This window comes from Oncorhynchus clarkii, chromosome 18 (assembly GCF_045791955.1).
Source record: "Oncorhynchus clarkii lewisi isolate Uvic-CL-2024 chromosome 18, UVic_Ocla_1.0, whole genome shotgun sequence".
Lineage (NCBI taxonomy): Eukaryota > Metazoa > Chordata > Actinopteri > Salmoniformes > Salmonidae > Oncorhynchus > Oncorhynchus clarkii.
The window spans coordinates 63088800-63158342 of record NC_092164.1 but is presented as its reverse complement, the minus strand read 5'-3'; the positions used below and the strand labels follow the sequence as shown (position 1 = coordinate 63158342).

At 42.8% G+C, this 69543-nt stretch overlaps 4 protein-coding genes across 5 annotated transcripts in view; 1 reads left to right on the top strand and 3 right to left on the bottom strand.

Moving 5' to 3' along the window:
* The window catches only part of LOC139372758 (c-Myc-binding protein-like), a 3180-nt gene extending 55 nt beyond the window's left edge, over positions 1 to 3125 (top strand). The window contains exons 1-5 of the mRNA XM_071112559.1: positions 1 to 274; positions 636 to 708; positions 1775 to 1823; positions 2514 to 2643; positions 2849 to 3125. The exon at positions 1 to 274 is cut by the window's left edge and continues 55 nt beyond it. Coding sequence (XP_070968660.1) covers positions 260 to 274; positions 636 to 708; positions 1775 to 1823; positions 2514 to 2643; positions 2849 to 2893 — 312 coding nt within the window. The 5' untranslated portion in view covers positions 1 to 259 and the 3' untranslated portion in view covers positions 2894 to 3125. The remainder of the gene's footprint in view (positions 275 to 635; positions 709 to 1774; positions 1824 to 2513; positions 2644 to 2848) is intronic.
* Positions 3126 to 4703: 1578 nt separating this feature from the next.
* On the bottom strand, positions 4704 to 6269 carry LOC139372757 (gap junction alpha-9 protein-like). The gene has a single exon (XM_071112558.1). The coding sequence runs from the start codon at positions 6252 to 6254 to the stop codon at positions 4704 to 4706; it is 1551 nt and encodes a 516-aa protein (XP_070968659.1). The 5' UTR covers positions 6255 to 6269.
* A 5374-nt stretch (positions 6270 to 11643) lies between these two features.
* On the bottom strand, positions 11644 to 20374 carry LOC139373828 (akirin-1A-like). Of its 2 annotated transcripts, none has more exons than XM_071114878.1 (5): positions 19939 to 20374; positions 14159 to 14305; positions 13639 to 13779; positions 13301 to 13372; positions 11644 to 13211 (listed from the first exon to the last, which is right to left on the bottom strand). In XM_071114878.1, the coding sequence occupies exons 1-5, from the start codon at positions 20141 to 20143 to the stop codon at positions 13201 to 13203; spliced, it is 576 nt and encodes a 191-aa protein (XP_070970979.1). In that variant the 5' UTR covers positions 20144 to 20374; the 3' UTR covers positions 11644 to 13200. The 2 variants fall into 2 exon arrangements, with proteins under 2 accessions (XP_070970979.1, XP_070970980.1); XM_071114879.1 differs by having other exon boundaries at positions 13639 to 13770; positions 19939 to 20360.
* Positions 20375 to 25030: 4656 nt separating this feature from the next.
* Positions 25031 to 32471, bottom strand: LOC139373827 (serine/arginine-rich splicing factor 10-like). Its single transcript, XM_071114877.1, has 6 exons — positions 32315 to 32471; positions 28268 to 28371; positions 27220 to 27324; positions 26825 to 27002; positions 26627 to 26683; positions 25031 to 26345 (listed from the first exon to the last, which is right to left on the bottom strand). Exons 1-6 carry the CDS (start codon positions 32377 to 32379, stop codon positions 26051 to 26053), a joined length of 804 nt encoding a protein of 267 aa, XP_070970978.1. The 5' UTR covers positions 32380 to 32471; the 3' UTR covers positions 25031 to 26050.
* Between the last annotated feature and the right edge of the window lie 37072 nt (positions 32472 to 69543).

Sequence of the window (69543 nt, the reverse complement as noted above, 5' to 3'; positions counted from 1 at the left end):
CAAATAGTGAAGTAACCGACAGAGTATAGAAAAGTTAATCTTCATATTAGAACATCATCAATCATTGACATTTTATCCCATAATTCACAGTTCAGTTCAGATTGTTTTGTTGTCGTTTCTGTCGTTGTAGCAACCGCACCACTGTGGGAGAAATTGCTTTGTTTGCAGTCGGGCTCTGGGTCTTGTCGGCTGTTGCGTTGATTAGCTAGCTAGTTTACTAACCTTTAATCATCCTAACGCTACATATCTGTTCGCAATAATGGCCCATTACAGAGTAAGTATACGAAACTGTTCTTCAATGAACAGTGGTTTGAAAATATTTCTTTCATGTCCTATGTTTTCACGTGTTACTTTGTAAACTAAGTTAGCTAACTAACTGCATTCATTGGTTACTTTATCTAGGGTAGCGCTCCTTTATTGGAATCAGCTGTGTGGTTGTGCGAGTTAAACTATTTGTTTTCAAAGTTTAGGCATATATATATTTTTTATATATATATATATATTTTTGTATTCTACCTGCCTGGAAACGTTAAAAAGAAACTGAAGTAGAGTTATCTAGCTACAGCTTTAAATAGCCTATGCAAAAAAATGTTTTGTTAGTCTTTTGATTCTTCTCATCATTGTTGATTTCACAGGCTTCCGAGTCCAAGAGAGAACAATTTCGAAGGTATCTAGAAAAAGCTGGAGTTCTTGACAGTCTCACCAATGGTAGGCCTCTTTCAGAAATTGAAGAACATTACTGGCAAAGTTTATTTTTAATATGCATAAAGTCTAAAGTTTCTCATGCGGTATACTTTGATTTTGTGAATAAATGTTAATCATTTTGATTCCAAATCCTAACCACTTGCATAGTCTATAGCAGGGGTGTCAAACATCGTCAAGGGTGTCCAATATGATGTGATATGCACGTGATTTGAGTTACAAAAAAACTCAATACACTAACATTTTAGATTTACATTTTAGTCATTTAGCATAACAACTTACAGGAGCAATTAGGGTTAAGTGCCTTGCTCCAGGGCACATCGCCAGATTTGTCACCTAGTCGGCTCAGGGATTCGAACCAGTGGCCATTTGGTTACTGGCCGAAATGCTCTTAAAGGGAAACTTCAAAAATGTTCAACGTCATAGGTACTCCAGCACCACCCCAACATCAACATATGTGAAAATGGTAGATAAGTGTTTACAATGACATCATCGGTGTGTATCGGGTGCTTTTCGGACCAATCATTAGTAGGCAATACTAATTGTCTACAAATTAGTTGATGTAATTGAAAAAAAAACATGTATTTCTCATTCATAATCTCCAGCACCACCTCAACATTAACATAAGTGAAAATGGTGTAATTCTATGTTTTGTAGTAAAACAAAAAAAAAAAGACAATGAAGTAGACATTAAACATGTTTTCCCTTTAACCGCAAGGCTACCTATCGCCCATGACAAAAATACACAAAAAAAAAACAAATTGAAACGGTGTATACATTTTAATACACCTAAATTCATACCGTTTCTTGACTTCGTTCAGCTATAATCACCGAAATGAAAACTAGACAGTCGGGGAGCATCGAATACAAACACCGATGATTACTCGTTTTTTTGCTATTTTTTTTTCACAGTGAGGATGTATAACACGTATTCAGTGAGGCCCTATGGGACCTTGTTGAAGAACGAATGCAGCCCCCAGGGCCAAACCTGTTTGACACCCCTGATCTATAACAACACCTTTGACTCGCATATCACAACCAATATCCATAACAACTGTATTGCTGTTTGCAGTGTTGGTCGCCCTGTACGAGGAGCCAGATAAACCTAATAATGCTTTGGAGTATCCTTTTGTCTTGGTTTGATTAATATTCCAATATGATGACAACCATGACCACCGTCTCAACTGATCCCGTTGGTGCAGATGTTGCTTGCTGATTCAGCTAGTCACTCATAGCGTTGGGCAGAGAGAGTATACCTTGCCTGAAATCTGATGAATAGCGCCCCCCCCCCCCCCCCCCCCCCCGGTGCAAAACGATCAAGCGTAGACTTTGTGTACGTTACAGTAGTATCGTCTAAAATTGTCGTTGTTCATGTGACGTCTTTTTTAAAGGCTCTTTTTCTTATTGGTCTATTAACTCATTTACCGCCGGGTGATGTCACCAGGCAGGCCAAAACTCCACCCTACCAAAACAGGCTGAAATCTCAGGTGGCCTTTTCAAACAGCTCTTTGACTAAAAGGGCATTATCATTATTCTCATTTCACAGCATTATGCCAACCTCAGTGTGGAAATATATAAAACACAGGAAAATCACATTTTTGACTGCACTGGGCCTTTTTTAAAGAGTTTATGGTGTACAGTGGCTGGCCGGAGTGGTGGCGCTCTGGTGATATGGGTTCAAACCCTGATTTACACCACTTTCCATTCTATGCACCAGCAGCTCTCCTCTATCTCCCCATCTCAATCACTTCTTGTTCACGGTAGCTATCATCAACAACAACAAGTTTAGACTAGCCTTCACCTAACCCCAGCTTTCTAAAGCATCACCTTGGTGTGGCTGGTGCTGAGCCAGGAGACACGGAGGCCCTTCGTCTGGAGCTAACTGAGCTACAGCAGAAGTGGGTTCTGCTCATGGAGGAAAACAAAGACCTCAGAAACAGGGTCAGAGAGAATTTAAATTTTTTCCTAAATTCAAGGCTTTGTTTCCTGGACTCAGATTAAGTTTAGATTCTCCATTGATCTTGTTTTTTTTTTTAGCCCAGAACTAGGCTTAATCTGTATCTGGGGAAACCACTCCTAAATACCCCAAAAATATCTAATCCCGGTACATTGCAAATACCAGACTTTTCTCTACCTTGTTTTACAGCTTCTGCAGTATGAACCAGCACCCGAGGATGGAGCAGCAGAGTAGCGGAGTTGGTTGAATTGTTCTTTTTGTCCACTGTTTTGAGAGAAAAAAGGCACTTTTTTTTGTTATTTCTTAGTAGTATAATGACACTATACCCAAGGATGGAAAAACTGTTAATTGCAAAAGCAATGTATTTTTGTTAAGTAGTATTTTCTGTGTACAGGCACTTGTTCAATCTAAAGCGTCAACTGTTTCTCTCCAATTTCAAGTCAATAAATACTATTTTCAGCAAATATTCTTCATGCAAAGTTATTGTGTTGATGTATCTCTAGATGGAATTCCCAACTGATCCTTGCCTATTCATCTATTCATTTAACTGCCACACACACAGGGTCACCGTGACAACAGGCCTACTACTTCTGGTCAAGTATGGGCTTAGCGTTCAAAGCCAATTTTCTTGCCTCTTGCTGTTTTGGATTTATATTTTTATATCTCTGTAATAGAATTATGTTAAAATATCATCTCATTAGTAATTCAAGAATATTAGTACTTTATTTTATCAAGTAAAATTATTATACAATTGTGAATATACAAATCAATGTATGATGTAGTGTTTAATAAAAAACAAAGTACAGCTTCATATAAGCAATAGACCTATTCAAAATCAGTCCCATTTCCTCCCAATCAAAATGTATAATTTATATTGTCAAATGATTAGTGGGCTTTGTGCCACAATATCAACGCTTTTTCAGGATGGAGGACATCTGCAGTATCCCGACCTGAAAGAAAACAGAACAAGTTGAAAATATTATGTAACTGGTTTAGCCAAAGACTACATTGTTGTAGTAGTTCAATTATAGTTGAACTGAAATAAGCTGTTGCTTTGTTGTTCATTGGATAGTTTAAATAAAGTTGGCCAGTAGCCTATATCATGAGCAAAGAAACTGTCAATTGGGCTGATACTCAAATAGATTGTCACTGGGAAAAAGTCCTCTGATTAGATTGGTAACTAGTGAACTCCAGCCACCAATTTAAATTGTAAAGTCAAATTCACTTAGTTATTGTGCTTTTTAAAAGTACAATACCTTAAATACAATATTGAGGAAATCATGCTTTGAAACTTTTTCCTTGTTAACACATTCTTTCCAATGAATATCATTGATTGAGTTTTGTGTTACGTAATTGCGAATTACAGCCTAAAGGATATAGATTTTCTGATTCTGCTTTCCATTGCTCTTGGTTCATTGCTGTAAGCCTTGCATTTAAATGCACACAATGCAATGAAAGTCCTTCAAACTAAAACAGACCTGTCAACAATGTCTGTCTTTTTATCTAGATTTACTAAGTGTTTTCCATTGCAAAATTCTGCTTTGTTTTTTGTCTTCTGAAAATAACAGGTGAAAACTTGGTGCATAAAACCAGACTCTGACAAAATGCATTGTGGCCTGGGCCCAGAGCAGTTTATCTTAACGGTAATACTGTGTACTCAACTTCACTGACAGAAAAACAGCACTGTCTCAAGAACTGCAATTCTATGGAATAATATCATTTCTTATAGGCTACACTTCAGGGCACACTTAACTAACACAGTAACAGTGTACCCTGAAGCATAGCCTATTTTTTTTTATTTAACCTTTAATTAATTAGGCAAGTTAAGAAAAAAATCCTATTTACAGTGACGGCCTACCCCAGCCAAACCTTCCCCTAACCCGGACAACGCTGGGCCAATTGTGCGCCACCCTATGGGACTCCCAATCACGGCTTATTGTGATACAGCGTGGAATTGAACCAGGGTCTGTAATGACCGCTGCGCCATTCGGAGCCCCAACATCGTAACAGTTTCTTGTGACATGATGAGACAAGGTAATAAACCTTAGATCTGCAGGTCGCCTGGAGCTCGCCTGCTGCTGCCGTTACTTGCCAGTGACATTCGGCGGTTGGGAGAGCAGACGAGAGGGCTGTTGGCATCGCGGCTGTGCTGAGACACTGATCTCAGTTCTATTGAGTCTTGGCTCTGGGGCCTGCTGAGTCTCTTGATGTCCGGCTTAGAGAAGGCCCTGGCTCGGCTGGCAGCAAAGCTACAGCGTGGCTTCATGCTTATAGTCCCAGGGAAGGAGTCCCCACTGTCTGAGCCATTCCCCTCCACCACAGTGGAACAGTTCCAGGGGGCGCTGACCCTCCGTGGTTTTCTTGCAATGACCGAAAGGGTCGGGCATGAGGAGGCATCCATCAAGGGTAGCACGGGTAGGGTGGGGTACTCAGAGCCCCGTGACCCTGTGAAGTCCATGTGGTGGGTGAGAGGATCTACATGGTGGGGAAGAGGATGCACGACAAGATCCTCTGGCTCATCCTTCTTGTCCACAAGGGCAGAGCGTGTCGTCTCACGGTTGATGTTCTTTGAGTTGCTGTTGTGCTCAGGACTTGGCACTGCCCTCTTACTGGCTGTATCGTGACTGTCTGTACATGGCTTGACACCAGGGTCCACCTGAATAGGAACAAAGGCAGAGGAGGCATTGAGGAGGGAATGCGTCGGTCCGTTGCCCTGTTTCTCTATCAGGAGTGTGTACCCACTGGGTCCGCTGGGGATAACAGGCTTGCAGCCCCCAGAGGATCCCCCCATGTTAACTTGTTTGACGTCAGAGTTTCTTTTGGATTTGCTACGGTAGTAGTCATCCTTCAGGTGTGGGTGGTAGGCCAGGATGCCCTTCTTAAGCTTCCTGTAGCTCAGGTGCGTGATCTCCAACAGGCTGAGGAAGAGGGAGACGGCAGCGATGCCCTGCATGAACATCATGAAGACAGTCTTTTCCGTGGGCCTGGAGACAAAGCAGTCCACCACATTTGGGCACGGCTCCCTCTCGCACTTAAACAAAGTGTCCAGGTGATGGCCGTAGAGGAGGTACTGGCCCATCATGAAGCCCACCTCCACCACAGAGCGGGTGACGATGTGGGCCACATAGGTCTGTAGCAGGGACCCTCTCAGCGGGGCCTTGTTGAGCTTCCCCAGATCCAGCTGTCTCATCTCCCTCTCGATGCGTCTCCGCACCTCGATCAGCTCCACGGCCACTGCCTCCAGCTCCCGACGCAATGCTGCCCTGTTAGTGTGGCGCGTCTTCTCCAGAGCTCGCAGCTGATAGATAGCGTGGCCCATGTAAACCAGAGAGGGTGAGGAGACGAAGATGACCTGCAGCACCCAGTAGCGGATGAGTGAGATGGGGAAGGCTCGGTCGTAACACACGTTGCGGCACCCTGGCTGTTCGGTGTTGCAGATGAAGTCGGTCTGCTCGTCGTTCCACACGTCCTCTGCAGCGACGCCAAGCACCAGCATCCGGAAGATGAACAGGATGGTCAGCCAGATCTTTCCCACCATGGTGGAGTGGATATGCACTTCCTCCAAGATCCCACCCAGGAAGTTCCAATCTCCCATCTTCACGCGGGTTTTGCTAATTAATAGGGAAAATTATATGTTAAAAAGCAGGAAATGGATTGTCGAGATGAAGTGTATGGTGAGGTCAATAATACATGGACAAACATTATGGACAATCAATGTTTATTATAAAGCAGAATTGACGATGATATAAAAGGGGAAACCTGACATTCCTACATCCATTTTGGGATTTCTAAATTAAGGATATGTACCCATTGATTCTTGAAGAATATAACTTTTATAAATGCCTCATGAGCTTAGTTCAACTGTCGTACCCTGTCAGAACCCAAAATAATAAGCTTGTTTTGCTCCTAATGTTTTTTTTAACAAATTAAACGTAAACAAACACTATACAGCCTCAAAAAATGGTTAAAATTATAATGTTGATATCATGGATTGTCAGTCCTTGCATCCATAGCTCTGTATGAATTTGAGAGTGGTTAAAAAAATGTCCAGCCCCATCCCTCAGCGTTTTAATGAAACAGGTGGGAAAAACACTTGTTTCAACTGCTGATTTGTCTCTTAAATAATCATTATATCACTTGCTAATCAAGGACTAATGATAACCATTAGTCCTAATTGAATGATCATTAGGTAATACAATATCAAATGAAATAATAATTGACTAGTTACAGAAGAAAATGATCACCCCCCCCTCCCAAATATGTAAATTATATGAATCAGAATGCAGTGGTCTTTGTGAGTTTAAATCAGGAGACCTCTGGTGGGAAAAATAAGTTAAAACTCAATCTAAAATCACACAAGTAAACTTACCTTTCATTGGGGAAATAATATGCACATAAACAGACATTGTAGAACAAAATATTCGGACGTTTGATACAATCCTGTGCTCATTGTCAATCTCTTTATCTTCTTAGTAAACCATAGGATACCCAGCCCAGAACTCCCATCGCTGATTTAAATGAAAACGAAGCAAAAAGCAGCCCGTTGGCCTGGGTTGGTGAGAACTTTATAGCCTGCCAAGAAAAATCAATTATACTATTAGTTGTCATTTACCTTGCAGCAGTATGAACGGACTGCCGGTGGTGGGGAGCCCTGCAGGACATCGGGTAATAGGGGACCGCCAAAATATTCAATCGTTTGTCTATTTGTGGCTGCTCTCAGAGGACCTCAAACCCCTGTGACCCTCGGTGGCGCTCTACCCTGTGATGCCTGTAGTGGAATATGATGTGGTCTGTCCGACACACAGACACTGAGCCAGAGCACTGGCTTACCCCCCCTCAGAGTGGCTCTGAGTGCATCTCTATGGGGAGCCAGCAGTTAAAGTAAAAATCCATTAGGTCAAATATATCTGAAGTGGATTGATATGCCTGCCAGTGGTTACTAAGTGGTGTCTACTTTGGGAATAAGTACAAAACAATTAGGATACTATTCATTCCTATTATTCATCAAGTCACTGTATTCTCATGTGTCAGAATTGTGTTGCAGAATTACTCAATTTGGAGAATGACAGTTGGATCAAACTCAAATCTCAATAAACTACTGTTGGTAACCAATTGCAGAATGTGTGAATTTCTTGATGTTTCATAGTGAGACGGACTGAATAGGAAAGCTCATTTTCTTTTATTTATCCATGGGCCATGATAAGTTATTGATCATTGATAACCACACACCGTCAATCAATAAACTTTGGCCTTTTGGAATGAACCTTTGAAACCTACAACAGATTAAATAATACTCAGTTATTAGTAACATATATTATGCAATACATGTTTTCTTAATACATAACTGTAGATTGTTCCTTAGCACTGGTCCCAAACACAGTTTTAACGCCACAATACTGGCACAATAGCTGCATTTACATAGACCAATTCAGATTTCCACCCCCCAAATGTATTGGTCTTTTGACCAATCAAATCGCATCTTTTCCCAATAGTTTGGCAAAAACATCAGAATTTGTCTGTTTGTGTAAACGAAGCCATAGCCATGGTGATTTCAAATCTGCAGGTTACAATCCTGTTCAAAAGACACGCTGGAATGGATTGTCTTGTCATCTAATTATCTTGGCTGTAAATAAACTCAACAAAATTGTCCATATTAGTCCAAATATAATTTATCTTACCTTGTTCTGATATGCAATGTCAGATTATTGCTAAATCTGTTCACAAGCAGCTGGCTGTGTGGCACTTCCAATGAAAGGGATATTCCGAGTCATTAAGCAGCTATGTCGCTGAACTCAATAAACCCTGTCCAATAATTGCCTTTAGTTTTTCCTGTAGTTTTGTTAATAATACTGACCCTTCTGTCATCACTATTGGTCTCTATGCCCTCTGCCATGACCTTGAGCCCAATCAACCTACTATACTACACCTGTACTACTCCACACCAACATTGGGATTTTATATATAATGTTGTTTCCTCTCATTGTAAGAACTGATTGTATGCTAAAATGTGAGTGTAAAAACAAAGCACATGTTTATAAATGAGGCCTCTGGTTTGAAGTACTTCTTGTTGCAATCTCACTGTCATTCCGTGTTCACTTCCTGATTCAAGGGATTCGTGGGGCCTAGATTCAGTTGCTCTTCACATATACAAGTCAAAGTGAACGCATGCCATATTAAATTATATGAGAGTCTGGAGTGCTTCCACCATGGTACACTATACTTTTCGATCAGTGCTTTTTCTCCGTACTGGAGATCAATCGGTCATGTCCGATTTTATACATGGATGACTCCCTGTGAATCTAATTAAGTTGACGCCCCCCAGCTATTGCATGTTTTTTTATTCAATTTACACAAAATCAATAGCTATGGCTTGTTGGAAGGTTAGGGTTGCATCCCAAATGGCACCACATCCCTATATAGTGCGGTACTTTTGACCGATGGGCCCTAGTCATAAAAGGAATAGGAGGCCATTTTGGACGAATCATTGGTTTTGTTTACTGTGGCCTGTGCCCTAGGAGTACTAGTTGAACCAGCCAATCCAGGCCCTTTTTGAGTTTCAAAGTTGTGAAATATGTAGCGTCTAATTCATAATTCCTTAAGGCTTGCTCTATTTGTTACTAAAGTCAAATGACTATTTGTAGTGGCTGTCCATGAAGTCTGTCAGGATGTCACTGGCTGTTTTAGCTTTCTCTACTATTGTCATTCTCATATAGCGTCATTGGAGTTGGCTAAAACAGAAACTGGTCAAACATCATTGTGATTTGATTGCGGGTGATGTGGAGGCAAACCCAGGCCCTGCATGTTCCCAGGCACCCTCATTTGTGGACTTCTGTGATCGAAAAAGCCTTGGTTTCATGCATGTCAACATCAGAAGCCTCCTCCCTAAGTTTGTTTTACTCACTGCTTTAGCACACTCTGCCAACCCTGATGTCCTTGCCGTGTCTGAATCCTGGCTTAGGAAGGCCACCAAAAATTCGGAGATTTCCATACCCAACTATAACATTTTCCGTCAAGATAGAACTGCCAAAGGGGGAGGAGTTGCAGTATACTGCAGAGATAGCCTGCAAAGTAATGTCATACTTTCCAGGTCCATACCCAAACAGTTCGAACTACTAATTTTAAAATTACTCTCTCCAGAAATAAGTCTCTCACTGTTGCCACCTGCTACCGACCCCCCTCAGCTCCCAGCTGTGCCCTGGACACCATTTGTGAATTGATCGCCCCCCATCTAGCTTCAGAGTTTGTTCTGTTAGGTGACCTAAACTGGGATATGCTTAACACCCCGGCAGTCCTTCAATCTAAGCTAGATGCCCTCAATCTCACAAAAATCATCAAGGAACCCACCAAGTACAACCCTAAATCTCTAAACAAGGGCACCCTCATAGACGTTATCCTAACCAACTGGCCCTCCAAATACACCTCCACTGTCTTCAACCAGGATCTCAGCGATCACTGCCTCATTGCCTGTATCCACTACGGGTCCGCAGTCAAACGACCACCCCTCATCACTGTCAAACGCTCCCTAAAACACTTCTGCGAGCAGGCCTTTCTAAATCGACCTGGCCTGGGTATCCTGGAAGGATATTGACCTCATCCCGTCAGTTGAGGATGCCTGGTCATTCTTTAAAAGTAACTTCCTCACCATCTTAGATAAGCATGCTCTGTTCAAAAAATGCAAAACTAAGTACAGATATAGCCCTTGTTTCACTCCAGACCTGACTGCCCTCGACCAGCACAAAAACATCCTGTGGCGGACTGCAATAGCATCGAATAGTCCCCGCGATATGCAACTGTTCAGGGAAGTCAGGAACCAATACACGCAGTCAGTCAGGAAAGCAAAGGCCAGCTTCTTCAAGCAGAAATTTGCATCCTGTAGCTCTAACTCCAAAAAGTTCTGGGACACTGTAAAGTCCATGGAGAACAAGAGCACCTCCTCCCAGCTGCACTGAGGCTAGGTAACACGGTCACCACCGATAAATCCATGATAATCAAAAACTTCAACAAGCATTTCTCAACGGCTGGCCATGCCTTCCTCCTGGCTACTCCAATCTCGGCCAACAGCTCCGACCCTCTATTTCTGAAACTATCCGCCGCCATTGTCGCAACCCCTATAACCAGCCTGTTCAACCTCTCTTTCATATCGTCTGAGATCCCCAAGGATTGGAAAGCTGCCGCAGTCATCCCCCTCTTCAAAGGGGGAGACACCCTGGACCCAAACTGTTACAGACCTATATCCATCCTGCCCTGCCTATCTAAGGTCTTCGAAAGCCAAGTCAACAAACAGATCACTGACCATCTCGAATCCCACCGTACCTTCTCCGCTGTGCAATCTGGTTTCCGAGCCGGTCACGGGTGCACCTCAGCCACGCTCAAGGTACTAAACGATATCATAACCGCCATCGATAAAAGACAGTACTGTGCAGCAGTCTTCATCGACCTGGCCAAGGCTTTCGACTCTGTCAATCATTCTTATCGGCAGACTCAGTAGCCTCGGTTTTTATAATGACTGCCTTGCCTGGTTCACCAACTACTTTGCTGACAGAGTTCAGTGTGTCAAATCGGAGGCCATGTTGTCCGGTCCGGATTTAGATAAAGCAAAATGCTATGAGAACAGGTTGTTCTACCAGGTTTGTTGTTGGTTTAATTGTGAAGCCATAGAAAATGGAAGTCTCCCTCCCATACCAATTGTTCTTGAGTAGCTTCAGTAGTTTCTAGCAATCACAACTGTGTACTTCGACAGTACATTGAATATATTGGACCCTTTCGATACTAGAAATCTTTCAAGTATTTGTGATACTGTGTTTCATGGACTGATATTCTCCATAGTTATGAAAAATGTTTACAAAATGCTGTTCAAAATGCTACATTAATGCTGTCCCCCAGTGCACCATTTTCATTTGCTACAAATATAACACTTGTGCCAGCTCATATTCAGCTTACTTAATGTCTTCTAATTTAACTCAGAAGAACTACATTCAAAATGATTCCCTTCAAATCAAGGCTTTATTTCAACAATGTTATAAAAATGATTCCCTTCAAATCAAGGCTTTATATTCAACAATGTTATAATTGTGTACAGCAAAACTGAGCTCAAAAAGGACACATTACATGTAGGACAATTTAAAAAATTGATTGGGTATTTTTTGATTAAAAGTTCATAGTAAGATCTTCTTGTAGAACTCAATCCAAAACCACACAATTAGAGAATCAAGTCTTCGTCTGTGTAAAGAAATGGTCATAACTCATGATGCATTTAAAATGGCACTTCCTAATGGTAGGATTGCACCCTATGTAATACAGCTTGTAAAGAAGCACATTAGCTCATGTTTGAATGATGAAAATCAGATTTGTTTCAACCCAAAGCCATCCGTTAAAAGACATACATTCACTGTATTCAGTAGTACTATGTAAAAGGACTAAATAACCCCTTCAGTCCTAATCACAGGCTTTACAGAACACACCAGTATTATAGGATCCCCTGGCTAATAACCCAAAACTAGTCATTTAATAGGGATATCAAGTAGTACATTAAGAGTTTATAAATCATATGCAGAACATTCAATAAAAAAAAATTAAAACATTTTTAAAAAAGGGGACCAGCTACAGATTCAAAACTTTGAGAAGGTCACTACAATGAGTGTGGTTCCCTTACAAACCTCTCAAGGGCCCAAGTATTATAGATAACAGAATCAAGTCTATACAGACTGCAGTTTCAACCGTGGGTATTTTGGACACAGTAATTTCAGAATAACTGCAGTTATACTTTTACTCTGACCGCAATCTTTTTATTGAATGGTGTTTTATTCCAAACCAAGAGAGGATAGGTGCAGTTTCCCCACATTTCATTCTCACATGAAACAAAGCCTCAACCATAGTCTATCCCTGTAAAAAAGGATCTTAACCAGTCAACAAATGAGCCCTTCCATTCGTGGTATTCTTGGGAGTAATAGGCTGCATATTTCATAAAGAGCGCAGTATAACGACACCTGCTTTGCTGGCATCTCCTCAATTGCAGCATAATTGGGTAGAATGTCTGAACAAGAACCCTGCAAATTCCAAACAGATTCTCGTGGGGTTGACATGATCAGTTTCTGGAAAGGCTAGATCAATTGAAATATGCAAGACAAGGGGGGAATCAGCCATGTACAAAAATGTTTCAAGAAAAGCAAAACTACAATTGACCGTCTGTAGTACACTGAAGTACCCCCTGTATAACATCAAATACAATTTAGATAAAGCACAAAACGGCAAATAACTTTCATTTCTAAAAAAAATAATAATAATTAAAAAAGAGAACCACATTTTCATGTATGGTTGGTGAAAAGTGAGGATTCATGCTGCAGCAGTGAGTTTGGGAGGTTAAATAGAAGTCAACCGTCCATCTCAAAAAAAAAAAGAGCACACCCACACAAGTACAACTCAGATTATTGAGAGTTAAAAGTCAAAAGAAAATCATAGCACTGAAGTAGTGAAGAAAAATGTGGAGATAGGCGAGCAGCAGTCTAGACGTGAGAGCAGGTAACTTCTTTATTTAAGATAGTTCATGAGACATCTGAAAAATAAGAAAATGATGATTTAAAAACAGGCCCTGCAGAAACACGAGGATAAAAGTGAACGTGTTGTGATATCGTTGGAACTCACAGCTGGAGGGTCTGGCGCCATATTGTCTCATGATCTGGTTATGTGTGAACTTCACAAACGATTCATATTGTTCTGGGAAGGAACCAAAAACATCAAATTATCTATGGAATTAAAACCAATTAAACTGAGCTGTCTGACCATGAGATGTCAATCTGGGCCTGTATTCTTAAAGCCTTTAAGAGTAGGAGAGCCAATCTGGCATCAGGTCCCAACTCCCCCTTATGTAAACTGATTAATTATGGTCTAAAAAAGGTGAAACTGATCCCAGATCAGCACTCCTACTCAGATGCTTCATGAATCCGGGCACATATCTGTAAAGAGGAAGTCACTCAGTATACCTGCCAGTTTAGTGTTGAGGATTTGCTCATACTCTTCACGGATGTTCTCGTCATGGTCCTTGAGAATCCGTTCACACAGAGAGCCAACTTGGTGCAGTGTGAAACAGGGCTGGTCCCTCTTCACAGAAGACCCTGGAGACACTATAACATGACAAGGAGTGGTCTGTGGCCTGACAACTGCACATGCAAAATCCCAAATCCCACCCTATTCCCTTTATTGTGGACTACTTTTAACAGGGGCACTACATCAGGAAATAGGGTGCCCTATGGATGGTTAAAAATAACCACCTTACTAGGTCAGGATGTTGAAACATCTAGAATAAACACATGCAGAATTCTTAAGAATTTAACTCTGGTGGCTCTTATTCACCACACCAAAAAACAAGACAGCAGTGTGTGTGTTATTCATCCCTACAGTGAGACAGCACAATGTGTGTGTTATTCATTCTTACAATCATTTATTTGCCATAAGATGCTAACAGCATCTCCTTCAGCTTGGTGGGAGTGCATGAAAACACACCTGGTTGGGCGCTTGGTGCCATGAAGCCAGGGCTTTGGCCTGGGCCATCACTTAGACTCTGGGACTGGCTCTGGTTGAAGGCCCCCTCAAGCTTCCGCCTCCTCTGATAGCGGCTGTATTCTTGCCTAAGATTCTGGACAATCTGCTCTGTGGAGAGGAGAAACAGAAAACGTAATCTTAACATGATTGGCGTATCCTGGAATGAGTGTTTCCTCACGCATCAACCCAGGCCTCCCACATGTCTCTCGGTTGCGTGATAAAACATGGTCACACATGCATGCACCTAATCAATCCATCATTTTCAATTTGGTAGGTAGATGGATGTATAAATGACTTCCTAGCAGTGGTGTAAAGTACTTAAGTAAAAATACTCAATTTCGACTTAAGTTGTCCTTTGTGGTATCTGTACTTTACTATTTATATTTGACAACTTTTACTTCACTACATTCCTAAAGAAAATAATGTACTTCTTACCCGACACCCAAAAGTACTTGTTACATTTTGAATGCAGGACAGGAAAATGGTCCAATTCATGCACTTATCATGACCAGGGAATCCCTACCACCTCTGATCTGGCGGACTCACTAAACACACGTTTGTACAAAAATATATATATTTTTAAGTCTGAGTGTTGGTGTGTGCCCCTGGCTATCCATAAATAAAAAAGAAAATGGTGCCGTTTGCTTAATTTAAGGAATTTTAAATGATTTCTGCTACCAAGCTAAAACTAAAGCAGGAAGCACCAGTGACTCGCTCAATACGGAAGTGGCCAGATGTGGATGCTACGCTGTAGTACCGTTTTGCTTGCACAGACTGGAATATGTTCCGGGATTCATCCAATGGCATTGAGGAGTACACCACCTCAGTCACCGGCTTCATCAATAAGTGCATTGACGACGTCGTCGTCCCTACAGTGACCGTATGTACAGTACCAGTCAAAAGTTGACACCTACTCATTTCTGGGTTTTTCTTTATTTGTAGTATTTTCTACATTGTCGAATAATAGTGAAGACAAAAAAACTGGACCGTTCGCACTACCCTCTGTAGTGCCTTGCGGTTGGAGGCCGAGCAGTTGCCATACCAGGCAGTGATGCTACCAGTCAGGATTAGAGGTCGACCAATTCTGATTTTTCAACGCCGATACCGATTATTGGAGGACCAAAAAAGCCGATACCGATTTAATTTTTTTCATTTGTAATAATGACAATTACAACAATACTGAATTAACACCTATTTGAACTTAATATAAAACATCAATAAAAATCAATTTAGCCTCAAATAAATAATGAAACACGTTCAAATTGGTTTAAATAATGCAAAAACAAAGTGTTGGAGAAGAAAGTAATATGTGCCATGTAAAATATACCTTTCATATACCTTTGACTATTGGATGTTCTTATAGGCACTATAGTTTTGCTAGTGTAACAGTATAGCTTCCATCCCCCTCCTCGCCCCTACCTGGGCTCGAACCAGGAACACATAGACAACAGCCACATTCAAAGCATCGTTACCCATCGCTCCACAAAAGCCACGGCCCTTGCAGCGCAAGGGGAATAACTACTCCAAATCTAAAAGCGAGTGACGTTTGAAACAGTATTAGCGCACACCCAGCTAACTAGCTAGCCATTTCACATTGGTTACACCAGCCATTAGGATGATAGGCTTGAAGTCATAAACAGTGATGTGCTTGCGAAGAGCTGCTGGCAAAACGCACAAAAGTGCTGTTTGAATGAATGATTACGGGCCTGCTGCTGCTCAGTCAGACTGCTCTATCAAATCATAGACTTAATTATAACATAATAACACAGAAATACGAGCCTTTGGTCATTAATATGATCGAATCCAGAAACTATCATTTCAAAAACAAAACATTTATTATTTCAGTGAAATACGGAACCGTTCGGTATTTTATCTAACGGGTGGCATCCCTAAGTCTAAATATTCTTGTTACATTGCACAACCTTCAATTTATGTCATAATTACATAAAATTCTGGCAAATTAGTTCGCAATGAGCCAGGCAGCCCAAACTTGCATATACCCTGACTCTGCGTGCAATGAACCCAAGAGAAATGACACAATTTCACCTGGTTAATATTGCCTGCTAAACTGGATTAGTAGTTATAACTAGTGATTATGATTGATTGTTTTTTTTATAAGATAAGTTTAATGCTAGCTAGCAATTTACCTTGGCTTCTACTACATTCGCGTAACAGGCAGGCTACTCGTGGAGTGCAATGGTTAGAGCGTTGGACTAGTAAACTGTGCGGTTGCAAGATTGGAACCCCTGAGCTGACAAGGTGAAAATCTGTCATTCTGCCCCTGAACAAGGCAGTTAACCCACAGTCCTAGGCAGTCATTGAAAATAAGAATGTGTTCTTAACCAACTTGCCTAGTTAAATAAAAAGGTATAAAAATAAGAAATAAAAATGTTAAAAATAAATCGGAAATCGGCACCCAAAAATACCGATTTCCGATTGTTATGAAAACTTGAAATCGGCCCTAATTAAATGGGCCATTCCGATTAATCGGTCGACCGCTAGTCAGGATGCTCTCGATGGTGCAGCTGTATAACCTTTTGAGGATCTGAGGATCCATACCAAATCTTTTCAGTCTCTTTGAGGGGGAAATAGGTTTTGTCGTGCCCTCTTCACGACTGTGAAGACCATGATAGTTTGTTGGTGATGTGGACACCAAGGAACTTGAAGCTCTCAACCTACTCCACTACAGCCCCGTCGATGAGAATGGGAGCGTGCTCGGTCCAATTTGTCCTGTAGTCCACAGTCATCTCCTTTGTCTTGATTACGTTGAGAGAGAGGTGTTTATCCTGGCACCACACGGCCAGGTCTCTGACCTCCTCCCTATAGAATGTCTTGTTGTTATTGGTGATCAGGCCTACCGCTGTTGTCATCTGCAAATTTAATGATGGTGTTGGAGATATGCCTGGCCGAGCAGTCATGAGTGAACAGGGAGTACAGGAGGGGACTGAGCACGCACCCCTGAGGGGCTTCTGTGTTGAGGATCAGCGTGGCAGATGTGTTGTAACCTACCCTTACCACCTGGGGGCGGCCCGTCAGGAAGTCCAGGATCCAGTTGCAGAGGGAGGTGTTTAGTCCCAGGGTCCTTAGCTTATTGATGAGTTTTGAGGGTACTGTTGTTGTTGAACGCTGGCTGAGCTGTAGTCAATGAATAAAATTCTCACATAGGTGTTCCATTTGTCCTGGTGGGAAAGGGCAGTGAGGAGTGCAACAGAGATTGCATCATCTTTGGATCTGTTGGGGCGGTATGCAAATTGGAGTGGGTCTAGGCTTTCTGGGATGATGGTGTTGATGTGAGCCATGACCAGCCTTTCAAAGCACTTCATGGCTACAGACGTGAGTGCTATGGGTCGGTAGTCATTTAGGCAGGTTCCTTTGCTTTTTTGGGCACAGGGACTATGGTGGTCTGTTTTAAACATGTAGGTATTTGGCCTAGGACCCCAGATCCTCAAAAAGTTATACAGCCCACCAACGAGAGCATCCTGACAGGTTTTTCCAACAATTGTTGACAGATTATTTCACTTATAATTCAGTGTCACAATTCCAGTGGGTCAGAAGTTCACATACACTAAGTTGACTGTGCCTTAAACAGCTTGGAAAATTCCAGAAAATGTCATGGCTTTAGAAGCTTCTGATAGGCTAATTGACATCAATTGGAGGTGTACCTGTGGATGTATTTCAAGGCCGACCTTCAAAAACTCAGTGCCTCTTTGCTTGACATCATGGGAAAATCAAAAGAATATCAGCCAAGACCTAAAAAAAAATTGTAGACCTCCACAAGTCTGGTTCATCCTGGGGAACAATTTCCAAATGCCTGAAGGTACCACGTTCATCTGTACAAACAATAGTACGCAAGTATAAACACCATGGGATCACGCAGCCGTCATACCGCTCAGGAAGGAGACGCGTTCTGTCTCCTAGAGAGGAACGTACTTTGGTGCGAAAAATGCAAATCAATCCCAGAACAGCAGCAAAGGACCTTGTGAAGATGTTGGAGGAAACAGGTACAAAAGTATCTATAGCCACAGTAAAACGAGTTCTATATCGACATAACCTGAAAGGCCGCTCAGCAAGGAAGGAGCCACTGCTCCAAAACTGCCATTAAAAAGCCAGACTATATGGTTTGCAACTGTACATGGCGACAAAGTTGGTACTTTTTGGAGAAATGTCCTCTGGTCTGATGAAACAAAATTAAATATGTTTGGCCATAATGACCATCATGTTTGGAGGAAAAAGGGGGAGGCTTGCAAGCCAAATTGACATCATTTGAGTCAAGTGGAGGTGTACCTGTGAAGCACAGGGGGTGGCAGCATCATGTTGTGGGGGTGCTTTGCTGCAGGAGGGACTGGTGCACTTCACAGAATAGATGGCATCATGAGGCAAGAAAATTACGTGGATATATTGAAGCAACATCTCAAAACATCAGTCAGGAAGTTAAAGCTTGGTCGCAAATGGGTCTTCCAAATGGACAATGACCCCAAGCATACTTCCAAAGTTGTGGCAAAATGGCTTAAGGACAACAAAGTCAAGGTATTTGGAGTGGCCATCACAAAGCCCTGACCTTAATCCCATAGAAAATGTGTGGGCAGAACTGAAAAAGTATGTGCGAGCATGGAGGCCTACAAACCTGACTCAGTTACACCAGCTCTGTCAGGAGGAATGGGCCAAAATTCACCCAACTTATTGTGGGAAGCTTGTGGAAGTCTACCCAAAACGTTTGACCCAAGTTAAACAATTTAAAGGCAACACTACCAGATACTCATTGAGAGCATGTAAACTTCTAACCCACTGGGAATGTGATGAAAGAAATAAAAGCTGAAATAAATCACTCTGATAATTCTAACGTTTCAGTCTTAAAATAAAGTGGTGATCCTAACTGACATAAGACAGGGAATTTTTACTAGGATTAAATGTCAGGAATTGTGAAAAATGTAAAATTGTTTCAATGTATTTGGCTAAGGTGTATGCAAACTTCTGACTTAAACTGTATCTACTAGGCAATGTCAGTTAACAATTAATCAAAAGGCCACCCGGACAATTTGCATTGACACCCCCTTTGTTTTTACACTGCTGTTACTCCCTGTTTGTTATCCGTGCATAGTTACTTTACCCCTACCTACACGTACAAATTACCTTGACTAACCTGTACCCCCGCACATAGACTCTTACCCTAACCTCATTGTTATTATGTTACCTTTTTAAACTTCAGTTTAATTTAGTAAATATTTTCTTAATTACATTTCTTGAACTGCATTGTTGGTTAATTAAGGGCTTGTCGTAAGGTACACCTGTTGTATTTGGCGCATGCGACAAATATAATTTGATTCGATTTTTGACATGAAAGAAATTGAGACATTTACTCACAAGTAGAATTTTACCAGGTGACTTTCACGCGAGTCATTTTCTATTTTAGATATCGTTACTTTTACTAAAGTATGACAATTTGGTACTTTTTCCACCCACCACTGTTTCCTACCTAGGTATTGTCATCGACTAAAAACGAATTGACTTAGCTAGCTAGGATAAACATGTTACGATCAGGGCCGGGTTCATTCTGGCAAACTTGTGAGTTGAGACTAGTGGCTAACTACATATTATATTTGTATTCATTTTACATCATAATGATCTTGTCTTGCTTCAGTGTAGGCCTATTAGCTACAGCCTTTAAAAAGCAGGCTTAATTATTATTAGATAGCCTCTTTTACTACAATGTCCATCCAGCTCAATTCGGGCACTCGACTAACCTGGGGTGAGCCTGTGTTCTCCTCCACAAGTCGATTGGGGTGACATCGAACTGTTGTCACCTGTAGCAGACAGCAGGTTGCATCGCTTTGGAGACGGGGAGACCGGAGTCCCTGGCAGATTGCTGCACCTTCGCCGTTTTGGAGATTGAGGGCTGTGAAGGGCCTCCAACTCCACTGAACGCTTCAAAGTAGCTGTGCACGCCATGGTAGCTAACTTAGTCCAGGAAACAACTTCTTTTGGGGGGGAGGGGTGTCGGTCAAAATGTAGGATAGCTGCTAATAGTAACTGAGTAAATGAAGATTGGCTGTCCCGTCTTGCGCTTTCTTGTCTACTAATTTATTTTTCTCGGTGTTTTGTTAAATCACTCGCTTGCTAAATAACAAGGTTCAAATGGCGTCTTCTTCCATCTAACTTTCGTTTTAAGGCAGATGTCACACCTTTAATTGCCTTCACCGCCACTTACTGGACGGAGTTCAGACCGAAATATGAACTTTGCTTCCTTTTTTAAAAGTTAATAACACAGCTAGCTAGCTGACCGATTTAAGGAATATCTTTACTTTATCAAATTAAACTTATTTTCTTTTAACAACCAAAATGCTTAGTTCAACGTTAGCCAGCTAATAATAGGCGATATAGCTTGCATAATATAGCTGCCCGCTCCTAGTGTTCTACCAAAGCCACGTAGCTAATACTAATTAGTAGTTTAATAACATCTATATGAGCTATGCAGGCATTAGCTAATGTTTCTCAAAGATTATGGATACACTGACAAGATACATGTATCTCCGCCCTAACAATGGGAGTCGTACAAAGCAGTCTAGTAATATGCATGTCAATCTTTCATGGCTCAAAGTGGAGGAGAGATTGACTTGATCACTACTTATTTTTGTAGGAAGTGTTAACAAGCTGGATGCACCGAACTGTCTGTTTAATAAACTACTAGCACACAGCTTGGACACCCATGCATACCCATAAGACATACCGCCAGAGTTCTCTTCACAAAGTCCAGAACAGACTATGGGAGGTGTACAGTACTACATAGAGCCATGACTACATGGAACTCTAATTCCACATCAGGTAACTGATGCAGCAGTAGAATCAGATATTTATTTAATACAAATACACCTTATGGAACAGCGGGTACTGTGATGCACACAAACGCTAGTACACGCACTCTACATACACGTACATTGTAATATTGTTGTATGGTGGTATTATACGTTTTGTATTGTAGATATGTAGTGGTGTACTAATGTTATATGATGTACTGTTTTATATTTTGGTTTTAGGTGTAATGTGTAAACTGGATTGTTTTACGCCTTAATGTGTTTGGACCCCAGGAAAATTAGCTGCGGCAGGCAGCAGCTAATGGGGATCCCAATTAAAGACAAATACAAAAGCTTGTCAAATAAGCCATACCAAATTCGACACTCTCATTGACCTCCATACAAAAACTCCTTGCTTGGTAGGCGAAACAAGGAAACAAACGCCACCTGCTGGAGAGGGACAGATTTTCCGCCGAGTTGGGCCTCTCTTTATCCTCTACGTTACCCCCGTTAGTCTGGGTCGTCACTAGTTACTACATCCACAAAGTCATAGTTCATCGCTAAACCCCGCGTATTTCTAAAAATGTATCTTCTTAAAATCAGATTTGAACCTTAACCGAAACCTTAAACACACACTATGCCTAACCTTAAATTATGACCCAAAAATGTTCATGAATTTTTACCATAGCCAATTTTGCCATTATGGCTGTAGTAACTAGTGACAAATGACCATCGGTCTGGAAATCATTGGTCTGGGTCGCAAAGTTAATTAAAGTCAATAGACTGCACTAACGTTAGTTCATCATGAAATGATTGACTTGCTATTATTAACTTTAGCCGCTCATTGATTCACTTTCCAGGTACAAAGTAGTCTAGTGTTTGCGGAGGTTGGCTGATGTTCAACACAGAAAAACACAAACAGCATAACATCAGTACAGAACAAAGCAATGGCATGTGTCATAACTGAGGGTCACTCTCTACTTGGTTCAGAGCCATAGGCTAGTATCTTTAACATAAGTCTCTGAACTGGTTAGTTAGTGATGCTTTTGTATCCAAGCATGTTTTTATTTACATTTTAAATATCTTACCAGGTGACAAAGTAAAGTCAGCATGGTAGGAGGACCGTGTCGACACGCAGCAGAGCAGGGGCAAAGGTTCCCATCTGTGACCAACATGAACATGCAGCATCAAGGAGCAGTGTAACAGTTACTGAGATTCATCCTGATTCTGCTCGCAAAAAAGAAGATTACAATCAGTTGATTCACAACTGAGCACATTGGCATTGGAAGTAAACGGAATAGCTTTGTTGACAAGATGTCTCAAAAGTATATCTCATTTCAATAATCAGGTCAATTTGTTCACAAGAAGAAGAAAGAGAGATCTCTCTGTAGTATGCAGAAGCCTCAGGTAGAAGACACCAGCAGAGACCAACAACAATACACATTTTCTCCCGTATAACCAGAACTGTGCTGGTGGTGTTGTTGTATCTGACCTAAACACATGGAAACAATCTTCTTATTTCTTAGTATGTTCAGGTAGTCCCTCTCCGTTTCTGCCCCTTTGCATCTGTTTGGTTCCTAGTGAATACGACCCAGTCAGATTAACGTTTTTGTACTCTTTGATTGTCAGGAGTAGGAGCTTGTGGGAAGTTCAACCAATGTTTGTCATTTTCACAGCAACCTGTGATGCATTTATAACCAATCTGGGTATTTGAAAAGCTCAAACTTAATTTTTATTGAAATTCACCATGAAAGATTACAATCAGTTGACTCACAACTGAGTGCATTGGAAGAAAACTGGATAGCTTTGTTGGCAAGATGTCTCAAAGTATATTTCATTTGAATAATCTGGTCAATTGCCAATGTGCCTACATTGATGAATTGTAGAACGAGTGTGTGTGACACATACAGTACAACCTTTCATATATCAATGTTGTATAAACATCACATCATTTGCTTAGAAGTTGATGAAAACTGAGCAAAATTGGACATACTGTAGAACAAAGATTAGGAGTACTGTTATCTGGACACCCCTCCCCACTCACCTTCATGGTTATAATAAAATTTGTGTACAGCACAGCAGGCTCAGCAATACTTGTGTTTTTGGGGAGTCAGGGCAGTAGAAGGAAGCAGCAGCCAGAGCAGTAGAAGGAAGCAGCAGTCAGACCAGTAGAATGAAGCAGCAGCCTTTATGAATCAGCAGCCAGACCAGTAGAAGGAAGCAGCAGCCAGAGCAGTAGAATGAAGCAGCAGTTAGACCAGTAGAATGAAGCAGCAGCCTTTATGAATCAGCAGCCAGACCAGTAGAAGGAAGCAGCAGCCAGAGCAGTAGAAGGAAGCAGCAGCCAGAGCAGTAGAATGAAGCAGCAGTCAGACCAGTAGAATGAAGCAGCAGCCTTTATGAATCAGCAGCCAGACCAGTAGAAGGAAGCAGCAGTAGAAGGAAGCAGCAGTCAGAGCAGAAGGAAGCAGCAGTCAGAGCAGTAGAAGGAAGCAGCAGCCAGAGCAGTAGAATGAAGCAGCAGTCAGACCAGTAGAATGAAGCAGCAGCCTTTATGAATAAGCAGCCAGACCAGTAGAAGGAAGCAGCAGTCAGAGCAGTAGAAGGAATCAGCAGCCAGAGCAGTAGAATGAAGCAGCAGTCAGACCAGTAGAATGAAGCAGCAGCCTTTATGAATCAGCAGCCAGACCAGTAGAAGGAAGCAGCAGTCAGACCAGTAGAATGAAGCAGCAGCCTTTATGAATCAACAGACAGACCAGTAGAAGGAAGCAGCAGTCAGAGCAGTAGAAGGAAGCAGCAGTCAGAGCAGTTGAAGGAAGCAGCAGTCAGAGCAGTAGAAGGAAGCAGCATTCTTTAAGAAGCAGCAGCCTTCATGAAGCAGCAGCCTTTAAGAAGCAGCAGTCAGAGCAGTAGAAGGAAGCATCAGTCTTGTTGTATTAAGTCTGCAGTCCCTCTTGGTTGCCCTGCCTCATTGTTACTAACCTGGTCCCATATCAGTTTGTGCTCTTGCCTACTCCATTGTTTGGCATTAGTTGACAAGGGAGCAGAAACAGACCGATACCCAGGCTATATTGTTACTGCTTGCTGTTCTATGAAGTAATGGAGTAATGCACATACCAAGCTTTGGCACTTAATAGAGCATCTGACCTCAAAGTTGGAGGAACTATTTTGCTGTCAATTGGTATTCTACCACAGCAATACTACTTAGTTTCAACTGTTTTTGTTGCTGTCTGTAGCGGAGTCTATTATGTAATATTTTCACCAATTTAATTGTTTTTTTGAGGACTATCATTAATTTCTGTAGAAACAGTGCTTTCTGTGCTCCCCCTTCTTGGGCATTTTATACACAGCAATCGTGATCACGGAAAGTATGAGCAATGATCTGGGAAAACTATGCACAGCACAGACGGGATTAAAATAGATTTTCTTTTGTATTGGAAAAAAATGCCGGACTTAATGTAAGTCATATGGAGTATCTTTAAATCCAAAAGCTGAGAATGTTTAAAAAATAAGCATCATGACTGAACACCCACACTTGCAGTTGCTATGGTTACCTTACACATTCCATTGCGACATTTAGTATTTTATGTACCAAAACTTACAAGTTAAAATTGGAATCAAATGGAACATGTAAGCAATTGAGTGGAATATTTGATTGATATATTTTAATGTTTTGGTTACTTTGCTGTTGTTTCAACTGTTCAGCTCAGTTCAAAGTTTATGCTTCATACCAAATTCAAATCCTATTCTTTCTCATTTTATCCATCCAATTTATATTTAGATTTTTTGAATAAGCTTGTGTGACCTTTATCAAGATGAAAATAAATTATTCCTCCCAAATCACGTGTATGGTATTAGCATTCAAGGTATTTTGTGTATAGTGATATTACACAATCAAATAGATTGCCAGGTACAGATATCCTCCGATTTAAGTCGACGTCTCAGTAAGACTGATGATTGCACACCCTATTGAATTCTAAAACATCCTCACATGCAGAAATGCAAGCAAACAATGTCCGATAGAATGCCACCCAAACTAGATAGCTACCATTCATTTTTACACATTTATTACTCAAGATACAGGTGCATATACAGTGGAGTATAACTGATATTTAGAAGGAAGGAAGACTACACTTCTTGAGTTGCTGTCGAAGGAAACAAAGATTATAGAATAATACAAGCCACCATAGGAACCGTTGAGTATGAAGCACTAACACAGAGAGAAGGATCAAGGTCATGTTTTTATGTCAGAAAACAATACAAAATACAACAGGCTATGTAAAAACCACAGCAACTAAAGCAAACCTTCCGTTGACAGGATGACACTACTGAAATTATTCTAGAATTCCTGGAAGGCATGAAAATTAGGGCTATCAGAATGTATTAAATCAAAACAGGACTAACATGGGCCTGTATCGCTGAACAAATCTTTAAAAAAAAAATAAAATAAAAAACAGCATTAGAAAATGAACTGTCCCACCAGTGGCTAGCGGCTCTTATACAGGCCAGGTAACTTACACTACAAATCATCCCAACTGTGTGGAACGGTGTCCAATGTACCCGACTAGACAGTCAAGGTAATGATTTTAGTGACAAGGGCCAGGATTCACTCTGATCAGCCCTTTTCAGCTCTGCAACTTTAAAAAGCAATATTCCCTCGTTTGCCGAGACCGCATTCATAGTAAACGCTGCATATGTTGGCTCAAACGGAAATGACCTTTAAAATGTCATGTGTGTTATTACACAAACCTACCACTGATGGGATGCAATCCTGGCCTTGATCTTGGCTTGTACAGTACTTATAGCCCTGGGTCTTATGAAAGACAACCCTTTTACATAAGATATAATGACTAGAAACAGAGGGTGTAAACGACAGGACATTTCTGGGATTGATGGATTTAAAAACAGAAGGATACCATGTTTGTCTTTCCTCAAAGAAAAAAAAAAAAAACAGGAAAAAAAAGGAATATAATTTTTGCAAACAAACAAACCAACCAACCAACAACTGTTCCATGAACAATTATCCAGCAAGAAAACTACTGTCAAAAAGATCCAACAAACATGTTTAGTGTCCCCCTGACTTGCGCCCAGTCCAGGACCTGGAGCGAGAGCGGGACCGTGAGAGGGAACGCGAGCGGGACAGGGAACGCATACGGGACGACGCCTCGTCCCGGGGCTCATAGCCACCGGGGGCTTGGTGGAAGTCGCCATCTTGTGGGCTCAGGGACTTGGAGTGGGAACGAGACTTCCCTCTGGACTCCCTCTGGGCCCTGGATCTGGAGTGAGAAGGGGAGCGGGACTGGCTGTGAGGGGAGTGCCCAGGAGGGGGTCGTCTGTGGTCACGTGGGGGTGGCCTGTGCCTGCGTAAAGAACAAAACCATTGGATAATTAGAATCACGCTTCCACTGACGAAGACAGCAAAAGTGACAGAAGATCACAGCCAACTAATGATTGATATATTAATTGAAAGTGCCCAGAACATGGCTCTGTGTACCTCCCAAATAGGTCCATATTCCCTATATAATACACTACTTTTGAATAAAGCCCAATAAATCATGGTCAAAAGTAATGTACCATATAGGGAATAGAGGTGCCATTTGGGATGCAATCATTGTCAGTGGTTCAGCTGTGAAGGACCCACCTGTCATTTTCCGGGCTCCTGCTTCTTCCTCTACCACCATACATCCTTCCACGGGAGCTGGGTAACAAAAGTATATTGTCAAGCAGAATGTACTCAGCAGAACTGACATTTTATAGAAGCTTTGCAGCTTGAAACCCCCCCCCTCCAAATAGAATTATTTGAAGCATGCTAGTTGGAAAACACTAGAAAGGGCCTTACTCTCGGGGACTCTCAGAACGTCTGGGCCGGCGCTCGTAGGATGGGCTGCGTGACCTGCGTCTTTGGTAGCTACGGCTGCGAGAGCGCCTACGACGGCTGTCCCGATCATAATCACGGTCATCATGCCGCGAAGAGCTGCGCGAAGATCCCCCCTCTTTCCCTTGCATCTGATTGGGTGCTGTGATGGAAACATAAGGGTGCTTGGGTAAAGAGAGAAAAACCCAACTAGCAGACACAGTACCAAATGCTTTAGCTCTACTTGAAAGTATTACAGCTGTACCACGTCAGGTAGGAAATACATGTATTTGAACTTACAGCTGAAAATAAAATCAGTAAATTGCTCGATATGGTACATAGTTACTTCAGCAAACAATAAATTGGGGTAACTGTCTTACTCTTTCGATCTCCCTGCGCGAACTGGATTTCAATCTGTCGGCCACACACCCACTTCCTGTCCAGGTTGTGAAGAGCATCTTCTGCGTCGCGCACATCTTCAAACTTGCTGAGCTGTTAAGGTTCTTACCTTCTGGTCTCATGTGGTTAAATTCTTTTCAGCACAACTGTTGTAATACAATGCATCTTCTGCCACTTAATCATAAGGGAAGCCATATTGGCTGACAGTATAAAGCTAAACGTAGGTTCTGGAACAATTGTTAAGTGCATGTTGGGTTCTTCTGAAGATTAAAGATGAGGCAAACATGTTTCAATAATGTGTCGCTAATTTTATGGCCTTTACCAAGTAACCAATACTGCTTTAGTTTCAAATGATATTGTTGAGTGCAAAATATATTAATGAGAGTACAATTATAATTTCTTAGTTCAATTAAGAATCAAATTTAGCATATTGGCTATGTATCGATTGCTTTTCCTGTAATATTTGTCGATTCATTTTTTTGGAGAGGATACAAAATAATTCAGGTTTGTTACCTTAAACACGCTCGACTTTGACTTACATCTTGATCTTTAAGCTCTTTAACCGCCTCCCAGAAGAACTTGGGTTTCCTGCTCGTCTTTGCCCTTTAAAATCTCTTCCCTTTGCCTCTTTCTTTTGATGACATATCCAAGCCTCGACTCCGTCCCCCTTTTCCTTTGTCTCTTCAAGCTTTAAATTCTCTTTCTTTTTTCAACCTTTCTCCCTCTCTCTGTTTCTTGCCTCCTGGCGGTCTTTTGCTGCTTGTCTTTAGATCTACTCTAAACCGGACTTTCCACAACAACTGGATACCTTTACATTTTCTGGGGCAACAGAGAAATGTAAGTTAGATATTAAAAAGTTCTTCAGCGTGTACATACAGAAAACAGTCACAGCAAATCAATTATACAACCAAAACTCAATGCTTGAAGACACCGTCTGAGAAAGCATGTTAAGTTTACACCACATTCAAAATGAAAACAAAAAAAGATAAACACATTTCATAACGCTCACTGTAGAAGGGAAAGGATATTGAATATATGCAAATCCTCTCGGTCGGCGTGAATAGAAGTCAAGTGGAATGTAGACATCTACTACAGGCCCATAGCGACCAAACTCACGCCGCAAATCCTCAGGCCTGAATACCGTAAATAGATAGAAATTTCACTTCAATGACCTGGAGGAAAAGTCTTAAGTTCCAGAATAAAGTGGCACCACCATGGGAGCCACGGACAGACCGCTGAGACCGGTGGCTTCTGTTGGGCAATATGAAGATACCACTTCTTTGCACAAACACAATTGAAACTTTTTTTGAGGTTCATGCACACTCTGAAATGTATCTTAGTTCCAAGAATTGTTCAAATCCCCTGTGTTAGTAGCCCAAATGCCGGCAGATCGCAACATTTAGTTGTTTCAGCTTACCGGCCAATGGGAATATTATGCAGCCAGCTATACACTCGTATCCCCCGTGAATTTTAGGATAAAATAATTAATTTGGCCTTTACTACTATAGTCCATACATACGCATTGAATAACACATTCATAAATGGCTAAAAAATGTCTTTGCTATATCTAGGAGGAGATAAGAGCTCAGGATTTTTAAAATGTTTTATTAACATACATAGTACCAGTCAAAAGTTTGGACACACCTACTCATTCTAGGGTATTTCTTTATTTTGTACTATTTTCTACATTGTAGAATAATAGTGAAGACATCAAAATTATGAAAATACACATATGGAATCATGTAGTAACCAACAAAAAGTGTTGAATAACAATATATTTTATATTCTTCAAAGTAGCCACCCTGTGCCTTGATGACAGCTTTGCACTCTTGGCTTTATCAACCAGCTTCACCCGGAAAACTTTTCCAACAGTCTTGAAGGAGTTCCCGCATATGCTGAGCCCCTGTAGGCTGATTTTCCTTCACTCTGCAGTCCAACTCAATTGGGTTGAGGTCAGGCGATTGTGGAGGCCAGGTCATCTGACGCAGCACTCCATCACTCTCCTACTTGGTTGAATAGCCCTTACACAGCCTGGAGGTGTGTTAGATCATTGTACAGTTGAAAAACAAATTATAGTCCCTCTAAGCGCAAACCAGATGGGATATCGCCGCAGAATGCTTTGGTAGCCATGCTGGTTAAGTGTGCCTTGAATTCTAAATACATCACACACAGTGTCACCAGCAAAGCACCCCCACACCTCCTCTTCCTCCATGCTTTACAGTGGGATCCACACATGTGGAGATCATCTGTTCACCTACTCTGGGTCTGAAAAAGACACGGCGGTTGGAACCAAAAATCGCACATTTGGACCAATTTCCACTGGTCTAATGTCCATTGCCTGCGTTTCTTGGCTCAAGCAAGTCTCTTCTTATTGGTGTCCTTTAGTAGTGGTTTCTTTGCAGCAATTCAACCATGAAGGCCTGATTCACACAATCTCCTCTGAACTGTTGATGTTGAGATGTGCCTGTTAGTTGAACTCTGTGAAGCATTTATTTGGGCTGCAATTTCTGAGGCTGGTAACTCTAATGAACTTATTTCCTGTAGCAGAAGTAACTTTGGGTCTTCCTTTCCTGTGGCGGTCCTCATGAGAGCCAGTTTCATCATAGCGCTTGATGGTTTTTGCGACTGCACTTGAAGAACCTTTCAAAGTTCTTGACATTTTCCGGACTGACTGACCTTCATGTCTTAAGAATTGGATTGTCTTATCTCTTTGCTTGTTAAAGCTGTTCTTGCCATCTTCTGTATACCACCCCTACCTTGACAACTGATTGGCTAAAACACATTAAGATAAGAAATTCCACAAATTAACTTTTAACAAGGCACTCATGTTAATTGAAATGCATTCCAGGTGACTGACTACCTCATGAAGCTGTTTGAAAGAATGTCAAGAGTGTGTATCATCAAGGCAAAGGGTGGCTACTTTGAAGAATCTCACATCTAAAATATATTTTGATTTAACACTGTTTTGGTTACTACATGATTCCATGTGTGTATTTTCATAATTTTGATGTCTTCACTATTATTCTACAATGTAGAAATAATAGTCACGAGTCCCGTGACATTTGTGGGAGTCGTAGAGCAAAACGGAGACATGTTCGTGAGAATCTCCCTTTTCCACGGTGGGGTCACAGTTAGTAGCCCAAACGTTACCAACAGAAGTTGACACGGATTGCACAGACTTCCGACCTGTGACAATTGTGGGGGCCGCAGAGCCAAACCGTGCAGACGTCTTCGTGAGAAGACCGATTTTCGGGATGTCTCATGGTCTGACAAACGTCACTGTAGCTCGGTTATCTACCACCGCAGATGCGGAAGGCCGCCTATTGATATGCAGTTCATGCAACAAAAAAAACCATCTCTAACTTAAACTGACGGATATTGATGGATTGCTTTTTATTATGTTACTGAAATTGACACACCAGTGCGGCAATAGACTTGCAGCAGTCTCTCCCCCCGTTCTGATAGTTTCAATGGCATGTATTGGATTTGTTAGCATGAACTAATTTACAGAACGATATTCAGTTTTAATAAGATGAAACATTTACGATGTGAAATGATCAGGTTTAAATTAGATTTAAAGTAGAATACATTGATTTTTAACCCACATTAATTAATGTAATGATTATTTTGTTTACAGGTCTATTAAGTGATATGTTCATAAACTTGTGCAATCTGAAAAGTGTAATTAATAGTAAATAAATTATACATTTTTTTTTTTTAATGGATCCGAATGCTGCCACTAATAACCCCATTTCTCTCTCACTATGCCTGAGGAAACCCTGGCCTGAGGATTCCCGGCTCTGCATGTCACCAATCCACCTGGTTGACCTGCCCATCCCATGCTGCAGGCTAGCTGGCTTGCCCTGGACTGATCTCTGACTACCATGCCTCTTACCACCACATCCCTTGACTGCCTAAAACATTAAAGACCACCTGTCCTTACAGTCTTGAAGTGTCCGCACCCTGTATTCATTATGGGTTTTAGGCTGGATATCTGTAAAACACTGACAATTCCTGATGTAAAAAGGGCTTTACAAAATAAATGTGATTGATTGAAGTGCCGCATTACATTTCCTGATACATAAATCAGTTAAGATTGACACACTATATTTGTTTATCAAATAAATAATTTAAATATGTAAACAGACAATAAACTGGACTGTGCATTATTCGAGGAGACAGTATACTGGTCTTGGTGAGGAAATTGTGATAGTGTGATGACAGATGACTGGGTGATATGGTACATTATATTAAAGGATTTCTGGGAACAACTTATTTTGAAACCATCTTACCAGCTGTGGAAAAACAGACTGCTGCAACATGATTGGTAGAACGCGATACGCAACATCCGGGACTAGCATTAGCCACAGTAGCATGGTAGTGGAAAATGGCGTTTCATTAATTAAAGTAGGTTATATATTTATAGCCTTGTCGACATTAAAACGATTATCGACGACTTTTTTTTGCCTGAATTGAGAATGTTTAAAGTATAAACCGGTCCACGGGGGAGATGAGTGTATAGTTAGTTGGCTGCATAACGTTGCATTCCCCTTTGGACAGTAAGGTTAAACCTCAGTATCGCCATCTGCCTGCCTTTGGACTACTGTGTTACTATGTGTAGGCCTGTGTATGTAGTGTTGTTCTTGCAAATAAAATACCTGGCTGTTAACTAGATATGGGTAATATGTCATTCTAACAGTCATATGTTTAAGCCATTTATATTAGAATTCCATAAAGCAAAAGCGGAGTTTATTTTCCCACCGAAGTGTGCACCGGAAGCTACAGCAAGCTAACGACGTTAGCTCATTAGGCAGGACAACTAACTACTTCGAATTATTGCCAGATTGATATAGATACAAACGTATGTTTCAATCTGATCCAATGATAGTAGCTTTCTTTTGATTTTTATGGACTAGGATTTCAGTCTAGCCACCTCTGGTCTAGCTACCCCGATAAGGTCAAGTCAGGCCGAAGCGCGTGGCTAGCCGACTAGCATTGGGCTAATGTTAGCTAGCTCGGGGCGTCGAAGTATTTAGTTGACTCGACTAGGGGGGTTTGTTCCAAATGTGTACTCACCTGGATTCATCGGAAATGTTTCTGATGAAAAGCGATGTATTTGGAGGTCTCAAATATCTGGCCATGTTCAAAATATTCAGCAAGAACGCAGCTTTACAGCAAATATTTCTGCTATGTTTTGGCTTTATGCGCAGACAGAGATTGTGGCGCAGCTACGTGGAAGAAGGAATGCGCAGGCGCGTGTTCTACTTCGCGCAATTGTAAGCAAGTGAAAGCGCAAACAAAATCAGCAACATCTGCTGTTTCTTTTTTAAATTGTGTATGACCAGGGAGTCAGATGAGCCCTGCATGAACACATAGATAAACACATTAGGTGCCGTTATCACAGCGTGCTGAGGAAGCAGCAATATCCCTACTGTAGGTACTGAGTAGGTGGTTTTGTTAAAGAGTAACATAAAATAATCTCGGTGGGTTTTGTTGCCAGTCCCAACTAGGTATGCTACCTGTAAACTGCCTGTAATTATGATTTTTTTTTTAGGTAAAATAATAATACAATTATAGAATTCATTCATCATTAATGCCTGCATTTTGAGGCGTTGGGCCAGTAACCGAAAGGTTGCTGGATCAAATCCCAGAGCTGAGAAGATGAAAAAGTATTTTTCTGCCCCCGAACAAACACTGTTCCCCGGTAGGTGCTTATTGTAAATATAAATGTGTTCTTAACCGACTTGCCTAGTTAAATAAAAAACTCCATGCTTGCATAATAAAAAATAAAAAATGTGTTGGCCTGAGCACTGGAGCAAGTTTTCATCAAGGATCTCTCTGTACTTTGCTCCGTCCATCTTTCCCTCAATCCTGTCTCCCAGTCCCTGCCGGTGAAAAACATCCTCACAGCATGACGCTTCCACCACCATGCTTCACCGTAGGGATGGTGCCTGGTTTCCTCCAGACGTGACGCTTGGCATTCAGGCCAAAGAGTTCAATCTTGGTTTTATCAAACCAGAGAATCTTGTTTCTCATCATCTGAGAGTCATTTATGTGGCTTTTGGCAAACCCCAAGCTGTTATGTGCCTTTTACTTATTAGTGGCTTCTGTCTGGCCATTCTACCAGAAAGGCCTGATTGGTGGAGTGCTGCAGAGATGGTTGTCCTTCTGGAACGTTCTCTCATCAAAACAGAGTAACTATGGATCTCTAACAGAGTGACCATCAGGTTCATGGTCACCAGCCTGACCAAGGCCCTCCTCCTCCAATTGCTCAGTTTGTCCAGGTGGCCAGCTCTAGGAAGAGTGTTGTTGGTTCCAAACTCCTTCCATTTAAAAAGGATGGAGGCCACTGTATTCTTGGGAACCTTCAATACTGCAGAAATGTTTTGGTACCCATCCCCAGATCTGTGCCTCGACTCAACCCTGTCTCAGAGCTCTACAGAAAATTTAATGATATTTGCTCTGACATGCACTGTCAACCGTGGGACCTTATATAGACAGGTGTGTGTCTTTCCAAATCATGTCCAATCAATTGAATTTACCAAAAGTGGACTCCAATCAAGTTATAGAATCATCTCAAGGATGATAAATGGAAACAGGATGCACCTCAATTTCGAGTCTCATACCAAAGGGTCTGAATTTTTATGTAAATAAGGTATCGGTTCTTTTATTTTTAATACATTTGCAAAAATTGCCAAAAACTTGTTTTCATTGTGTTATTATTGGGTATTGTGTATTGTGTGTAGATTGATGATGAATAAAAATAAAAAAATCAACTTTAGAATAAGGCTGTAGCATAAGAAAATGTGGAAAAAGTCAAGGGGTCTGAATACTTTCCAAATGCACTGTATATTTAGGTTAAAATAAATTATCTTCCTTTATTACTATCGATTGATCAAAAGCTCTCATCATGGATCAAATTAGTCCATCAAGTAAAGTATCCCAGAGGATTAGGCTCTGGAAGTCTGCCACCACATCAGCCTGCCTGTGGACACCCAACCAGAGATGTGGGCTGAGCAGTGGCAAACATTACACTAAACTACACTAAACAATACATGAATTGCACTATAACGGTGACAAACGGTGCCCACAAACTGTTAAGCCCTACATAAAGCTGTCCCAACACCTTACCACTGCGACACCTGGCTATCAGCTGAGCCTTGTCTGACAGCGAAAAGGCTCAATTCAGTCTCATTTACTGCCTTCTAAAAAACATAGCTGATATGGCTGACTTGCTTAAAGAAATGTGGTTTCTACTGACAATGAAGCTGTACAAACTATGGCATAAGGGGATGACAAGCGGATAAGAGGCAATCCGTAATTTATATTAAGACATTAATGAGCGAGCTAGGACGGATGTAGTCAATGTAACTATTTTTTCAGCACTTTTGAAATGTACAGCGTCAGAATTCAGAACATGGGCCGTTCTTACAGTATTCTCCCTGTATGCCAAGTCAGAGCCATGGGATAAATAAGGGGACATAAGCATACAATGAAAGCTCTTACAATATTCGATGTTGTACATTTCTCTAGAACAGACTATAGGCTACATGTGCACCATCAAGTCAGAACAGTAGGCTAAGTTATGAGGAGGAATGGGACCAAATTATTAGGGTGAGGCACATGAACTACTAACAGCTTACTACACAACTTACACTTAGCATTACTTTCAAGTCGGAGCTCTAGAAAGAGGCCGACTTGGAATTCTGAGTTGGATGACCGTTCAAAACGTGTTTTCCCAGAGTTCTCAGTTGTCTTGAACTCACTGAAGTCTGAGATTCCCGAGTTTCTAGTTGTTGTCAACTCGGCAGAAGTCATGCTGGATTGACAGCATGGCCAAAGTTGAATGTTTATCCTTTTAAGCTTGGAAAAGAGACCCTTAAACCTTAGATTTGGACCACACACCCACTTCAGTGAATAGCAGGCTAGTGATTGCTTTGCACTGCTTACAGTTAGCCACTGATCCCTTCCAAACCACTCATTGTTGAATTTGCGATTTCCAACTTGTGTAATCTTTATGTCCAATGGCCGATGAGCATCAATACATTTTATCTATAATTTCTCTTCATATTGGGGCGGCAGGGTAGCCTAGTAGTTAGAGCATTGGGCTAGTAACCGAAAGGTTGCAAGTTTGAATCCCCCGAGCTGACAAGGTACAAATCTGTCGTTCTGCCCCTGAACAAGGCAGTTAACACACTGTTCCTAGGTCGTCATTGAAAATAAGAATTTGTTCTTAACTGACTTGCCTAGTTAAATAAAGGTAAAAAAATATGACAAGGATTGAAAAGGATTTGCCAGTAGATTGGCAATTTGATTCATGATGATGACTGCTAGCTAAGTATGATGAAAGTATGATGTTGACATGATCAGTCCAATCAAATCAACGGTAGATATAAAGGTGATTTGATGTCATTTTATCTGTGGCCAATGACCTTGAGCCTTCCTGGATGGGCACTTCTAATTCTATGGGCACTTCTAATTCTATGGCAGCACCCAAGGGGCTTGAATTTTCTAACCACCCCTGTAGATTTTGCGGTGACGTATTTTGGAGCTGCCTTACTCAAGAAAGCAAAAAAGAGACCATGTTTGTATGCAGATTTATTAACTAAATGTTTTTTTTTTCTTACATTGTTTGCAAACTGATATGTGACATGTATTAATGCCAAAATAACATGCCCCACCTGCTGTGAATGATGGGTCACCACTTGGGCAGAGGACCCCCCCCCCCCCCCCCCCCTGCCATCTTAGTGGTCTGCCACTAGCAGTCAGTGTAGTCAGCTCAGCTATCCCCATTGAGACCGTGTGTGCCTCGATCTAGGTTGGGCAAAACTAAACATGGCGATGTTCGCTCTAGCAATCTCACTGGAATAAACACCTCCATTCCTGCCATTATTGAAAGAGATTGTGATATCTCACATCTCAAAATAGGGCTACTTAATGCTAGATCCCTCACTTCCAAGGCAGTTATAGTCAATTAACTAATCACTGATCATAATCTTGATGTGATTGGCCTGACTGAAACACGGCTTAAGCCTGATGAATTTACTGTGTTAATTGAGGCCTCTCCTCCTGGATACACTAGTGACCATATCCCCCGCGCATTCTGCAAATGCAGAGGTGTTGCTAACATTTACAATAACAAATGTCAATTTACAAAAAAAGAAAGACTGCATTTATCTTTTGAGCTTTAATCATGAACTCTATACAGCCTACTCAACTTTTTATAGCTACTGTTTACAGGCCTCCTGGGTTATATACAACGTTCCTCACTGAGTTCCCTGAATTCCCTATCGGACCTTGTAGTCATGGCAGATAATATTCTAATTTTTGGTGACTTTAATATTCAGACCAAGGATCTGCATCTGTCCTCGTGCTCCTACACCTTAGTGCTGCTTTTGATACAATCGATCACCACATTCTTTTGGAGAGATTGGAAACCAAAATTGCCCAACCCTGGAAGCCTGTGTTTCAGACATAAGGAAGTGGATGGCAGCAAATGTTTTACTTTTAAACTAAGACAAAACAGAGATGCTTGTTCTAGGTCCCAAGAAACAAAGAGATATTCTGTTGGATCTGACAACTAATCTTGATGGTTGTACAGTTGTCTCCAGTAAAACTGTGAAGGACCTCGGTGTTACTCTGGACCCTGATCTCTCTTTTGACGAACATATCAAGACTGTTTCAAGGACAGCTTTTTTCCATCTACGTAACATTGCAAAAATATGAAACTTTCTGTAAAAAAATGATGCAGAAAAATGTATCCATGCTTTTGTCACTTCTAGGTTAGACTACTGCAATGCTCTACTTTTCGGCTACCCGGGTAAAGCACTAAATAAACTTCAGTTAGTGCTAAACACGGCTGCTAGAATCCTGACTAGAACCAAAAAATGTGGTCATATTACTCCAGTGCTCTACACTGGCTTCCTGTGCAGTCTAGGGCTGCATTTAAGGTTTTACTGCTAATCAACAAAGCATTACATGGGCTTGCTCCTACCTATCTCTCTGATTTGGTCCTGCCGTACATACGTACACGTACGCTACGGTCACAAGACGCAGGCCTCCTAATTGTCCCTAGAATTTCTAAGCAAACAGCTGGAGGCAGGGCTTTCACCTATAGAGCTCCATTTTTATGGAATGGTCTGCCTATCCATGTGAGAGATGCAGACTCGGTCTCAACATTTAAGTCTTTATTGAAAACTCATCTCTTCAGTGGGTCATATGATTGAGTGTAGTCTGGCCCAGGAGTGTGAAGGTGAATGGAAAGGCACTGGAGCAAAGAACCTCCCTTGCTGTCTCTGCCTGGCCGGTTCCCTTCTCTCCACTGGGATTCTCTGCCTCGAACCCTATTACAGAGGCTGAGTCACGGGCTTACTGGTGCTCTTCCATGCCATCCCTAGGAGGGGTGCGTCACTTGAGTGGATTGAGTTACTGACTTGATCTTCCTGTCCGGGTTGGCATCCCCTTCGGGTTTGTGCTGTGGGAGAGATCTTCGTAGGCTATACTTGGCTTTGTCTCAGGGTAGTAGGTTGGTGGTTTGAAGATATCCCTCTAGTGGTGTGGGGGCTGTGCTTTGGCAAAGTGGGTGGGGTTATATCCTTCCTGGTTGGCCCTGTCTGGGGGTATCATCAGACGGGGCCACAGTGTCTCCCGACCCCCCCTGTCTCAGCCTCCAGTATTTATGCTGCAATAGTTTATGCCGGGGGCTAGGGTCAGTCTGTTATATCTGGAGTATTTGTCCTGTCTTATCCAGTGTCCTGTGTGAATTTAAGTATGCTCCCTCTAACTCTCTCTTTCTCTCTTCTCTCTTCTTTCAGAGGACCTGAGCCCTTGGACCATGCCTCAGGACTACCTGGGCTGATGACTCCTTGCTGTCCCCAGTCCACCTGCTGTCCCCAGTCCACCCCAGTCCACCTGCTGCTGCTCCAGTTTCAACTGTTCTGCCTGCGGCTATGGAACCCTGACCTGTTCATCGGACGTGCTACCTTGTCCCGGACCTGCTGTTTTCGACTTTCTCTCTACCGCACCTGCTGTCTCTAACTCTGAATGATCGGCTATGAAAAGCCAACTGACGTTTACTCCTGAGCTGCTGACCTGTTGCACCCTCTAAAACCACTTATTATTTGACCCTGCTGGTCATCTATGAACGTTTGAACATCTTGGCCATGTACTGTTATAATCTCCACCCGGCACAGCCAGAAGAGGACTGGCCACCCCTCAGAGCCTGATTCCTCTCTAGGTTTCTTCCTAAGTTCCAGCCTAGGTTCCTGCCTTTCTATGGAGTTTTTCCTAGCCAGCATGCTTCTACATCTGCATTGCTTGCTGTTTGGGGTTTTAGGCTGGGTTTCTGTATAGCACTTGGCTGATGTAAAAAGGACTTTATCAATACATCTGATTGATTAATGCAAATAAACAAAGCTTTGTAATGCTCTCTAGTGTCTCCTGGCTAAACAAGGTGAGACATGCGGAGTCATTCCTAGGTCTATGGTCGATCATGCAGAGTCATACCTAGGTCTATGGTCGATCATGCAGAGTCATGCCTAGGTCTATGGTCGATCATGCAGAGTCATGCCTAGGTCTATGGTCGATCATGCAGAGTCATGCCTAGGTCTATGGTCGATCATGCAGAGTCATTCCTAGGTCTATGGTCGATCATGCAGAGTCATGCCTAGGTCTATGGTCGATCATGTAGAGTCATGCCTAGGTCTATGGTCGATCATGCAGAGTCATGCCTAGGTCTATGGTCGATCATGCAGTGTCATGCCTAGGTCTATGGTCGATCATGCAGAGTCATGCCTAGGTCTATGGTCGATCATGCAGAGTCATGCCTAGGTCTATGGTCGATCATGCAGAGTCATGCCTAGGTCTATGGTCGATCATGCAGTGTCATGCCTAGGTCTATGGTCGATCATGCAGAGACATGCCTAGGTCTATGGTCGATCATGCAGTCATGTCTAGGTCTATGGTCGATCATGCAGAGTCATGCCTAGGTCTATGGTCGATCATGCAGAGTCATGCCTAGGTCTATGGTCGATCATGTAGAGTCATGCCTAGGTCTATGGTCGATCATGCAGAGTCATGCCTAGGTCTATGGTCGATCATGCAGTGTCATGCCTAGGTCTATGGTCGATCATGCAGAGTCATGCCTAGGTCTATGGTCGATCATGCAGAGTCATGCCTAGGTCTATGGTCGATCATGCAGAGTCATGCCTAGGTCTATGGTCGATCATGCAGAGTCATGCCTAGATCTATGGTCGATCATGCAGAGACATGCCTAGGTCTATGGTCGATCATGCAGAGTCATGCCTAGGTCTATGGTCGATCATGCAGAGACATGCCTAGGTCTATGGTCGATCATGCAGTGTCATGCCTAGGTCTATGGTCGATCATGCAGAGACATGCCTAGGTCTATGGTCGATCATGCAGAGTCATGCCTAGGTCTATGGTCGATCATGCAGAGTCATGCCTAGGTCTATGGTCGATCATGCAGAGTCATGCCTAGGTCTATGGTCGATCATGCAGAGTCATGCCTAGGTCTATGGTCGATCATGCAGAGTCATGCCTAGGTCTATGGTCGATCATGCAGAGTTATGCCTAGGTCTATGGTCGATCATGCCACATACAATACATTCACTTCAGTTTTAATGTGTCTGTAGTTCTAAAATCATTCATAAAGTTTGGTAGAAACACAGACGACATGTTCAATACCCTAACCCCCCCTATCCATGATTTCGGACTCCTTTCCTATACTGAATGAGTTGGTGACAGTGCGGAGAGGAGAGGAGTCTCAACTCTTGATAGTGTAGTCGTCACCCTTCTGCTCAATGATTGTGGTTGGCTTGAGACCCTTGTGCATCTTGACAAGCATCTCAGGTACAGCTAAGGTTCCTGCCTTTCTAGGAAACTCCTCATGGTTCTCCTGACTGTGGATCTTCATCATGTTCTATTGAATACCCATGTTTAGCTCAGTGGACCTGTTGGCTCCTTCAGTATTGTGAGTATGCTCCCTCTAACTCTCTCTTTCTCTCTTCTCTCTTCTTTCAGAGGACCTGAGCCCTTGGACCATGCCTCAGGACTACCTGGGCTGATGACTCCTTGCTGTCCCCAGTCCACCCCAGTCCACTTGCTGCTGCAGTAGTTTGACCTCGAGGCAAATCAAATGGATGGTAAGTCCATATGTTGTGACAGGTGTCTTCATTGAGACAGAACTCTCCCCTCCCACTTTCTCTCTCACTTTGTCCCTCTCACGCACACATATTGGTCACTATCACCAGAGATTTTTTTTTTTGGGGGGGGGGGGGGGGGGGGGGGGAGTGCTGAAGTGCTGAAATCCATCGGAGACATTTAAATGATTTGACAACACAAATAACTGTCAAGGGCAGAAAATCATTCACCGAGACATGTTTCTATTTTCTTGTCATAGCAGAATATTTTAATGCACATTGGATATTTCACAGATAAATATTGACATTCAGACAACTGAGTTCTGAAGTTCTGGTCACTTAGTATTTTCTTCACAGATGAAAAGAAGTAGATGGTTATAGGTACTCACTGTTGGCTTCTGATGGTTCACAGAAAATGCTTTCCCAGTGAAGACACATTGTCAATTCCAAGTCAGAGATATGTCTCACTGACTAATGTGACCATCCATCTTCTGCAGTTGAATCAAAGTGACTCGGCCCAGAAAGGGAGCTTTTGTCTCTCAAGGCCTCGGAGATGAAAACATACGAGGAGAGAGCAAAACACAGTGTTTGCTTCCTGAACACAATAGGAAGCAAACACTGACACATTCTATACAATAGTGTTATGTTTTACATTTAAGCCAATTAGCAGGCACTCTTATCCAGAACAACTTATAATAGTGAGTGCATACATTTTTATATTTATTCATACTGGTCCCCCATGGAGAATTGAACCCACAACCCAGGTGTTGCAAGTGTCATGCTCTACCAACTGAGCCACTAGTGGAAAGCACAGAAAAATTAAGAAAATAGCACACATGAAAAAATGTATTTTCCTTCACACACTTCAGCATTTATTCTTTAACTAGGCAAGTCTGTTAAGAACAAACTCTTACTGACGACCAAACCCTAAGCCAATTGTGTGCCGCCCTATGAGACTCCCAATCACAGCCAGCCTGGAATCGAATCAGAAACTACAACAACGTCTCTTGCATTGAGATGCAGTGCCTTAGACCGCTGCGCCACCCGGGAGCCCAAATGTGGCCGTAGATATTGACGATACCAAAAAACCCTGTGGCAAGTCAACAGTGTTGCTCCAGAGCCTGTAAAACAAAAGTATAATCCCATCTTTAACTGCAAGAACCGGACAATGATTTCCATTCTACAGTACATGAAGTTGGTTTTCAGGTTAGGCCCAGTTTAGTGACTGTTGGATGTTAGGTTAGATTAAAATGTATATTGCTGGAGAATAGTCATAGGAGAGAGGGAGCTGTGTGATTACAATTGTTTCTGTCAACGTCCTACACTCAGGGATTGAACCCTGATCGCTAGTGTGGAGCAATATATGTGCCTTGAGCCGTTAGCATTACTGCTAGGCATTACTGCTAGGCATTACTGCTAGGCATTAGCGCTAGGCATTAGCGCTAGGCATTAGCGCTAGGCATTTGCGCTAGGCATTAGCGCTAGGCATTAGCGCTAGGCATTAGCGCTAGGCATTTGCGCTAGGCTCTGCACAGGTCCTACAGTCGTATAACTTCATTCCATGCAACCACTTTCAGATCTTGGCTCACTATAATCATATTTCAAAAAGGACTTTACTAGCAAGTTAAAGTAGCAACTGAAGAAGATGCTGACATCAAAATGTGTAGACTTCCTGCTATGGAAAAGATGTTCACACTTCTAAGGACGCTTGATCACGCAGTGCTTTGGACCTCTGTGTGAGAACCAAGAAGTCTAGGGAAATGTATAGAATATAAAGAAGTTATTTTTTTTATTAAAAAAGCACACGCGCACGCACACACACACTAAAAGAAAAGTGAGATGGCTCGATCTTTATCAAAGTTGTGAGAACAACACATCTTGTGAAATTACTCAACAGGAACTAACAACAGCAGCATCGTGTTAGATGTTATAGATTAGGTCTTCCGCTCTGTTAGGGTCACTCTCTGGCAAAGGAGCAGTTGAATATAGCTTTTTGAATAAAAACCGTTATAGCTTCACATATGTTTGTATAAGACCTGAACATATTTGCCTCAACCCCCTAGAAAGAATAACGTGATCAACGTGATTCCATAGTCAACAGACTGTAAACTAGGCCTTCAAGTTGGTCATATTTAGTCATTTCCTCCATGTAGTCATCATATAGTACTTTATACTTCTATGAATCTACTTATACTCTCTATAAGTCCTTGGGTATGTGCACAGGCTACCCATATGCACATCTGTACATATACATGGATGTTAATGTGGGCCTAAGTGCATGCAACATAACTCATTGTGGCCTCAATCAATGTCCACCCTGTAAGATGCTTATCTTGATAAACAAACACACTTCAAAAGTTCAGATCTGTATCAGGAACTTAGGCTCGTCCTCCTTTAGGTAGTAAGACCCATTCTCAACACTTTGTTCGACTGCACTGCCAGTGAGCTTTCTTTCACATTCTAACTGATGCCCATCACATTGGCAAGAGACATGTTTGCAGGACTACTCCTCTTTATATCCAGTCTGTTGGCTGTAGATGCAATGAGTTGCGATGAGAAGAACGTTTGTGTTTTAGAGGGATCGTCAGTGAACATGAGCTGCAATTTCTCAAATGATGATGACAATTTGTTGTCAGATATTAGCAATTTATTCTGGTTTAACAATGACAACAAGAAGAAATGGAAGGACAAGACCATTCCTGAGGACTTAACAGATGACAAAGCGTATTCCGGACGTTTTAAGTGGCTGTTTGATGTTTCAGGAAGGTTTATAAAACACAACGCCTCCTTCTCTATCACGAAAACTCTCCAAGTCAAAGATCTAAGAAAGAGTGACACCGCTGTCTATCGCGTTATGGTTCCGTCAGAGAACTCCGGATGGAAATTCATCAAAACTGGAATCACTGTTACTGTCACAGCTCTTAAGGTGACAAAGTATGCAACCACTGTGAACAACGGACAGAAAGTAACACTGACCTGTAGCACCACCTGTACTCTGAGTGACAATCTCAACCCCAACTACATCTGGTACAAGAACGGACAACAGCTTACCAACCCAAAGACCCTGAATGTCAACCTGTACCTAGACCCAGTCAGCAGTCAGGATGCAGGCAGTTACATCTGTGCTGTAAAAGACAGTGAGAAGCTCCACTCCCCTGCACTCTGTCTCCTTGGTAACTGCTGGGATGTGACACACCAACACAAGACCATCTGCGCCTTCGCCGGGACTAACATTGAACTCCGTTGCAATTACACATATCCCAGTAATCAAACCATCACAGACACAATCTGGTCAAAATCTGGTGTCAAATACTTGGACAATGATCGCATAGAGTATCGTGGTAAGAAGGAGAACGATTGCACCCTGCGAATCACAGACCTGAGAGAGAGTGACTCTGGTTATTACACATTCTCATTAGAAACGCAAGGGGTTCCAAAGTACAGTGATCCATTTGGGGTCAATCTGTCTGTCACAAACTTACAAGTAGAAGTTACTCCTCCTGTTGCAAATGAAGGAGATCTCGTCATTATCTCCTGCATGACCTCCTGTCCAAACTTCAGTGACTTACTTTTGTACAAGAACAACGCCTCTGCCACTGGCAAGTCCAAGACCATGATTCTCGATGCCGTCAGCAGTAAGGATGCAGGCAGTTACTTCTGTGTTGTAAGAGGCTTTGAGGATTTTCCATCCCTTGCTGCTACACTGGTTGTGAGATATGGCCCTAAGAACACTTCAGTGTCCATTAGTGGTGAAATAGACGAGGGCAGTCTAGTGACTCTGACCTGCAGCAGTGATGCCAACCCACCAGTGAAGTCTTACACTTGGTACATGAGGAATGGGACTGAAGTGAGCGTCTTACAGACAGGAGCAGGAAGAGACAAGTACATCATCCCCAATGTCAGTCTGGGAGACAAGACCCAGTACTACTGTAGGGCTGAGAACAAGATGGGAGCTCAGAACTCTACTGCCTTGGACCTCAACACAGGTGTGTTTTTTCCAGTGTCTGTTTTGGCTTCTGTACTGGGGGTGGTTGGGGTTGTCCTGGCTGCTAAAGCTTCAGTTCTCATCTACTGTACACTGAAGAGGAGACGCACAGCAGGAAGTGGTGTCAGAGGAGGAAGGGGTGTCAGACCATGTAGTTGTGTCAGAGGAGAAAGTGGTGTCAGAGGAGGAAGGGGTGTCAGAGAAGAAAGTGGTGTCAGAGGAGGTTGTGATGTCAGAGGAGGAAGTGGTGTCAGAGGAGGTTGTAATGTCAGAGGAGGAAGTGGTGTCAGAGGAGGTTGTGATGTCAGAGGAGGAAGTGGTGTCAGAGGAGGTTGTAATGTCAGAGGAGGAAGTGGTGTCAGAGGAGGTTGTGATGTCAGAGGAGGAAGTGGTGTCAGAGGAGGTTGTGATGTCAGAGGAGGAAGTGGATCCAGAGAAGGTTGTGATGTCAGAGCAGACACACAAACCATCTATTATGCCAATAACGATTCCTCAAACTCAGCTGTGAGTGAGACGACCACCAGCGCCTGTATCTATGAAACCATTGATGATATGCACCTAGACCCTGATGAATATAATGACATACAGGATGACGACTACACAAGTCTTCAGAGAGATGCTTGCCCATCCTTGTATGACACCATCCCCAAGAAAGCGTCACCACAGGACCTGGAATGAAGGGTTACCTACAACACCAAACCAAAGCTAAGCCTTACACCTTTTTTATGCCATTGGCTTTGTTACAGAATCCCCCTGCAGAGGGCATTGTGGGACTCATTTCCAGCCTGTTTGTTGTTGTTGTTTATGTCTGGCTGGCAACAAGTAGTTTAGCTCCCCCTCACATGAGTGATAAAATCACCTCCAGCTCGTGGCTTCAGCCAATCAGACTTTCCCCATGCACACCATACTCTGCCCATGCACTGATCATGTGTAAGGGAATTTTAATGTTTGTGCTTTTCATATAACTAATTTCTGTATTCATGCAAGTGGCTGACTGTACAAATCCTCACTTATCTATCTGTTAGAGCATGGGATTGAGGGTTGTGGTGGTGGTGGTGGGGGGGGGGTAGAGAGTTGGTTGTTTGATTTTTCCATTTGCCTGTAAAATACTGAAAAGCCAAATAAAAAAAAACATGAAATAATGGTGATTCATATTTAATACATCTTCTTTGTGGACCCCATAGTAAAGTAAAAACACTTCACACTTTAACTAATAAATAACCAATGTGCTGTGACATTCATTCATTCTGCGACAGAGGCTGTAATCACATAGGACAGTTGTGACTGTCCTGTTCCTAGAATGCATTGGTCTCTGACAAATTCCAGAACTCAATCAATGTATATCATTTCCTGTGTTTGTAGTGTTCCGTAACCGATGCATTCTAGGTTATCTACATCAATTACAATCAAAGATGTAATTGGCGGTTCTCTTTTATTGATTGATTTTATTGGAACCTGTCGAGCCGGCTGAGGAGTGGGAACCTGTAGAGCCGGCTGAGGAGTGGGAACCTGTAGAGCCGGCTGAGGAGTGGGAACCTGTAGAGCCGGCTGAGGAGTGGGAACCTGTCAAGCCGGCTGAGGAGTGGGAACCTGTCGAGCCGGCTGAGGAGTGGGAACCTGTAGAGACGGCTGAGGAGTGGGAACCTGTAGAGACGGCTGAGGAGTGGGAACCTGTAGAGCCGGCTGAGGAGTGGGAACCTGTAGAGCCGGCTGAGGAGTGGGAACCTGTAGAGACGGCTGAGGAGTGGGAACCTGTAGAGCCGGCTGAGGAGTGGGAACCTGTAGAGATGGCTGAGGAGTGGGAACCTGTAGAGACGGCTGAGGAGTGGGAACCTGTAGAGCCGGCTGAGGAGTGGGAACCTGTAGAGACGGCTGAGGAGTGGGAACCTGTAGAGCTGTGTTGGTTCTGTTTTTCTGTGCTCTGTTTTATTTACTTAACAAATGAGGAACACTCAAAATGTGCACTTATAAATCATAACAATTTTAATCAAAATACAGCTGTAGACAGAAGTCAAAGATCAAACATCACACATACAACTGATGTCTCTCATGAGTTCTGCCCCAAAGGAAAAGTTGCTTTTATCATGCTTGTAGTCAACATCCTGTGATGTCACTGCATACATCATTACCTGCTACTCCTCAGACCAAGCCCATGCATACACAGCTATACAAACTTGCAAGAGATACAATAGTTCCAGTGTTTTCTTAGGCCTCAGCAGTAAATGTCCACTCCCCCAAGTTGATTTATAGAGGTATGTCTGACTAGCCTATCATCTCTTCTACTCCCCTGCAGGGCTCTATGTTAATCTGAAGTGCTTTCTCACAGACCCCATGCAATAATTCACACATTTCTCAGACCATTTCTTTATAAGAAAGAGACTTAGAAAAGACTGTGGAACCAATTCTAAAACCTTATGAATATATATTTTGTTCATCTGTAGTCTAGGACCCTATAAATGTAGAGGAGGAGGGGTCCTATAGCCCCTCCCCTTCTATTAATACAACATAAGCATAATCAATTATTATGATACATCAAACATTTGGTGCAGCCCCTATCATGACCCCAATTTGACCCCTTCAGCTGGCAGAGGCGCTGGAGCCCGACGAGCCGGCAGAAGAATGGAAGCCTGATGAGCCCACCAAGGCTTGAGAACCTGTCGAGCCAGCTGAGGCATGGGAGCCTGACGAGCCAGCTGAGGCATGGGAGCCTGACGAGCTAGCTGAGGCATCCCCGGTAGCGTCGGCAATGGAAGCCTGACAAGCCCACCAAGGCTTGAGAACCTGTCGAGCCAGCTGAGGCATGGAAGCCTGACGAGCCACCCGAGGTTTGAGAACCTGTCGAGCCAGCTGATACAGCAGTACTGACCTGGAGGTAATGCAGCCTGTTGATGCAGCAGTACTGACCTGGAGGTAATGCAGCCTGTTGATACAGCAGTACTGACCTGGAGGTAATGCAGCCTGTTGATACAGCAGAACTGACCTGGAGGTAATGCAGCCTGCTGATTTAGCAGTACTGACCTGGAGGTAATGCAGCCTGTTAATACAGCAGTACTGACCTGGAGGTAATGCAGCCTGATGATATAGCAGAACTGACCTGGAGGTAATGCAGCCTGTTAATACAGCAGTACTGACCTGGAGGTAATGCAGCCTGCTCATACAGCAGTACTGACCTGGAGGTAATGCAGCCTGTTAATACAGCAGAACTGACCTGGAGGTAATGCAGCCTGCTGATACAGCAGTACTGACCTGGAGGCAATGCAGCCTGTTAATACAGCAGTACTGACCTGGAGGTAATGCAGCCTGTTTATACAGCAGTACTGACCTGGAGGTAATGCAGCCTGTTAATACAGCAGTACTGACCTGGAGGTAATGCAGCCTGTTAATACAGCAGTACTGACCTGGAGGTAATGCAGCCTGTTAATATAGCAGTACTGACCTGGAGGTAATGCAGCCTGTTGATACAGCAGAACTGACCTGGAGGTAATGCAGCCTGTTGATACAGCAGAACTGACCTGGAGGTAATGCAGCCTGCTGATTTAGCAGTACTGACCTGGAGGTAATGCAGCCTGTTAATACAGCAGTACTGACCTGGAGGTAATGCAGCCTGATGATATAGCAGAACTGACCTGGAGGTAATGCAGCCTGTTAATACAGCAGTACTGACCTGGAGGTAATGCAGCCTGCTCATACAGCAGTACTGACCTGGAGGTAATGCAGCCTGTTAATACAGCAGAACTGACCTGGAGGTAATGCAGCCTGCTGATATAGCAGTACTGACCTGGAGGTAATGCAGCCTGTTAATACAGCAGTACTGACCTGGAGGTAATGCAGCCTGTTAATACAGCAGTACTGACCTGGAGGTAATGCAGCCTGTTAATACAGCAGTACTGACCTGGAGGTAATGCAGCCTGTTAATACAGCAGTACTGACCTGGAGGTAATGCAGCCTGCTAATACAGCAGTACTGACCTGGAGGTAATGCAGCCTGCTGATGCAGCAGTACTGACCTGGAGGTAATGCAGCCTGTTAATACAGCAGTACTGACCTGGAGGTAATGCAGCCTCTTAATACAGCAGTACTGCTCTGGAGGTAATGCAGCCTGTTAATACAGCAGAATTACCCTGGAGGTAATGCAGCCTGCTGATATAGCAGAATTACCCTGGAGGTAATGCAGCCTGCTGATATAGCAGAATTACCCTGGAGGTAATGCAGCCTGCTGATATAGCAGAATTACCCTGGAGGTAATGCAGCCTGCTGATATAGCAGTACTGACCTGGAGGTAATGCAGCCTGTTAATACAGCAGTACTGACCTGGAGGTAATGCAGCCTGTTAATACAGCAGTACTGACCTGGAGGTAATGCAGCCTGTTAATACAGCAGTACTGACCTGGAGGTAATGCAGCCTGTTAATACAGCAGTACTGACCTGGAGGTAATGCAGCCTGCTGATACAGCAGTACTGACCTGGAGGTAATGCAGCCTGCTGATACAGCAGTACTGACCTGGAGGTAATGCAGCCTGCTGATATAGAAGAATTACCCTGGAGGTAATGCAGCCTGCTGATATAGCAGAATTACCCTGGAGGTAATGCAGCCTGCTGATATAGCAGAATTACCCTGGAGGTAATGCAGCCTGCTGATATAGCAGAATTACCCTGGAGGTAATGCAGCCTGCTGATATAGCAGAATTACCCTGGAGGTAATGCAGCCTGCTGATATAGCAGAATTACCCTGGAGGTAATGCAGCCTGCTGATATAGCAGAATTACCCTGGCGGGATTGCTGCCTGCTGGTGAATTGGTCTGGCTTTTAAAAGCAGCAAACTGCATTCCCTCATGGGCAACAGTGAGGAGACACCTTAAAGTGTTAAGTCTAGGGCTGTGTTAGAATGTACGCTATTTGGTATCAAATTCACATTAAATTCTAATTCATTGAAACGTGTGAATTCTCCATTAGGCATATAACAAGAAGCATGTTGATGACATTAACAGTTATTTGCTGAAAGACATTCCTCAGACAGGCCATTATTTGGGCTCCTGAGTGGCACAGCGGTCTAAGGCACTGCAGCTCAGTGCTAAAGGTGTCACTACAGACCCTGGTTCAATTCCAGGCTGTATGACAACAGCCGTGATTGCGGGTCCCATAGGGCGGTGCATAATTGGCCCAGTGTCATCCGGGTTAGGGTTTGTCTGGGGTAGGCAGTCATTGTAAGTAAGAATTTGCTCTTAACTGACTTGCCTAGTTAAATAAAAAATAAGTTTAAATTTTTTTTCCATACATTAGCCCTCCTGCCTCCTCCACACACGTGTTATTAGGATACCATATGGAAATGCAGACAGGGCTGTCTGGTGATACCGACAAGGGCGCGTGGTCATATCCAATAGCACAGCGCTCACCTGTGAAGTTGAGGAACTGTATGGTGAAACCAACAAAATGTTGCCAATTATGTAAACCTAGTGAACCCGAATCTCAACGAGGTAGACTTTCTCCGGACACTGCTGAGATTCAGGTTCACTAGGTTTACATAATTGGCAACATTTTTGTCGGTTTCACCATACAGTTCCCCAACTTCACAGGTGAGCGCTGTGCTATTGGATATGACCACGCGCCCTGTATACACCTTGTCGGTATCACCAGATGGTTAAATTTCAACGGAAAATACATATTTGACTCCTTTCGTTTATGTTATCATGTTTCACATTTGGTTGTGAACGTAACACAGCAATATCCAATGTAGGGGCTCCAATGAGCCCATATGGTGTCTATTCACAGATAATTGTAGAGCTGTCCGAAGGACCGGATTGTTTTGAAAAAGACGGTTCAAACAAGTTGCTTGAAGGAAAAAGAACAAGGATCCAAAACCTAAACCTCAGAGAAATAGTAAGAATATACGTTTCTGAGGTAAACGAAAACCCACGACTGAAGTTTTACCTGTGAAAATAATCTTGTCTCAGTTTGCCAACACAAAGCAACATTGTTGATAACAGGTGAATTGTTCTCTCCTTACATTTTAGCTCTTGAACGCTACAAAATAATGAAGAAAATCATTAAAGTGAAAATGTATGACAAGACAGCACCCAGTTCCGCTTGCGTCACGGCGAAGGTGATTTTATGGATGAACGAACCGTGAAGCCACTCATAATCAGATGTCAGAATTCTTCAACACGGAACAGTAGAAGCGTGCACTCGCCCCCCCCCCCCCCCCCCCCCCCCCCCCCCCCCCCCCCCCCCCTCTCCACCCACTCCTCTCAAGTGAAGGGCTTTATTGTCATGGGAAAGTAGATAATAAACTAAAGTGAAATAAACAAACATTTACAGTAAACATTACACTCACAAAAGTTCCAAAATAATAAATACATTTCAAATTTCATCATGTATATAGTGCTGTATGATGTGCAAATAGTTACAAAAGTACTAAAGGTCAAATAAACATAAATATGGGTTGTGTTTACAATGGTGTTTGTTCTTCACTGGTTGCCCTTTTCTTGTGGTAACAGGTCACAAATCTTGCTGCTGTGATGGAACACTGTGGTATTTTACCCAGTAGATACGGGAGTTTATCAAAAAAGTGTATCAAAATAGTTTGTTTTCAAATTATTTGTGGGTCTGTGTAATCTGAGGGAAATATGTGTCTCTGATATGGTCATACATTGGACAGGAGGTTAGGAAATGCAGCTCAGTTTCCACCTCATTTTGTGGGCAGTGTGCACATAGCCTGTCCTCTCTTGAGAGCCAGGTCTATCTACGGCGGCCTTTCTCAATAGCAAGGCTATGCTCACTGAGTCCGTACATAGTAAAAGCTTTCCTTAAGTTTGGGTCAGTCACAGTGTTCAGGTGTTCTGCCACTGTGTACTCTCTGTTTATGGCCAAATAGCATTCTAGTTTGCTCTGTTTTTTCATTAATTCTTTCCAATGTGTCAAGTAATAATATTTGAGTTTTTTCATGATTTGATTGGGTCTAATTGTGTTGCTGTCTTGGCGCTCTGTTTGTGGGGCAGGTAGCAGACAGCAAGAGTATGCAGATAGCAAGAGTATGCAGGTAAGGGTGGCAGGTAGCCTCGTGGTTAGAGCATTGGCCCAGTAACTGGAAGGTTGCTAGATTGAATCCCCGAGCTGACAAGGGAAAAAAATCTGTCTTTCTGCCCCTGAACAAGGCAGGGGCAGAACTGACTGTTCCTAGGCTGTCATTGTAAATAAGAATTTGTTCTTAACTGACTTGCCTAGTTAAATAAAAATTGTGTTTGTGAACAGAGCCCCAGGACCAGCTTGCATAGGGGACTCTTCTCCAGGTTCATCTCTCTGTAGATGATGGCTTTGTAATGGAACATTTGGGGAATTGTTTCCTTTTAGATGGTTGTAGAATTTAACAGCTCTTCCTGGATTTTGATCATCTCTCACTCATCCCCCATCTTGTCCCCCCCCCCCTCCTGTTACACACTGACCCCTGATGGTAGTACATCTGAATTATTTCACATCAAATTCCATTGTTGAAATGTCCAACAAAACATTTATAAACACTTTATTGGTGAACTCACATAGTCATCTTCATTTCTGATGCATGTAATCTGTAAAGCTTTTTTTCTTCTCACTACCAACAGCAAACAGTTCAACCATTTTCATTTCAAATACATCGTCTTTCTTGTTAAAAAAATATTAAAAACTTGGCACACTTGTAGACCTTTTTTTAATACAAAACAAAATATTCTTTGACAGGTATCTTAGGTGTACCCCACCCCCCCCAAAATACAGTGGAGACAAGGCCTGATATGGGCTCTATTTTGATATTTTCTTCCTATGAAAAGGCTTTTGTCCAGATAAATACTGGAAACGGCATGAGCATTTAGTCTACGTTTACACAGGCAGCCCAATTCTGATATTTTTCCACTAATTGGTATTTTGTAGTTACCGTAGTGTTTTCTTGCTGCAAAGGGTTGTACTTTTAGTAGTTGGCCATCTACCCCGTGAGGCAGTCAGTAGTTGGCCATCTACCCCGTGAGGCAGTCAGTAGTTGGCCGTCTACCCCGTGAGGCAGTCAGTAGTTGGACGCCTACCCCGTGAGGCAGTCAGTAGTTGGACGCCTACCCCGTGAGGCAGTCAGTAGTTGGCCGTCTACCCCGTGAGGCAGTCAGTAGTTGGATGCCTACCCCGTGAGGCAGTCAGTAGTTGGCCGTCTACCCCGTGAGGCAGTCAGTAGGAAGTTGAATGATATTACATCACTAAAACAAATCTTAAAAAGCAAACAAATCTTGACACTTGCTTTCGTGACAAAAAAAAATGGTATGTGATCCATTGGCAAATCATTAACATTATCTCACATCACAAGAGGAAACACCAAAGAACATGAAAAATACAATAATGGAACGTGGATAAATGAGAAACTAATATCCTTCCATACCATGACACACTGACTTGAAGATGTCTTCATCTCATACAAAGGAATGCCAGAAGAGAAGGAGCTTCAAATCCCATTATCCTCCCCACTGGATGTTAGCCTGAAATCCAGACCTGTTTTGTGCCAACATACCACTCCTTGTACTCTGTATCATACCACACACGACTACATTTGATTTGAACGTTGGCACAAACAGACTGATACACAGGCAAACTTCATGTACTTTAGTTCAAAATATGTGCTTTATCAGGACATGAAAGGATCATTCTCAACCTTATTGGGACCGGGGTCGCTCATACAGCGTGCTATTCTCTCCCTGCTGCTGTCTGATACAGAACCCCTGGGTCCTCCGCCATCCGCCATCAGGTTACCTTGGATACCTCCTCTTCTAGGCTGACCGTGTCAGGTGTTCTTGGAGTCGAAGGCTGCTCAAAATGGACGGTAGGGACACTGTCGGCACTGAAAACCTGGTTGTCTAAAATAAATGAGTAGAGTATTATACATCAATAAGATACTACAAGACTCTGACCATACTCTTGCTAATACATATTGCCATTTGTTTTCAATAACACAACATAATGGGGATATCGATTGACACGTTTTTTTAAAACATTATAATGGTTTCAGCTTTAGAGTGACGGACAGAAGCAACAAGGCAAACGGATGAAAACAGGGATGTACTATCTGAACTTGTCCACTAAGAAACTGTAGTTTTCATTTCACGTTGTGCTACAGTTTTCCCTAATGAATACGACCCAGGGGTTAAACCAGGATTTCCCAAACTCAGTCCTGCGCCGCCACCCCCACCTTGCGTGCACATTTAAAAATGTTTTTCCCTAACACATCACAGCTGATTCAAATAATCAAAGCTTGATGATGAGTTGGTTATTTGAGTCAGCTGTGTAGTGCTAGGGCTAGGACCGAGTTCAGGAAACCCTGTGTTAAGACTGACTCACCTGATTCAAACCGGAATCTCCAGACTCCAGGCCTAGGTGACTCCCAGTTGGCTGGAACAGTAAGGTAGTGGCTCATCTGCAGAGACAATAATGTTACAACATCAAAAATAGGCTTCATTATTGCAACGAGGTAAAATCTCTACAGTGTTGGAGACATAGCCAAGAAAGAACACTAGACTGGGGACCATTCCATCCCACTGGCCCTCCCCTCCATCATACTGACCCTCCTCTCCATCTTCCTCAGATGCACCTGACTCACGTTGTCCTCCTTATCGGCGTCGAACAGAGTGTGTCTGCTGTAGGAGAAGGAGCACATCTGAGGAGACAGGGAACAGGGTGTATCTGCTATAAGAGAAGGAGCACATCTGAGTGGTATTTCTTTCAGATATTCAACTTCAACTCAGTCTTGTAATTTAAAGTGTCCAACTCACTCTTTGCTTGTTGTTCTGTAGATTGGACCTCAGGATCCTTCTGATCTCTTCCTCACGTTTCTTAGAAAGCCGTGGAGTCGCTCTGGGCTGGATGTTCTTGGGAAGACACAGATCAGAAAGGAACGACCCAAATGCCTTCACACCCAAGTCAGGAACTCTGACAGACCACTGTTAACCTGGTCCCAGTTTAAGTCAGGAACTCAGACTACTGTTAACCTGGTCCCAGTTTAAGTCAGGAACTCAGACCACTGTTAACCTGGTCCCAGTTTAAGTCAGGAACTCAGACTACTGTTAACCTGGTCCCAGTTTAAGTCAGAAACTCAGACTACTGTTAACCTGGTCCCAGATCGGTTTACACCGTCTTGCCAACTCCTGGTCATTGTCATGCATTGTCAAGCAGGACTCTGGTGGAGAGGAAGTGGACAGTAATGGGCCCTTAACTGCATGGATGATAAGTACTAAGGACGGGTTGCAGAGGAACAAAATTAAACATATTCTTCTTCTTAAACAAACAAAAAAAGAAAACAAGAAAAAAGCAACGTTAAACAGAAACAGTATTTACTCCATGGAGACCATGGAAGGGAGGGCAGAGGGCAGCTGCCCACTCTCCACCAGCATGATAGCCTGCTTCAGCTCCATCTTGCGGTAGAAGGCTATCAACTCGGGTTCCATGAAGTTCTCACCAGCTATCAGCCACCTCTTGACATAGATCTTGTTGAAGCGGTTCAGCCTGATATGATAAGAGGAGAGGAATGGAGAGAGAGAAAGTGCGGAGGGGAGAGAGAGAGAGAGAGAGAGAGAGGGCGAAAGGACGGGGGAGAGAGGGGGGAGAGAGCGAGAGAGCGAAAGGACGGGGGAGAGAGAGAGAGAGCAAAAGGACGGGGGAGAGAGAGGGGGGGGGGGAGCGAAAGGACGGGGGAGAAAGAGTGAGAAAGTTGGTGATATGTGGACATTTAAATGGCAACACAAGTTTATCAATCATCCAGTATGTTTGGAATGGCGTCCATACTTCTCCTTCCAGTGATAATGTCCATAATGACCACAGACACCCTCAACGCCTGTAAGGAGATGGTCCAGGAACTAAGAGAGAAGATGAAGTGTGTTTCTGATTAAAAACACACTAAGAGTGTACACATACATATAACATAATAATATTAAACTAAAAAAAAAACAGTATAAAATTTAGTATCCCATATAATACTGCTCATCACCTCGGTGTGAATTTCCTGGTTGATGGAAGGCTTGCTCTCCTTCCGCTTCACAGCCAGTAGCTCAACCAAAGGTCTGATTGTCATGCCCTGAAAACGCCAACATAAAAGTGCTAGTTACAGTAGTTGTAAAGCACAGGAGGTTGGTGGCACCTTAATTGGGGAGGACGGGCTCATGGCAATGGCTGGAGTGGAATGGTATCAAACGCAGGGTTTCTATGTGATTGATGTTATTGCATTTGCTCCGTTCCAGCCACTATTATGAGCCGTCCTCCCCTCAGCAGCTGTTGTAACGTGATCCCAGTCTACATAAGCAGGTCAAAGTGTGCTGTTTCCTTCTCTCACAGATAGCCTTATACAGTAGAGCCTGTCTAAACTTAGCAGGGCTATCAAACTCATTCCAATCCAACCGTATGCTGGTTTTTGGTCAATACATTTTGAATTTGTGTCCAATTAATACCCAGACAACCAGGTGAGGGGAGTTCTTAACCAATCAGTAACCTTAATTCATTAATTGAGTACAAGGGAGGAGTGAAAACCCGCAGACACTCGGTCCTCTGTGGAATGAGGTTGACACCTATGCTAGAGCATCACTCAGATTGGTCGCGTTCCCCTGGTGACACGTTGCATGCGTCAACCAATGGATGCGTACCACATCATTGACTGCGCCATCAGGCACCTAATTGATGCATTTGTATTTATTATGGATCTCCATTAGTTCCTGCCAAGGAAGCAGCTACTCTTCCTGGGGTTTATTATGGATCTCCATTAGTTCCTGCCAAGGAAGCAGCTACTCTTCCTGGGGTTTATTATGGATCTCCATTAGTTCCTGCCAAGGAAGCAGCTACTCTTCCTGGGGTTTATTATGGATCCCCATTAGTTCCTGACAAGGCAGCAGCTACTCTTCCTGGGGTTTATTATGGATCCCCATTAGTTCCTGACAAGGCAGCAGCTACTCTTCCTGGGGTTTATTATGGACCTCCATTAGTTCCTGCCAATGCAGCAGCTACTCTTCCTGGGGTTTATTATGGATCTCCATTAGTTCCTGCCAAGGAAGCAGCTACTCTTCCTGGGGTTTATTATGGATCTCCATTAGTTCCTGCCAAGGAAGCAGCTACTCTTCCTGGGGTTTATTGTGGATCTCCATTAGTTCCTGCCAAGGAAGCAACTACTCTTCCTGGGGTTTATTATGGATCTCCATTAGTTCCTGCCAATGCAGCAACTACTCTTCCTGGGGTTTATTATGGATCTCCATTAGTTCCTGCCAAGACAGCAGCTACTCTTCCTGGGGTTAGGGTTATTCTTATTAACAATGATGGCCTACCAAAAGGCAAAATGCCTCCTGCGGTGACTGGGGACTAAAAATAAATACGGTCATGAGTGGCAACAAATCTGCCCAATTAGCTGATTTGCTTTCCATCTCTGTTGATCCTCCCACTTCTGTTGACACGCCCATTTTCAGACACACTCCATGGCCATGTTCGAGAGCATCAGAAGGACTGCCGACTGACTGATCTACAAATCACCTTGTATCATAAATAACAAGTCATTATTATTTGTAGATCGGCCAGTCAGTAACGATTTACTCACGATATATTGCGGGTTTGATCATATCGAACAAGGCCGTGTGCCGTTAGTTACCCATTACTCGTTAACCCCGTTGTTGATGATTCTATTGCTGTTTAAATGTTTGAGCATTTAATGAGGAATAGCTGTTACATTTAAGGGGGAAACAATCAACTCCCATTTGTGCCTCATTTCCTGGTCTGGGTTTCCATAAAGCATCGTAGCACGGATCATCTTAATGGAAACTAAATGGACAAAATAATATTTTGGTGCCATGATGCTTTTGATAAAGCCAGACCTGGAACAATATTGGTGAGGGTGCTTTGTCTGAAGAGACCGACTCTGTGCAACATCACCCAAACTATGCAGCTACCATACTGAACAAAAATATAAACACAACAGGCAACAATTTCAATGATTTTACTGAGTTACAGTTCATATAAGGAAATCAGTCAATTCAAAATAAATACATTTGGCCCTAATCTATGGATTTCCCATGACTGGGGCACAGCCTTGGGTGGGCCTGGGAGGGCATGGGAGCCAGGTCCAGACAACCAGAATTAGTTTTTTCCCCTCAAAAGTGCTTTATTACAGACAGAAATACTCCTCTGCATTATCGACAGATCTCTGGCTGGATGTCTTGAACTTTCCAGACAAAATCATTGGCTATGTTGGAGAGCATCAAATCCATGATGCATTGTGTGTGAATGGGTACTGACTGACTGATCTACAAATAATAATGAGTAGTTATTTATGATGCAAGGTGATTTGTATATCAATCAGTCGGCATTTGCCTGCACTGTCCATTGTTTTGATTTCAGTCAGAGAGGAAGAGGCGAAGCGAGGGGATTTCTCCGGCCAAAATCCACAAATATAATACATTTTGTATGGAGGTCAATGAGAGAGTGTCAAATTTGCTATGTGGGGCTTATGTGATCGAATAGAAGTTTCGCAATGGTTAGGTTGTTATGAATGCACTGATATAAGTGGACACACATGGCATTTTGGCAACTTTGTGCCTGTTGTTATAGAGATAGTGAGAGGGCTCATCATGGATATAATCCATTTTAGCATGGACATTGCCATTGAGGGCTCCCACCATTTTAAAGTACTCAACTGGGTGGGGATTCCTATGAGTTGGGAGCAATCAGCCAATGAAGAAGAAAATTGACTACTTTAAAATGAAGATAGCATGGACAGTGCCATTGAGGCTGTCACAAATGCTATAATGCAGCATTTCCAACAGGGGGTGCACATTTTGGTTTTTGCCCTAATACTACACAGCTGATTCAAATGATCAAAACTTGATAATTCATTGATTATTTGAATCAGCTGTGTAGTGTTAGGGCAAAAACCAAAGTGTGCACCCCTTGGAGTCCTGAGGACCGAGTTTGGGAAAACCTGCTATAATGGCACAGATACAAAGGAAAGTCCTCTATCTATCTCTATGGTCCATTGTTCACCCGCGTATTTGCCCGCTCATTGGTTAGATTGGTCCAACCGGCTCTTGTCTCCTCTCACCTGCCTTCCATCTTTGAGGACATATACTTCCATTGTTAGCGTGGTCACTCAACCATCTTGTCAATATAATAGACAATCTTTGTTCCAGTGATTGACGTGAGCTTTCTTTCTCCTCTGACGTCTCCACTCTGACGTCTCCAATGCGTCTTGTGCTGATTAGTGGTATAAGGTGAGATCTATTGGACATGGGAAGCACTCTAGTCCTCATGTCCTTTTTCTTGTTTTGATGGTGACATCTACCACTACGGAACAGATGGAAACCAAAGTAGTGTAGACTCTTTAAAGATGAGAGCTGTTGGGAATGGGATGGGGACATGGCTGAATTTGAATACACTTTTCTCATGGTGCATTAAGGAAAGACAGAGGACATTTTTGTGCAGTTTGATGAACAGGTGGTCTGTGGTATGACCTGCTTCAAAGAACAAAGAATTAATCCAAGAGTCTACTTATTTGAATCTCTCAGTTCTAATTGGTTGTCAGATACCAATTGCAATAGTAAATGGGCGGCCATACCAATCAGACTACTGTACTATACCAACCACATTAAACTCTGGATGAACCCAGTGAAAGGCAAGGAGGAAGCACCAGGAAGCAGAGGCATTGTGTGTCAGATCCCATCGTCTGTGGGCGCTCGATGTGAGCCGCGTGGGAAAGCACACTAATCTCTCTGTCCCAGTCCCACTCTCTGCTTTTTAAAAATGTATTTCTCCTTTATTTAAGCAGGTAGGCCAGTTGAGAACAAGTTCTCATTTACAACTGCGACCTGGCAAAGATAAAGCAAAGCAGTGCGACACAAACAACAACACAGAGTTACACATGGAATAAACAAACATGCAGTCAATAACAATAGAAAAGTCTATATATATAGTGTGTACAAATGAGGTAGGATAAGGGAGGTAAGGCAATAAATAGGCCATAGTGTCGAAAAATTACAATATAGCAATTTAACACGAGTGATAGATGTGCAAAAGATGAGTGTGCAAGTAGAGATACTGGGGTGCAAAGGAGCAAAATAAATAAAATAAACAGTATGGGGGATGAGGTAATTGGATTGGCTATTTACAGATGGGCTATGTACAGGTGCAGTGATCTGTGAGCTGCTCTGACAGCTGGTGCTTAAAGTTAGTGAGGGAGATATGAGTCTCCAGCTTCAGTGATTTTTGCAGTTCGTTCCAGTCATTGGCAGCAGAGAACTGGAAGGAAAGGCGGCCGAAGGAGGAATTGGCTTTGGGGGTGACCAATGAGATATACCTGCTGGAGTGCGTGCAACGAGTGGGTGCTGCTATGGTGACCAGTGAGCTGAGATAAGGCGGGGCTTTACCTAGCAAAGACTTATAGATGACCTGGAGCCAGTGGGTTTGGCGACGAATATGAAGTGAGTGCCAGCCAACGAGAGCGTACAGGTCGCAGTGGTGGGTAGTATATGGGGCTTTGAAGACAAAACGGATGGCACTGTGATAGACTGCATCCAATTTGCTGAGTAGAGTGTTGGATGCTATTTTGTAAATGACATCACCGAAGTCAAGGATCAGTAGGATAGTCAGTTTTACAAGGGTATGTTTGGTTTCATGAGTGAAGGATGCTTTGTTGCAAAATAGGAAGCCGATTCTAGATTTCATTTTGGATTGGAGATGCTTAATGTGAGTCTGGAAGGAGAGTTTACAGTCTAATCAGACACCTAGGTATTTGTAGTTGTCCACATATTCTAAGTCAGAACCGTCCAGAGTAGTGATGTAGGACGGACGGGCAGGTGTGGGCAGCGATCGGTTGAAGAGCATGCATTTAGTTTTAGTTCTGCTATCTCCTCATGTCATATCGGTCTGACTGAACACAGACTCTCTGCTATCTCTTCATGACATCCCTGTCTGACTGAGCAGCCTGGTCTCATAGACTAGACGTAACATAGTAAGGGTAAATCCGGGACACTCAAATTGGTATGATTCGTTACATTTGGTACAGTTTACAAAGACAGATGACAATATAAGGCAAAAATGAAAGTAAGGTGGTTGATCGTGGTGGATGAGGGGGTGGATAACTCGAACATCTAGCAAATTTGTGTGTTTGAATCTCATCACGGACAACTTTACCATTTTAGCTAATTAGCAACTACTTACATCACAGGAGGTTGGTGGCACCTTAATTGGGGAGGACGGGCTTGTGGTATTGTCTGGAGCGGAGTTGGTGGAACGGCATCAAATACATCAAACACATGGTTTCCATGTAGTTGATGCCATTCCATTTGCTCCATCCCGGACATTATTATGAGCCGTCTCCCTTCAGCAGCCTCCTGTGACTTACATAGCATACAAATTATAATTCTTAACATACCATATGAAACGTAACATATCGTACTAATTTGGGCAACCCGGATTTACCTTTACTATGTTTGCCATGTCTTTCTGTTTAACTAGGCACAGGATTCTTTCTTAAACATGGTTGGTTCCCACAGAATCCCACTGCTGGCCCCAGTAGGTATTCTAACAGTCACAGACTCTGGCTGACTGACTGACTGAGCTTCTGGCAGATTCCAGGGAATGACGGGCCAATTGGCGCAGATTTCCACAATAAAGATCATAAGTAAACACTAGCAGTCAGAAAGTGTGTAGCCTGTAACCTTGTATTGGGGCACACTGTAGGACATGCAGCAAGCCCCATCACTGTGATGGGATCTCTCATTCATGTAGTGTCATAGTTTTAGAGTTAAACCATTTTTCTCCTTTAGGTTATTTTCTCATCAATCACCCCATACAGTCAGTGCAGCCGTCCTACAGTGTGACAATATCACTCCCTAACCTAATGGACCTTCTACATGGTTAACCATAGAATTAGAAAGATAGTTTGGAGTTGCGTAACTGTTTCTGCAAAGTTGAATGACAAAGGGTCATTACTCAAGTCTTGATAGGTGACATATCACTAACATAAAATATGCACACAGTTATTAAACAGGAATATATCAGTGACTATGATGATTCCAATACATCCAATTATTTTCCTATGTGCTTCACGCTGCCAATAAAATAAATTATTTAACCTTCTTTGAGTTAACAGTGAGTTTTATTTGGTCTTTCAAAATTGTAGCTAGTAAAAGGTACATATAAATGTCATTAAGAGTTAGTTTGATAGTGGCATACGTTGAGGAGACTACCGATTCTGTCAGAACCACAGAGCTACAGAATGATCATGTTTAACTGATAAAGCCCTAAATGAAATTAAAAATGCTTACTGGGGTCCAGCAGTTGTGATGTCCCTTCATGCAACGTTCAAAATACATTCTAGAACGACTAGGCCTGACATGGCGAATGCTTTAGAATGTCGCAGATATATGCAGATATATGCAGAACCCCTCATATTTTCAAACATGTGAGTTAATAATCTTTCAAACCCAGCAGTTCTTTAAAGACTGCATGGTTTTACTCTCAAAACAATACCATTCCTCTTTCAAAAAACACAGACAATCTCTCAAACAACAACAAACACACAGACCACACAACCATGTTGCATAGCTGTGTGGGGATAGTGTCTAGTGAAGGTGCCAACTGCTGCAATGTATGGTGATGGAGTGCAGCACAGCAGCTTGCTCTGGTCTTCTCTTCCTCCCTCCCTCCCTTTCTCTCCCTCTACTCTCTCTGGTCCAGTTAGGAGCAGGGTTGGGTAGGTTACCATGTTATTTTCTAAATGTAATCCTATTACCAGTTACCTCTCCAAAATTATAATCCGTAATTTAACTTTTGGATTACCCAAACTCAGTAATGTAATCAGATTACTTTCACCGTAACCCAGCAATGTAATCGGATTACTTTCAGTTACATTCGGATTACTTTCCTCTTAGGAGACAGACGACGATGAAAAGGAGCCATTAAACACATTTGGTGTGTCATCATAGTGGTCTCTGACATCATAGTGGTGTCTGACATCATAGTGGTCTCTGACATCATAGTGGTCTCTGACTTGTGGTCAGTCTTGCTCAGGTGGAACAAACTTAAACTTGAGCCTTTATTCAGTGCTGAATGAAATGTCATTGAGAAAACAGAAAGGTGTCATAACGCATTAAAAGTAATCCTAGATGTAATGATCTATGTAGTTTTTCAAAAGTAGTCAGATTACGTAATCAGTTACTGTCCAACCCTGGTTAGGTCTCAGACTGTTCAGGGAACTGTCTCTTTGAGACGGACCCTATCCGCCATCTGCCGGGCGCTGTAGAAGGACACAGTGATGCCCACCGTGGCCATCGTCATGGCGATCTGGTTGATTAACCCGTTCTGCGTTTGCATCTGGACTTCACCTGACACCTGTCTCTGTGAGGAGAAACACACATTAACGCACACACCGATGCACACGCACACACACAGTCAGACAGACAGATACGGTTTGGTCGGTGTGTGTCATCTGCCAATAAATATGGGCATCAACTGTACACAACCCAATATGGGCATCATCTGTACACAACCCAATATGGGCATCAACTGTACACAACCCAATATGGGCATCAACTGTACACAACCCAATATGGGCATCAACTGTACACAACCCAATATGGGCATCAACTGTCATCTGTACACAACCCAACATGAGCTGGCCTGCACTGCCACACTAGAAACATTTTAAGAGGGGAAACGGGGAATTTGAGTTTAGGAAACAGTGGTATGAGGCCCGGAGAACAAAGTCTGTAGACATGAAACATTGTCACTGAGGGGCAGCTCATATTTAAACGTCTCATCAGACCACTGTGACACACTTTAGTTTTCTGATAGGAATTCACTCTTCGGTGCATAGTTATTTAATTTACAGCCACGAGAAGGGCATGCAAGCAACTAAATTTACAATTTATTTAAAAACGTACAATTCTGCAGAAGCTTCAAATAATATGAGCTGGTTCATTCAGTCAGAAAAACAGTCATGGCGGTTGTATTATATAATCACTTAAGGCCTGAATCAATAGTTCACTATGAAATATTAATGCCTACTTTATCCTGTGTAGTTTAGCCATCACAACTAGCCTACAGTAAAATGGAATCCTATGCTAAAATATCAACACATTTCTTTACAAATCAACTATAGATAAACAGTGTGTGCAGAGCATAAGCTACAAAACCAAGGTTTAAAATGATCCATAGAAACACTCAAACCTGGAGGAGACGGAAGTATCCAGGGGTCAGGGGTCCCAGTCTGATGATCATGTCTGCGGCTGTGAGTTCTCAGACTAGCCCAGTGTCTGCCTGCGGAGGAATCCATTATAAATTCAATCGTCTCATCGTAATTCCTCAGTTCTCACTTGATACTGAGGCAAAAACATAAGCAACACAATGAAAAATCCACTTATTAAAATCAAGACTCAATAATAAGCAAGCCACCTTCCCATATTTACCCCGAAGCACAAACACAAAGTCCCCTGGCTCAACCTTCAGGGCTGAACAAGTGAATCAAAAAAGATGTTCCACTGTTAACATACAGACAAATAAGTCCCATAATGATATTCCAAGACTTATAGGACATACCATACATTCATAATGTAACTACCTACAGGCCAGGATAAACAAAGAAAGCCCTAATTGGGGGCTATTTGTGATGGGTGAATGGCTACCATACAATGTTAGTCATTATGAGAGGTTGTACTGGAAAGCACTGTAGGCCTAACGCAATGCATTTCTTTGCCTATGGATAGAAATGGGATCCTACCACTACATTTTGCTAAGAGGGAACTAAACTCCGTTGCAATAATACCCAGCAGAAAATGAACACCTATAGTGTTACAGTAATTCATTTTTGGATGTTGTTTTCACACTGTATGGTGTAAAGCCTAATTTACACATTTCCCAGTGTGCCTTGCTTTTCGAGTGATGTAAAGTCATGATGACAGCAACATAACGAAACCACTGATAACCATGACATGAGACCAATACCACAATTGAGATATAACTTCAGAAATTTGTAGGAGAAGGTTTCCACTGTGTTATAGAACACATGATAATACTCTGCAGGGGGTTATAGAACACGTGATAATACTCTGCAGTGGGTTATAGAACACGTGATAATACTCTGCAGTGGGTTATAGAACACATGATAATACTCTGCAGGGGGTTATAGAACACGTGATAATACTCTGCAGTGGGTTATAGAACACGTGATAATACTCTGCAGTGGGTTATAGAACACGTGATAATACTCTGCAGTGGGTTATAGAACACGTGATAATACTCTGCAGTGGGTTATAGAACACGTGATAATACTCTGCAGTGGGTTATAGAACACGTGATAATACTCTGCAGTGGGTTATAGAACACATGATAATACTCTGCAGTGGGTTATAGAACACGTGATAATACTCTGCAGTGGGTTATAGAACACGTGATAATACTCTGCAGTGGGTTATAGAACACGTGGAACTGGAATCCATTTATCCGGAGGCTGCATTCATTGTAGCTGGGGATTTTAACAAAGCTAATCTGAAAACAAGACTCCCTAAATTTTATCAGCATATCGATTGCGCAACCAGGGGTGGAAAAACCTTGGATCATTGTTACTCTAACTTCCGCGACGCATATAAGGCCCTGCCCCGCCCTCCTTTCGGAAAAGCTGACCACGACTCCATTTTGTTGATCCCTGCCTATAGACAGAAACTAAAACAAGAGGCTCCCACGCTGAGGTCTGTCCAACGCTGGTCCGACTAAGCTGACTCCACACTCCAAGACTGCTTCCATCACGTGGACTGGGACATGTTTCGTATTGCGTCAGATAACAATATTGACGAATACGCTGATTCGGTGTGCGAGCTCATTAGAACGTGCGTTGAAGATGTCGTTCCCATAGCAACGATTAAAACATTCCCTAACCAGAAACCGTGGATTGATGGCAGCATTCGCGTGAAACTGAAAGCGCGAACCACTGCTTTTAATCAGGGCAAGGTGACTGGTAACATGACCGAATACAAACAGTGCAGCTATTCCCTCCGCAAGGCTATCAAACAAGCTAAGCGTCAGTACAGAGACAAAGTAGAATCTCAATTCAACGGCTCAGACACAAGAGGCATGTGGCAGGGTCTACAGTCAATCACGGACTACAAGAAGAAATCCAGCCCAGTCACGGACCAGGATGTCCTGCTCCCAGGCAGACTAAATAACTTTTTTGCCCGCTTTGAGGACAATACAGTGCCACTGACACGGCCTGCAACGAAAACATGCGGACTCTCCTTCACTGCAGCCGAGGTGAGTAAGACATTTAAACGTGTTAACCCTCGCAAGGCTGCAGGCCCAGACGGCATCCCCAGCCGCGCCCTCAGAGCATGCGCAGACCAGCTGGCCGGTGTGTTTACGGACATATTCAATCAATCCCTATACCAGTCTGCTGTTCCCACATGCTTCAAGAGGGCCACCATTGTTCCTGTTCCCAAGAAAGCTAAGGTAACTGAGCTAAACGACTACCGCCCCGTAGCACTCACTTCCGTCATCATGAAGTGCTTTGAGAGACTAGTCAAGGACCATATCACCTCCACCCTACCCGACACCCTAGACCCACTCCAATTTGCTTACCGCCCAAATAGGTCCACAGACGATGCAATCTCAACCACACTGCACACTGCCCTAACCCATCTGGACAAGAGGAATACCTATGTGAGAATGCTGTTCATCGACTACAGCTCAGCATTCAACACCATAGTACCCTCCAAGCTCGTCATCAAGCTCGAGACCCTGGGTCTCGACCCCGCCCTGTGCAACTGGGTACTGGACTTCCTGACGGGCCACCCCCAGGTGGTGAGGGTAGGCAACAACATCTCCACCCCGCTGATCCTCAACACTGGGGCCCCACAAGGGTGCGTTCTGAGCCCTCTCCTGTCCTCCCTGTTCACCCACGACTGCGTGGCCACGCACGCCTCCAACTCAATCATCAAGTTTGCGGACGACACAACAGTGGTAGGCTTGATTACCAACAACGACGAGACGGCCTACAGGGAGGAGGTGAGGGCCCTCGGAGTGTGGTATCAGGAAAATAACCTCACACTCAACGTCAACAAAACTAAGGAGATGATTGTGGACTTCAGGAAACAGCAGAGGGAACACCCCACTATCCACATCGATGGAACAGTAGTGGAGAGGGTAGCAAGTTTTAAGTTCCTCGGCATACACATCACAGACAAACTGAATTGGTCCACTCACACAGACAGCATCGTGAAGAAGGCGCAGCAGCGCCTCTTCAACCTCAGGAGGCTGAAGAAATTTGGCTTGTCAAAAAAGCACTCACAAACTTCTACAGATGCACAATCGAGAGCATCCTGGTGGGCTGTATCACCGCCTGGTACGGCAACTGCTCCGCCCACAACCGTAAGGCTCTCCAGAGGGTAGTGAGGTCTGCACAACGCATCACCGGGGTCAAACTACCTGCCCTCCAGGACACCTACACCACCCGATGTCACAGGAAGGCCATAAAGATCATCAAGGACATCAACCACCCGAGCCACTGCCTGTTCACCCCGCTATCATCCAGAAGGCGAGGTCAGTACAGGTGCATCAAAGCTGGGACCGAGAGACTGAAAAACAGCTTCTATCTCAAGGCCATCAGACTGTTAAACGGCCACCACTAACATTGAGTGGCTGCTGCCAACACACTGACACTGACACTGACTCAACTCCAGCCACTTTAATAATGGAATTGATGGGAAATTATGTAAATATATCACTAGCCACTTTAAACAATGCTACCTTATATAATGTTACTTACCCTACATTATTAATCTCATACGCATACGTATATACTGTACTCTATATCATCGACTGCATCCTTATGTAATACATGTATCACTAGCCACTTTAACTATGCCACTTTGTTTACATACTCATCTCATATGTACAGTGCCTTGCGAAAGTATTCGGCCCCCTTGAACTTTGCAACCTTTTGCCACATTTCAGGCTTCAAACATAAAGATATAAAACTGTATTTTTTTGTGAAGAATCAACAACAAGTGGGACACAATCATGAAGTGGAACGACATTTATTGGATATTTCAAACTTTTTTAACAAATCAAAAACTGAAAAATTGGGCGTGCAAAATTATTCAGCCCCTTTACTTTCAGTGCAGCAAACTCTCTCCAGAAGTTCAGTGAGGATCTCTGAATGATCCAATGTTGACCTAAATGACTAATGATGATAAATACAATCCACCTGTGTGTAATCAAGTCTCCGTAAATGCACCTGCACTGTGATAGTCTCAGAGGTCTGTTAAAAGCGCAGAGGGCATCATGAAGAACAAGGAACACACCAGACAGGTCCGAGATACTGTTGTGAAGAAGTTTAAAGCCGGATTTGGATACAAAAAGATTTCCCAAGCTTTAAACATCCCAAGGAGCACTGTGCAAGCGATAATATTCAAATGGAAGGAGTATCAGACCACTGCAAATCTACCAAGACCTGGCCGTCCCTCTAAACTTTCAGCTCATACAAGGAGAAGACTGATCAGAGATGCAGCCAAGAGGCCCATGATCACTCTAGATGAACTGCAGAGATCTACAGTTGAGGTGGGAGACTCTGTCCATAGGACAACAATCAGTCATATATTGCACAAATCTGTCCTTTATGGAAGAGTGGCAAGAAGAAAGCCATTTCTTAAAGATATCCATAAAAAGTGTTTAAAGTTTGCCACAAGCCACCTGGGAGACACACCAAACATGTGGAAGAAGGTGCTCTGGTCAGATGAAACCAAAATTGAACTTTTTGGCAACAATGCAAAACGTTATGTTTGGCGTAAAAGCAACACAGCTCATCACGCTGAACACACCATACCCACTGTCAAACATGGTGGTGGCAGCATCATGGTTTGGGCCTGCTTTTCTTCAGCAGGGACAGGGAAGATGGTTAAAATTGATGGGAAGATGGATGGAGCCAAATACAGGACCATTCTGGAAGAAAACCTGATGGAGTCTGCAAAAGACCTGAGACTGGGATGGAGATTTGTCTTCCAACAAGACAATAATCCAAAACATAAAGCAAAATCTACAATGGAATGGTTCAAAAATAAACATATCCAGGTGTTAGAATGGCCAAGTCAAAGTCCAGACCTGAATCCAATCGAGAATCTGTGGAAAGAACTGAAAACTGCTGTTCACAAATGCTCTCCATCCAACCTCACTGAGCTCGAGCTGTTTTGCAAGGAGGAATGGGAAAAAATGTCAGTCTCTCGATGTGCAAAACTGATAGAGACATACCCCAAGCGACTTACAGCTGTAATCGCAGCAAAAGGTGGCGCTACAAAGTATTAACTTAAGGGGGCTGAATAATTTTGCACGCCCAATTTTTCAGTTTTTGATTTGTTAAAAAAGTTTGAAATATCCAATAAATGTCGTTCCACTTCATGATTGTGTCCCACTTGTTGTTGATTCTTCACAAAAAATACAGTTTATATCTTTATGTTTGAAGCCTGAAATGTGGCAAAAGGTCGCAAAGTTCAAGGGGGCCGAATACTTTCGCAAGGCACTGTATATACTGTACTCGATACCATCTACTGTATCTTGCCTATGCTGCTCTGTACCATCACTCATTCATATATCCTTATGTACATATTCTTTATCCCCTTACACTGTGTATAAGACAGTAGTTTTGGAATTGTTAGTTAGATTACTTGTTGGTTATTACTGCATTGTCGGAACTAGAGGCACAAGCATTTCGCTACACTCGCATTAACATCTGCTAACCATGTGTATGTGACAAATAAAATTTGATTTGATTTGATTTGGTGATAATACTCTACAGTGGGTTATAGAACACGTGATAATACTCTGCAGGGGGTTATAGAACACGTGATAATACTCTGCAGTGGGTTATAGAACACGTGATAATACTCTGCAGTGGGTTATAGAACACGTGATAATACTCTGCAGTGGGTTATAGAACACGTGATAATACTCTGCAGTGGGTTATAGAACACATGATAATACTCTGCAGGGGGTTATAGAACACGTGATAATACTCTGCAGGGGGTTATAGAACACGTGATAATACTCTGCAGTGGGTTATAGAACACGTGATGATACTCTGCAGTGGGTTATAGAACACGTGATAATACTCTGCAGGGGGTTATAGAACACGTGATAATACTCTGCAGG

Coding starts and splice junctions, on each gene's coding strand:
- LOC139372757 (XM_071112558.1), bottom strand. CDS start 6,254: ATGGGAGATTGGAACTTCCTGGGTGGGATCTTGGAGGAAGTGCATATC.
- LOC139373828 (XM_071114878.1), bottom strand. CDS start 20,143: ATGGCGTGCACAGCTACTTTGAAGCGTTCAGTGGAGTTGGAGGCCCTT. Junction 14,306..19,938: donor AGAACACAGGCTCACCCCAG/GTTAGTCGAGTG, acceptor TCCTCTCCACAG/AGCAGATTGTCCAGAATCTT. Junction 13,373..13,638: donor CCTCAACACTAAACTGGCAG/GTATACTGAGTG, acceptor GTTCCTTCCCAG/AACAATATGAATCGTTTGTG.
- LOC139373827 (XM_071114877.1), bottom strand. CDS start 32,379: ATGGCCAGATATTTGAGACCTCCAAATACATCGCTTTTCATCAGAAAC. Junction 27,325..28,267: donor GAGAGGATTTGCATATATTC/AATATCCTTTCC, acceptor AACAGCTCAGCA/AGTTTGAAGATGTGCGCGAC. Junction 27,003..27,219: donor CGCGCAGGGAGATCGAAAGA/GTAAGACAGTTA, acceptor TTTCCATCACAG/CACCCAATCAGATGCAAGGG.